This window comes from Ailuropoda melanoleuca, chromosome 3 (assembly GCF_002007445.2).
Source record: "Ailuropoda melanoleuca isolate Jingjing chromosome 3, ASM200744v2, whole genome shotgun sequence".
NCBI classification, from domain to species: domain Eukaryota; kingdom Metazoa; phylum Chordata; class Mammalia; order Carnivora; family Ursidae; genus Ailuropoda; species Ailuropoda melanoleuca.
Genome location: NC_048220.1, coordinates 105414826 through 105486914, shown reverse-complemented (window position 1 = coordinate 105486914; position 72089 = coordinate 105414826). Strand labels below are relative to the sequence as shown.

General features: G+C 38.9%; 2 protein-coding genes across 12 annotated transcripts; one reads left to right on the top strand and one right to left on the bottom strand.

Moving 5' to 3' along the window:
• Positions 1-13976: 13976 nt before the first annotated feature.
• LOC117795002 (zinc finger protein 300-like) lies at positions 13977-45799 on the bottom strand. 11 transcript variants are annotated; one of them, XM_034656859.1, is made up of 8 exons: positions 34858-35121; positions 34429-34533; positions 33630-33755; positions 32953-33050; positions 31381-31532; positions 30944-31012; positions 28479-28590; positions 13977-19623 (listed from the first exon to the last, which is right to left on the bottom strand). In XM_034656859.1, the coding sequence occupies exons 6-8, from the start codon at positions 30989-30991 to the stop codon at positions 18080-18082; spliced, it is 1704 nt and encodes a 567-aa protein (XP_034512750.1). In that variant the 5' UTR covers positions 30992-31012; positions 31381-31532; positions 32953-33050; positions 33630-33755; positions 34429-34533; positions 34858-35121; the 3' UTR covers positions 13977-18079. The 11 variants fall into 11 exon arrangements, with proteins under 11 accessions (XP_034512750.1, XP_034512751.1, XP_034512752.1 ...); XM_034656860.1 differs by having other exon boundaries at positions 31381-31476; XM_034656861.1 differs by lacking the exon at positions 28479-28590 and having other exon boundaries at positions 31381-31476; positions 34858-35120.
• Positions 45800-45947: 148 nt separating this feature from the next.
• LOC100474392 (zinc finger protein 569) lies at positions 45948-54148 on the top strand. The gene is made up of 5 exons (XM_034656863.1): positions 45948-46064; positions 48322-48366; positions 49098-49224; positions 49516-49611; positions 52391-54148. The coding sequence occupies exons 2-5, from the start codon at positions 48352-48354 to the stop codon at positions 53317-53319; spliced, it is 1167 nt and encodes a 388-aa protein (XP_034512754.1). The 5' UTR covers positions 45948-46064; positions 48322-48351; the 3' UTR covers positions 53320-54148.
• Positions 54149-72089: the final 17941 nt, after the last annotated feature.

Below are 72089 nucleotides of genomic sequence, written 5' to 3'. Positions count from 1 at the left end.
TTCAGAAACTCCACTTCCAAGAATATATTTTAAAGCTGCATTGGCAAAAAAAAAAAAAAAAAAAGACCAAAAAAGGTCAAACGATTATTCATTACAACACTGTTTCATTAGTATTGTAATGAATAATCGTTTGACCATTTTTTTAATATCAAAAGACAAATATCTACTAACAGAGGTCTGGTTGTATAAATTATGGTATACACATAAAACAGTACTATTCATAAGAGAGACAAAAATCTCTACGTAACTATATGGAGTGAAATTCAGGATATAATATGGGGAAAAATGAAAATGGTTTATTACCACTTAGTTTTATAAAATGTGAAAATGAATGAATATATATACAGTCAAGTCCCATTATTCATTATAGTTATGTTCTATATAAGGTTGCTGCAAACAGAATTAGTGAATGGTGAAACAATGCTCCTAGGGAAATATAGAAATATATATACTTATATACATACATATGCATAAGAGACATACACACATAATACATATATATTACATGGATTATAATCTTAAATTGCAACTTTGTGAATTATACAACTTGTACAACTTTTACAACAATCTTAAACTCATCCTGGTAGATTCTACTTTCTTTATTTTACAAAAGAGAAAATGAAGTTCAGAAGCATTAAGTGACTTACTCCACTAACAGGTGCCAGAGTTGGATTCAAACTCTACCTGAGTGGCCTACAGTACACTGCCCGGGTTGTCCCCATCCTCTTGAAAGCTGGAACAAGAGGAAGAACATCCCCTCAGTTCAACCTCACATGGAAATGTGTGCATGAAGGAACTCAAATGTTTCACTGTTCTGTGCATGTCTGCTATGACTACAAAAGCACCACATTGATCTGGGGGTTATAAGTCAATTTTAGCAGTTAGGTGAATTTGCAGATATGGTATCTGTGAATAATGAATATCAACTCTGTGTGTGTGTGTGTGTGTGTATAAAATAAAAAGCAAATAATGGAAGAATAAACCATCAAAATATTATCTGTAAAGAGTGCTGTTAGTTATCTACTGAAATGTAGCAACTTACCCCAAAACTTAGTGGCTTAAAACAATACATATTTATTGTCTCTGTGTGCCAGGAATCTGAACATGGATTATCTGGATCCTCTGCTTCAAGGTCTCCCACAAATCTATAATCAAGGTATTGGCCTAGGCTGGGGTCTCATCTGAAGGTTCAAATGAGGAAATATCCACTCCCAAGCTCAATTATATGATTGTTGGCAGAATGCACTGTCTCAAGGATTGTTGAATGAAGGGCAATTCACATCCTTGCTGGCTGTTGGATAGAAGCTACCCACAGTACCTTGCCATGCAGGACTCTCCAACTTGAGACTTATATATTTAATGAGCCAGGAGAGTCTGTAAGCAAGATGGAAGTCACGGTCTTTTATAACCAAATCACAGAAATAACACTCACTCTATGTTGCCATATTCTATTGGTTCAATGCTACTTACTCATATGGAGGGTATTACAAAGGCCGTGAATATCAGGAGGTGGGACTCATTGCCCATTGTAGATACTTCCTACCACAGGGAAGAAGAAAATAAGATAGAGGGGACAGAGATAGTAAATAATATTCTTTGAATGTACATGTTCTATGGATTTGACTTTAGAACCTCAAAAAACTTACGACATTATGAAACAAAATTAAATTTTATAAAGCAATCCCAAATTTCTACTCTGGCCAAAGTGAAGTAACAAGGATTGGATTACACTTTTACCCAAAACAATGGAAAACCCAGACAAATGTATGAAACAATGGTTTTCAAGACATTGGACATCAGGCATTTAAGGACAGTGATTCCTAAAGATGGGAAACAAATGAGGTAACCCCTTTTTATTGCTCAGTTTACTGCCTTGAGAAAATTTCCAGGACACAACACAGGGAAGGGGAGAACAGGCAAAGTCCAGCAGACTCCCAGAGTTGAGGAGAAAGAACCAACAGTACAGACAGACCAAGAAAGCCTCTGCTTCCTTGAGGAGAGGACCAAAGAGGAGAAAACTGTACCAAAAATAGAACTCCAGAGACTTGAAGAGGGTTTACTTCAAGTACTCATCAGAATGTTGGTCCGTGTATGTATATAAGGAAACTATCAAAGTTTGGGAAAATAAACACATGAAATGAAGGACGAAACAGTAACTGGATCTCACAAAAAGCCAAGATCAATGCCTGTTTCTACCAGCCAGACTGGAAAACTTTGCTATTCATTGGGCATCAGGAAGAGTACTCAAAAGATTCTGCCTCAATACTGAAAGTAGTTAGCTCTACACTAAAATCTTGCTCTGCTGCCACCTAACAAATCAGATTTGAAAGGATCGAACTGTTTCCAAGTAAGAACTGAACTGCAGAGGAAAGGTTTACAGAAAATCGGAATATAAAAGTAGCACCCACTAAGGTAAAATTCACAATGTCTTGTGTCAAATCAATAATTATCAGACATGTAGGGGCGCCTGGGTGGCTCAGTCGGTTAAGCATCTGCCTTTGGCTCAGCTCATGATCCCAGAGTCTGGAGATCAAATCTCGCATGGGGCTCCCTGGCCAGTGGGGAGCCTGCTTCTCCCTCTGCCTTACCGCTCCCCCTGCTAGTGCTCTGTCTCTTTCTCTCTGACAAATAAATAAATAAAATCTTAAAAAAATACCAGACATGTATAGAAACTGGAAAATGATACTCATAATAAGGAGAAAAGTCAAAGGAAAAGAAAAGACATCAGAATTGAAAAAGATATTAGAAATTGCAGAACTGGATGTTAACAAGTTATTATAGATCTTGCCATCATTAAAAGGATAATACTAAAATATTATGAACAACTTTTGCCTCATAAATCTGACCAGGTAGAAGAGACGGGCCATTTTCTCAAACACCAAAACTCAACCAAGATGAAACAGATAATCTGCACAGTCCAAATTAAAATTGACTCTTAATTAAAGACCTTGCAAAAAGAATAGACAGTTTCATTGCAGATGTCATCTAAATTTAAAGAAAAACATCAATTTTACATAAACTCTTTCAGAAAACAGAAGAGAAGGGAATACATGCCAAATCATTTTATCAGGAAATTATTATCAAAACCATACCAAGAGAAAACTACAGACCAATGTGTCTCATGAACTTAGACACAAAAATCCTCAACAAAATATTAGCAAACCAAATCCAAAAATCTAGTAAAAGAATTATACACTGTGACAAAGTAGAATGTATTCCAGGTATGCAAAGCTGGCTCAAATTTGAAAATTAACCAATCAGTGTATCCCATCTATCAACAAGATACAAAGAAAAAGAACCTGATTATATCAATCAACACAGAAAAATCATTTGACAAAAATCCAACACCATTCATGATAAACACTCAGCAAACTAGTAATAGAGGGGAACTTCTTCAACTTGATAAAGAGCATATACAAAAAAGAGGGAAAAAACCCACAGCAAACATAATATTTAATGGTGAAAGACTGCACATTTCCCCCCCTTAGATCAGGAACAAGGCAATAGCGTTTGCTCACACTACTCTAATTCAACATAGTATTGGAAGTTCTAACTATTAAAATAATACAAGAAGTCAAAATTTGAACTGTAGAGATCAGAAAGTAAAGAAATAAAGCTGACAGGAATGATGTCAGTCCTTTACAGAAAATCCAAAGGAATTTACCAAAATTAAGCCTAAAACTTAATAAGTGAGTTCAGCAAAGTCACAGGATACAAGAAGATCAGAGCATAAAAATCAATCACATTTCTATAGGCTAACAATAAGCATATGGAAATAAAAACATAATGTCATTTCAATCAGTACAAAGGGATCAAAATACTTGGGCTTGCACTTAACACGTAAAGGATCTTTAGGAAGAAAATTACAAAATGTTGTTGAAAGAAATCAAAGAAATGGAGAGATAGATCATGTCCATTGATTTGTAGATTCACAAACTTTAGAGAAGTTACTTCTCCAAACTGATGTATAGGTTTAATGCAATTTCTATTAAAGTCACAGCCAGTTGTTGTTGTTTGTAAACTTATACAAGGTTATTCTAAAATTTGAATGGAAAAGATCAAGCCGTAGAATGCTAAATCTTAATAAAAAATAAAGTAGAAGGAATCATTCCCACAACTTCTGTTCATCATTGTACTGGAAGTTCTAATCAGTGCAATAAAGCAAAAAGAAATAAAAGATGCCCAATTTGGAAAGGAAAAGATAAAACAATATTTATAGATACATGATCTTCTATATAGAAAATCTGATGTATTCTACCACCACCATCACCACCAAAACGGCTACTATTAGAACTAATCAGTAAGTTTAGAAAGGCTGTAGTATACTAGATCAAAAAGAGTTGTATTTCCATATACTATCAACAAATGATCAGACTAAAATTTAAAACATCTACAGAATTTCTTTTAAATATGAAAGGCTTGGGGTAAGTCTGACAAAAAATGTGAAACATCTATACATTGAAAACCACTGAACATTGCAAATAGAAATGAAAGAAGACTTAAATAAAAGGACTATGTCCTGTTCATGTGTTAGAAGCCTCATTATTGTAAATCTCAAATTGATTTATAGATTCAGTGCAATCAATTTAAATTGCAGCAAGCTTTTGAGAGGAAATTGACAAGATGATTCTTAAAACTCATATGGAAATGGAAAGGTCTAAGAATAGCCAAAACCTTTGCAAAAAAAACACAAAACTGTCTGGGTCTAATACTACCTGACCTCAAGATTGATTATACATAGAGCCACAATAACCAAGACAATGTGGTGTTGGTGTAAAGATAGAAAAATACATAAATGAAACAAAATGGATCAGAAATAGATCCAACTTATATAATGACAAATTTTCAACAAAGGTATTTCAGTGAGGGGGAAAATAGTGTTTTCAACAAATAATTCGATATCTATATTTTAAATGAAACCTTAATCCATTACCATACCATATACAAAAAATTAACTCAAAGTGGACCATAACCCTATATATAAAATCTAAAACTTTATATAAAACCCCTAGAAGAAATGTAGGAGAAAACCTCCGGGATCTAGAATTAGGCAAAGATTTCTTAGGTAAGGACAATAAAAGCATGAACCACAAAAGAATAAATGATAAGTTGGAAATCTGGTCTTCAAAAGATATCATTAAGAGAATGGAAAGACAAGCCACAGACTAGGGGAAAATAGTTTCACATCATATATCTGATAAATAACCAGCAGCTAGAATGTATAAAGAGTTCTAACAATCAAATCGTTAAATACTGAGCAAAAGGGACACCCGGGTGGCTCAATTGGTTAAGTATCTGCCTTAGGCTCAGTTCATGATCTCAGGGTCCAAGGACCAAGCCCCACATTGGCTCTCTGCTCAGCGGGGAGTCTGTTTCTCCCTCTCACCCTCTCTCTGTGCTCTCTGTCTCGCTTACTATCTCTCTCTCAAACAAATAAAAATATTTAAAAAAAATTCTGAGCAAAGATTTAAACAGACAATTTGCTAAAGATATACTAATGGCAAAAAAGAACATAGAAAGATGCCCAACATCAGGCATCATCAGGGAAGTGCTAATTATGACCACAATGATCTACCACTTACACACCTCCTAAAATGACTAAAATTTAAAAACTAATATTACCAAATGTTGGCAAGGATGTAGAGAAATGAACTTTTACAAAGAGCTGGTAGAAATGTAAAGTGGTGTAATAGCTTTGGAAAATAGGTAATTTCCTTAAACATAAACCTATATGATCCAGCCATTTCATTCCTAATATTTATCTAAGAGAATAAGTATTAGGCATGTGTGCATACAACCCACAATACCCAAGACATGTGTGCATATTTATACAGGAATGCTCACACCAGCTTACTTGTAACAAAAACTGGAAATAACTCAAATATCCATCATTGGCAAATGGATAAACTATTCATACAATGGGATACTAAGTAGCAAAAAAAGGAATGACCTCTTGATACACAACAAATTGGATTACATTCAAAACAATATGCTGAAAGAAATCAGTAAAAACAAGCATTTACATATTATTATTCCATTTATATCAAACTGCAGGACATGCAAAAGAATATATAGTGGCAGAAAGCAGATCAGTGGTTGCCTGGGGACAGGGTGGAGAGCTGGTGAAAGAAGAGTAATTACCAAGCGGTAAGAAGAAGCTTTTAGGGATGGACATGTTCGTCTTTTTTTTTTTTTTTTTAAAGATTTTATTTTATTTATTTGACAGAGATAGAGACAGCCAGCGAGAGAGGGAACACAAGCAGGGGGAGTGGGAGAGGAAGAAGCAGGCTCATAGCAGAAGAGCCTGATGTGGGGCTCGATCCCACAACGCCAGGATCACGCCCTGAGCCGAAGGCAGACGCTTAACCGCTGTGCCACCCAGGCGCCCCTGGACATGTTCGTCTTGATTGTGGTGATAGTTCCATTGGTAAATACATAAGCCAAAAGTTAACAAATTATGTACTTTACATATATGCAGTTTATTGTGTCTATTATATCTCAATAAATTTGCTTAAAAAAAAAACTTCACCAGACTTAAAATGCCCTACATTTATCTGCTCCTTCGTCATTTTTTTGACAATATAAATACCTCTTCCCCTAATTCATTCTACTGCAGTCTGTTCTTCCCCAACTTTTACCTCAAGGTTTTTGAGAACACTCTTCTACTAGTATATAGACTTACCGCTTTCAGACCTAAAAGCAGACAAATAAAAGCTGAAGGATGAAAATAGGGCATCGGTCAGTGATGAGCAAACTTTCCAAATTAAAAAGAGAAGCAGCAAGTAATGGAACCGCACATATTGGCAATCCTGTGGCCCATAATGGACAGTCCCTTGAAACCTAGGAAGACTCATTGGAGACGATCATTTTCAGCTATCCTGCCAAATGCCCACTTCCCTTGGTTTTTGTTTCATTTCGTTTTTATTTTCTTATCTTGAGACCACTGTTCCATATGAATGCAGCTGCTGAGAAGTTTGTTTTACTGACTGAGAAAACTGGGTTTACAGTTCTAGGATATAAAGGAAGTGCTCAGGGCCAGATCTTCCTCAGCTATTTAACCACTAAGGCTTAATTGTACATAAACGCTCTCACATCAATAAAAACTTTGAGCTCTCACAGAAGACAAATAAGTATTCAGCATTTTTGAGAGCCCCAGTTTTGAATTTTTCAATAGGTTTTTTTTTTTTTTTTACTTTGTATGTTTGGTTTTGTATTTTTCCTTTCTAACTCTCCATGTGCCAGACTCTTCCATGTTTTCACAGCTTTTGCATTTGCAGAAAAGAACAGATGCTCTTCTGAGATCACTGTTATGTATGTATTAGGCTAATGCTCTGTTGTCTCTCACCTAATTGTTTGGTGGAATATTTGTTTTTCCTGTGCAATATAGATTTATTTCTTGTGTAAATGCTTTAAAGTCAATTGAGGTTAGATTCTTTTAAGCCCCATTTTCTGCCTTCATCGGTCAGTTTATTTTTTATTATTGTAGTGTAAGATGTTAAATGCTGTAATCGTCACATTCTAGTAGGTCCTGAGTGATGCTGTATATACAGACAAGTGTCTTGTTTTGATTTTTAGACCACCACATGTCATGCTTGACTATTTTCTCGTTTCACATATCTGTTAATGCAAAGTAGGCTACTCATAATTGTGCTAAAAACAAAATATGCTAACATGAATAAAGGCTTTAAAAGGCATACAATAGGTGGAGGCCTATCCTTACATTTTTCAACTTTATTTATTTGAGAAAGAGAGAATGAAAGAGAGAGGGCATGAGCAGGGAGAGAGGGGCCGAGGGAGAGGGAGAAGCAGCCTCCCCTGCTGAGCAGGGAACCTCATGTGGGGCTCTATCCCAGGACCCTGGGATCATGACCTGAGCCAAAGGCAGACCCTTAACCGACTGAGTCAACCAGGCACCCCCATTATTCTACTTTAAAATGCCTTTACTTTTATTTTCAATTTTCATTTCAGTGTTCAACCCCAATTAAAGTTGCATAAGGTAACTCTTCACACATTATATACCTAAATTTATCTAACTACTGTCTAAAACCCTGTGCTAGCTAAAGTAATGTTATGACAGCATTTGCAGACTTAACCTGTGAGTTATTGTTAAATGCACTGTCACTACCATGTAAAGAGACATTAATTTTGATACTGCCATCATGTTCAGACTACTTTATACATTTCAGTGGCCTTTTATTTAAAAAAGAGCAAAACCTGGGTTTCCTGTGTGGCTCAGTTGGTTAAGTGTCCATCTCTTGATTTCAGCTCAGGTCATGATCTCAGGGTTGTGGGATGGAGCCCCACAAGGAGACTGCTTGAGATTCTCTCTCTCTCCCTCTGCCCCTCCCCCATTTGCACTCTAAATAAATAAATAAAATCTTTTTTTCCCCTTTTTTAAAGAGGAAAACCAAGTTCATAATGAAGATAGTTTTTATTTGGACAAATAGCTTTTCTATTCTCATTAAACCATGGAAAAAATATATCTTTCTAAGAAAAAACTGTCTCCTTAACCACTAAACAGTTTAGCCATTTGAATAAACTGTACTTCATAAAGTTTATTGTAGCTAATTGTATTGCTGGTTGTGCACATTAGATGTGAGTGTGTGTTCCTTCATTTTATTTTAAGACTTTATTCATTTAGAGAGAGAGAGCGAGAGAGTGTGCATGAGTGGGTGGAGGGGGAGAGGGAGAGAAAGAATCCCAAGCAGACTCCATGCTGAGCATGGAGCCCAATGCGTAGCTTGATCCTAAGACCCTGAGATCACAACCTAAGCCGAAATCAAGAGTCAGATGCTTAGCTTACTGAGCCACCCAAGCACCCATTTTATTAAGAATTTTTTTTATTGAAGTATAGACATACAATGTTATATTAGTTTCAGGTGTACAACATAGTGACTTGACAATTCTATATATTACACTGTGCTCATCACAACAAGTGTAGTTACCATATGTCACCATGTTATTACAATATTATCACCTATATTCCTTATGCTGTACTTTTCATCCTTGTGACTTACTTTGTAACTGGAAGTTTGTACCTCTTAATCTTCTTCATCTATTTCACCCATCCTCCTAACCCCCTCACTTTTGGCAACTACCAGTTTGTTCTCTATATTTATGATTCTGCTTCTATTTTGTTTATTCTGTTTTTTAGATTCCACATATAGGTTAAATCATATGGTATTTGTCATTCTCTGACTTATTTCACTTAGCATAATATCCTCTAGGTCCATCCATACTGTTAAAAATGGCAAGATCTCAATTTTTCGTGGCTGAATAATATTCTATTCCATACATTCATATATTTGTAACATCTTTATCCATTCATCAATAGACACTTAGATTACTTTCATATCTTGATTATTATAAATAATGCTGCAATAAAGATAAGGGAGGATATATCTTTTTGAATTAGTGTTTCTGTTTTTCTTTGGGTAAATACCCAGTCATAGAATTATGAGATCACATGGTATTGCTAATTCTTGGAGGAACCTCCATATTGTTTTCCATAGTGATTATATCAATTTACATTCCCACCAACAGTGCATGAGGGTTCCCTTTTCTCCACATCCTCCAACACTTACAATTTCTTGTCTTTTATTTATTTATTTAGTCTTTTTAACACTAGCCAATCTGACTGGGGTGTGAGGTAATCTCTCATTGAGGTTTTGATTTGCATTTCCCTGATGATTAGTGATGGTGAACATCTTTTCATGTGTCTGTTGGCCATCTGGATGTCTTCTTTGGAAAAATGTCTATTCAGGTCCTCTGCCCATTTTAATCAGATTATTATATTATTGTTACTATTATTATGTAAGTTCCTTATATGTTTTGGATATTAAGCCCTTATCAGATATACTGTTTGCAAGTATCTTCTATTCAGTGTGTTTCCTTTTTGCTTTACTGATGGTCTTCTTTCTTGTGCAAATGCTTTATTTTGCTGTAGTCCTAATAGTTTATTTTTATTTTGTTTCCCTTGCCTGAGGATGTTGCTAAGGCTATCACCTATGTTTTCTTTGAGAAGTTTTATGGTTTCAGGTCTCATATTTAACTCTTTAACCCACAAAAGTGTATTTTTCTGTATAGTTTAAGAGAGGGGTCCTGTTTCATTCTACATGTTGCTGCCCAGGTTTCCCAACACCATTTATTGAAGACTGTCTTTTCCCCATTATATATTCTTGGCTCCTTTGTCAAAGGTTAACTGACCATATCAGCCTGAGTTTGTTTCCTGTGTGCCCCTTCATTTTAACAGGTCATTGTGTTCTACTGCCCATTTTAGATTATTTTGAAACTGGGGTGTTATAAGTCAGCAGTTTAAACCCCCCCCTTTCTCGACTGGTTTTAAGAAGACATAGGGTATTCTATTAAACCAGCTCAAAGTCCTGATTTTTAAAGGTACAAAGATAGTTGTGGGAACTTTTTATTATATTTAAACTGTATGAATAGTACATCTGAATATAGAGAATTTCCAGAGTCTTATGTGGATGTAAAATTTACAGATAGTGGAATAATTTGAGTGACTGCAAGACAGGCATGCTAAGGATTGTATTTGTGAAGTCTGGATGCCTATGGTGAATAATTAAACATATGTTTCTAGTATTTCAGCATTTTTTATTTAGGTTATGTATTCTTTGTATACCTAAAACTGAACAGCAACCATGCTATATTGATTTTACCGGTAGTACTGAGCAGACCTTGTTTCTGCATGAAAACAGTTGCAAAAACTACTATTTTGGAAATTAAATGTATCTTGACACATACAAATAAAACTAAAACAAATAAAATAACTCCCGACAAATAAAAGTCCAGGACCTGATGCTTCACTGATGAATTCTACCAAACATTTAAAGAATTTAAAGAAAAATAAACACTGTCTTCCAAAAAGTCTTCTAAAAAACTGAAGAGGAAGGTACACTCCAAACAAATTCTTGCAGCATTATTCTATTACCAGAGCCAGACTACAACACCACAAAGAAAAAAACTAGAGACCAATGTCCCCAATGAGTATGAATGTAAAAATTTTCAATAAAATACTAGCAAACAGAATTCAACACACATAAAAGGATTATACACCATGAACAAGTGCGGTTTATTCTTAGAATGCAAGGATGGTTCAACATATGAAAATCATTGTAATATGCCACATTAATAGAATGAATGAAAAAAAGCACATGATCACCTCAGCTGGTTCAGAAAAAGCACTTGACAAAATTCAACACACTTTCATGATTAAATAAAACACTCAAAAAGTACAAATCAAAAGAAAATAAGGGCCATACATCGAAAGCCCACAGTTAACATCATAATGGTATAATAATGAAACTTTATCTCTAACATCAGGAACAAGACAAGGATGCCTGCTTTTGCCACTTATATTCAACATAGCACTGAAAGTCATAGCCAAAGCCATTAGGCAAGAAAAAGATACAAAAGTCATCCAAAATAGAAAAGAAAAATTATCTCTATTCTCAGATGACATGATCTATATGTAGAAACTCTAAAGATTTCACAAAACAACAGATCTGATATGTGAATTCAGTAAAGTTGTAGGATACAAAATCAACACACTAGTCTGCTACATTCCTATACACTAACATGGAAGAATCCAATAATGAAATTAATAATTCCAATTACAATAGCATCAAAAAGAATAAAATACACAGGAATAAACCTAACAAAGGAAACAAGACTTGTACACTGAAAATTATAAACATGGCTGAAAGAAATAAAACACAGAAATGGAAAGAAACTGCATATTCATGGATTGGAAAACTAAATATTTTTAAGATGTAACTATCACCCAATGTATCTATAGCCACAACAAAATTTTTATCAAAATCCTAATGGTATTTTTTTTTTGCAGAAATAGAAAAATCTACCCTAGAATTCATATGTAATCTCAAGGGACTCTGAATAATCAAAACAATTGAAAAAGAACAATGTTGAAAGTCTTACACTCCCTGAATTCAAACTTATTACAAAAGTACTGTAGTCAAAACAGTGGGGCCTGGTGTAAGAACAGAGATATAAATCAATGGAACAGAACAGACAGCACAGAAATAAACCCTTGCAAATGACTTCAACGTGGATGCCAACACTATTCAATGGAGACAGGACAGTCTTTTCGACAAACAGTACTGGAAACACTGGTTATCAACATGCAAAAGATGAAGCTGGACTCTTATCTAACACTTAAAGAAAATTAACTCAAAATAGATCAAGGTACTAAACCAAAGAACCACTGCACAAAGCTGTCCTTCAGAAAGGAAAGATAAAGCCTTTCCCAAACAAACAAAAACTGAGGGAGTTCATCATCACCATGGTATTAAACTGCTAAACAGAGTTCTTCAAGCTGAAATGAAAGGATACTAATTAGTAACATGAAAACACATGAAAATATGCAACACACTGGTAAAGGTAAAAATATAGTCGAATTCAGAATACACTGTCATATACTGGTGTATTAACCACTAAACTCCAGTAAAAAAGTTAAAGGATGAAAATATTAAAAATAACCATAGCCAGGGGCGCCTGGGTGGCACAGTGGTTAAGCTTCTGCCTTCAGCTCAGGACGTGATTCCGGCGTTATGGGATCGAGCCCCACATCAGGCTCCTCTGCTATGAGACTGCTTCTTCCTCTCCCACTCCCCCTGCTTGTGTTCCCTCTCTCTCGCTGGCTGTCTCTACCTCTGTCGAATAAATAAATAAAATCTAAAAAAAAAATAATAACCATAGCCAAAATAATTTGTTAATGGATACACAATATTAAAAAAAACATAAGTGACATTAAAAATATAAAATGCAGGGGCGCCTGGGTGGCGCAGTTGTTAAGCGTCTGCTTTCGGCTCAGGGCGTGATCCCAGCGTTCTGGGATCGAGCCCCACATCAGGCTCCTCTGCTAGGAGCCTGCTTCTTCCTCTCCCACTCCCCCTGCTTGTGTGCTTGTGTTCCCTCTCTCGCTGGCTGTCTCTGTCAAATAAATAAAATCTTTAAAAAAATAAAAATATAAATATAAAATGCAATGGGGGAGTAAANCCCCCTGCTTGTGTGCTTGTGTTCCCTCTCTCGCTGGCTGTCTCTGTCAAATAAATAAAATCTTTAAAAAAAATAAAAATATAAATATAAAATGCAATGGGGGAGTAAAAGGATAAAGTTTTTATATGCAATCAAGGTTAAGTTATTATCACCTTAAAATACAAGGTTTTAACTATTTTTTAAAAAACATTTATTTCTTTATTTATTTAGAGAGCATGTGCAAGTAGGGCGAGGGCAGAGGGAGAAGGAGAGAGAGAATCCCAAGCAGATTCTATGCCAAGAACCGCGACTGATGCAGGGCTCAATCCCATGACACTGAGATCATGAAATCAAGAGTCAGATGCTTAACTGGGGTGCCTGGGTGGCTCAGTGAGTTGAGCGTTTGACTCTTGGTTTTGGCTCAGGTTCTTATGGCTGAGGGATCAAGCACTGTGTCAGGCTCTGCACTCAGTGCAGAGTCGGCTTCAGATTCTCTCTCTCCCCCCCGCCCATCCCCATTTGCACAAACTCTAATAAAATCTTTAAAAAAAAGTCAGATGCTTAACTGACTGAGCCACCCAGGTGCCCCCATAACTATGTTTTATGTAAGCCTCATGATAATCACAGCATAAACCTATAGTAGGTACACAAAAGATAAAGAAGAGAATCAAAGAATACCATTATAAAAAAATAATCAACTGACAAAGACAGCAAGAGAAAAGGAAAAAAAAAACACAAGAAATAAAAATAGCCAAGAAATAATTAATGACATCAGTAAGTCTGTACCTATGGATAATTACATTAGATGTAAACAGATTAAATTATCAAATCAGGGACACCTGGGTGGCTCAGTTGGTTAAGTGTCCTTCTTTGGCTCAGGTCATGATCCCAGGGTCCTGGGATGGAGTCCCACATAGGGCTCCCTGCTCAGTGGGGAGTCTGTCTCCCTCTCCTTCTGCCTCTCCCCCGAGCTTGTGCTCTCTCTTGCTCACTCTCTCTCTCTCAAATAAATAAAATCTTTAAAAAAAATTATCAAAAGGCATACAGTACTGAATAGGTTAAAAAAAAAAAAAAGACCCAACCATATGCTGCCTAAAAGTGACTCACTTCAGCTTTAAGAACATGGATAGGATCAAAGTGACAGGATGAAAAAAGATATTCCAAGCAAATGGAAACCAAAAATGATCAAAGGTAGCTATACTTAATCAGACAAAATACACTTTTAAGTTAAAAACTGTAACAGAGGCAAAAAAGATCATTATGTATTCATAAAAGGGTCAAGTCTTAAAGAGTATATAACAATTATATACCAACACCACAGCACTTAAGTATATTAAGCAAATATTAACAGGTATGAAATACAATCATAGCGGAACACTTCAGTACCCTATTTTCAACAATGGATTGATCAGGAAGACAGAGAATCAATAAGGAAACACTTAGATACTTTGGATCAATTGGATTTAGCAGACATATACAAAACATTGCATCCAACAGCAGCAAAATACACACTCTTCTCAAGGACACCCAGAACATTCTCCAGGATACATCATACGATAGGTCACAAACAAGTCTTAGCAAATTTAGGAACACTGAAATCATACCAAGTATGTTTTCTGACGACAATGGCATGAAACTAGAAAATAACAAAGAAAACTGGAAACTTACAAATATGTGGAAATTAGATAACACACACCTGAACAACCAAGATATTTTAAAAATACTTGAAACAAATGAAAATGGAAACACAACTTACTGAAACCTATTGGATATAGCAAAAGCAGGTCTAAGCAGGCAGCTTATGGTGATAAATGCCTATATTAAGAAACAAAGATCTCAAATGAACAACCAACTTTATACCTCAAAGACTTAGAAAAGTAAGAAAAAATTAAGCCAAAAGTTAGCAGAAAGAAGGCAATAATGAAGATCAGAGCAGAAATAAACAAAATAGAGACCAGAGAAACAAGAGAAAAGATCAATGAAACTAAAAGCTGGTTTTTTTGAAAAGATAAGCAAAATTAACACACCATCAGTCAGACTAAGAAAAAAGGAGAGAAGACTCAAGTAAAATTAGAAATAAAAGAGGAGACATTTCAACCAATACTACAGAAATACAACATATCATAATATCATGTAGAACAATTATGCCAACAAATTGGATAACCAAGAAGAAATAAATTCCTAGAAACACACAATATATGAGACTGAATCATTCACAGAAAATCTTTACAGACCAATAATGAGTAAGAGACTGAATCAGTAATCAAACACATCTCAACCAAGAAAAGCCCAGGACCAGATAGTTTGGTGAATTCACAAAATATGTAAAGAGTTAACAACAATCCTACTTAAACTCTTCAAAAAAACTAAGAAGGGAACACTCCCAAACTCATTTTACAAGGCCAGCATTACTTTGACACCAAAGCCAGATAAGGGCACTACAAGAAAAGCAAAGCCCAACATTCTTGATGAATATAAATGCAAAATTCTTGACAAAATACAAGCACACAGAATTCAACAGCACATTTAAAGGGTCATACACCATGACTGACTGGGATTTATACCTGGGATGCAAGGATGTTTCAACATATAAAAATTAAAAGAAGTAACTCACCACATTAACAGAATAAAGGATAAAAAATCATCTCAACACATGCAGAAAAATTGCCAAAAACTCAACATCCTTTCATGATAAAAAAAATCTCAACAAATTGGTCACAGAAAGAACATACCTCCAAATAATGAAGGCAACATATGACATGCTCACAGCTAATGTCATAATCAGTGGTGAAGAAAGCTTTTCTTTTAAGATCAGGAACAATACAAAGTTGCCCATTCTTGCCACTTCTATTTAACATAGCACTGGAAATACACATATTTCTAGACATGATGTATTTTTAATGCTACTGTAACATATCCTTAAATTTTCATTTTGTATCTATTGCATAAACTTTATTTTTAAAAACTTTATATACAGAAACATTAGTATTTCCTAACAATTAACCTATACATTTTCATCTTCTATGCAAAGAAGTATATAATTTTATCAACAAATAATGTGTTTTATTGCTTTCCAATCATTATACCAATTTTTTTCTTGCCTGATTTCCCTGACTAGGTCTTTCAATGCAATGTTGAAAAACTGGTGAGAATGGACATTGTCTTTTTTCCAGACTTTAGAGGGAAATTTTCTATACATCAATAAGGACTAAATTTTATTATATTTTATGGCAATATATGGTACATATTATGTCATGATCAGATCAATGAGGTTCCCTGGAAGGTGAAAAGGCAAAATGGAAGGCCCATGAGAAGATAAGAACTCTTGAGTCTTTATTTTCCTTACATAATTTCCATAACTCTTACTATATTATCATTTCCTTCTCACAACATTTCTCTATGTTCCTGAGACCCTGATTTTCCCATGCTTCCATAAGGGCCAGGTGGGGCCGACTTCCATCAAGACCTCTCAAAGCAGATCACTCCATGGTACATGCCTGAAGGTTTTATTTCCCAGGTTTAAAAGGCCAATTATATCCAATATCAATCACTGTTTACAATGACACAAAGAACTTTTTCACACACATTTGCACATCTTTTTGAGGTATGCCATGTCCTCCACAGAAGTTCGCATACAGAGTCTTACTTCTCAGAGTAAACACTGGGGCCCTGCAGAGAAAGGGTCAGCTAAGCAGGACATATGAAGGAATCAAGTAGGAACTTTCTTGCAGAAATCATATTTAGCCACACAGGTCACTACATCCTTGCTACATATGACTTCTCCCCATCAACATGCTTTCCTAAAGATTCTTATGGGAGAAGAGTTGGGCCCACAATGAAGAATACAGAAACACTTTAGAGACAGCAGGTGGGATTTTTGTGTCCTGATTCGTACCTGCCCAATTAGGCTACCCCAAGCATGTCTTTCACATTCCCTATGGGTTTTTCTCTGAGGGCCACTCAGTTCTTAGGAAAAAGAACTGGTACTTCTGGGAAAGGGTAACACAGGATTTGTGATGGTATCACACAGGGTCTTTATGTGCAAACACCATAAACTTATATGTGTTTGCAAAATAAGATAAAAATTGAGGTCTCCATAACAGTATGAATTAGGCCACCAGACACAAGGACAGCATTAATGTAAAAAAGACAGAAAAGAAATCAGGGGAATCAGAAACACAGTGTCTGGAATGCAAATCAAGTTTAAATGTGTACACCTGGGTATTAGCAAACTCTTGCAAAAGAACAGAGAGGGAAGATAACAGGGACACATATGAGCTAAAAACAAGTTCTCTGCCAGAATTTTACATATAGATAGGGAACAGATGCTGTGGATGAAAAAAGGCTTCCCTGAAGTTACACAATCTGTGAGTACTGGAATAAGCATTAGAACCCATGACTGTCTATGTCTTTCCATCACACCAAACCCCTAGAGGGGAGGAGTAAAAGAGAGAAATAGCAAGAAGTGTCAATTCCAAGATCCTGGGTCCATCTACTGACACTGAACAACATATATTCTTGAAATGAAACAAACAAGCAAACAAAGAGACCACATTTATTGGATCTTATCAACCCATCTTTCCATCTATCTACAAGAATAATTTTACAGGTACCTTTAGGAGTGACAATCAAACCCTTCCCCCAGGCACAGATTCTAGGTCATGGCATCTTTTGACTCAAGCTTTCTTCATGTCCTCTGGGGGGAATTACTGCACAGCCATAATTATGCTAAGTTAACATTAACAATTTTATTACATGTCCAATTCTTATTATGTAACATAATCATAAATACACAACTTCAAAATAAACTATATATGTAACTTGTTATATTACTCATTCAGTTCACAATCTCAAAAGTCTTACATGCCACAGTGAAAATGCCATTATTTATATAACTGAGACATCTGTATTATCTCTGATAAAAAATTAAATACATTAGGAACTTTATTTCACTTGTAAAATTTTATCAGTAAAGATGCCCCCAAACTCATTGCAATCCATGGGTTTTGTGTTATTTATTAAGGCTTGAGAAGATTCAAAAGACTTTTCTGTGCTTAGTCCATTCTTATGATTTTACCACTGTATGAATTCTCTGGTGTACAGTGAGCTGTGACTTCTGAATGAATGCTTTCCCACATATAGCACACTGATAGGGTTTCTCCCCAGTATGAATTCTCTGATGTACAACAAGGTCTGACTTCTGGGAAAAGGCCTTTCCACATTCAGCACATACGTAAGGTTTCTCTCCTGTATGAATGCGCTGATGTCCTGGGAGGTGGGACTTCTGAGAGAAGGCTTTCCCACATTCACTGCATACATAAGGTTTTTCTCCTGTGTGAATTCTCTGATGTCCAATGAGATGTGACTGCTGACAGAAGGCCTTTCCGCACTCACTGCATTTATAGGGTTTCTCTCCAGTATGCGTCCTCTGATGTATGATGAGCTGTGACTTCCGGGAGAAGGTTTTTCCACATTCAGTACATTCATAAGGTTTCTCCCCAGTATGAATTATCTGATGTATAATGAGTTCTGACTTTCTGCTGAAGGCTTCCTCACACTGAACACATTTGTAGGGTTTCTCCCCAGTGTGAATTCTTTTATGTATAATGAGGTGGGACTTCTCACAGAAGGCTTTCCCACATTCAGTGCATTCATATGGCTTCTCTCCAGTATGAGCTCTATGATGTATAATCAGCTGTGACTTCTGGGAAAAAGCCTTCCCACACTGATTACATTCGTAAGGTTTCTCTCCAGTGTGAATTCTCTGATGTATAATGAGGGGTGATTTCTGGGAGAAGGCTTTCCCACAGTCATTACATTCATATGGTTTTTCCCCAGAATGAACTCTCTGATGTATAATGAGGGATGATTTCTGGGAGAAGGCTTTTCCACATTCAGAACATTCATAAGGTTTTTCCCCAGTATGAGTTCTCTGATGTACAATGAGATGTGACTTCTCACTGAAGGCTTTCCCACATGCACCACAATCATATGGTTTCTCTCCAGTATGAATTCTTTGATGTATTATGAGTTGTGACTTTTTTAGAAAAGATTTTCCACATTCAATGCATACACAGGTCTTCTCTCCAGTTTCAACATTCACATATTGAATAAGAGATTGTTTATTGCTGATAATCTTTCCACACTGACTATCTTCACAGTGCTTCAAGCCATTATGAATTTTTTCATGCTTATAATAGGAAGATATAGGTGTACTCCCACATCCAAAATTCTCATCAGTATTTTGTCTTGTATAACCCCTATTACAACTGAATAAGTTTATATTAGGTTCCAAGCTCTTTTCAAATGAGTCACATTTATACAGTCCTTGTCTTGAAGCATCTAGGTATGTGTAGTCATGAAATATTTTTCCTAATGTCTTATATGAATAGCCTGACTCTTCAACAACTGTTTTGTTTTTGATGGCCATGACTTGCCTGAGAAGTCTGTCTTGATTTTCCTGATCTCTCTCCAGCTGGTCATCACCCTGCCAGACCTTAAAAATGGAGCACAATGAATGACCCCTTGTTACACTTTCCAATATCTCCTTATGGAAGGAAACACCTCCAAGTATATCCAATTGAGGATTTTCAAGTCTAGTCTCCCTCTCTGAAAGAATAAAAAAAATAAAATCAAACAGATAAAAAGATTCAGTAGAGGACAGAAGAGGTAAAATCAAATGGATGATACATAATGGTCCAGGAGACAGAGAACTGGGAGGGCAACAGGCAATAAGAAACATGTAAATTTATCACATGAGTAATTAAAGATGGACTTTACTTCCAGTAGTGATGCTATGAGGTAGTTGACGAATTCTTCTCCCCAAAAATAAGTACAAAAACAAATAAAATGATTTTTTAAAAACACAACTAATTTAGGACACTGAAAAACTACTAACAGGAGGTAATAAGCTGAAAAGTGCTTACTCACCAAAAACTTCTACTTCATTAGGTAACAATGGGGAGCTGGCATTCCTTCCTAGGGTTTTCCCATCTCCTATCCCTAGTTTATGGGGCATTAAAAGATAACACAAATCCACAGGATACAGCTTAATGCTGTCAGTAAAAGCAGCTAGAAATTTAATGGGAATTTGGCAGCAAAAGAGTCATAGAAAGGTTGAGATAATAAACTCTCCCTATACCTCCACCTGACCACTAAAACATTTGTGCAAAGATATCCTAGAGAGCCCAGAAGTGACTGAAGATTGGAGAGTCTTGTAAGTTTGCTAAACTTTTAAAGTGTTCTGACACATGCACAACTCAGGCGGCAAAGAGTGAAAGCCACACTGGCTTTTGATGTCTAATAAAAGCTCTGCCCAAATCACTAGCTCACTTCTACTTTACCCAGGTGAAGGGGAGTCTCTTAGACAGCCAGACTTAAACAAAAACAAGAACTAAACAGAGACATCAGCAATGACACTTTGGGACAAAGAGATTTCACAGTTTAAGCCCAAGCAAGTTAAATGCCTCTAAGACAAAACAGAAACCCTTAGAAGGATCAGAAGAATCCAGACTACAACATATCATCTACAATGTAGAATTTTCAATCAAAAATTACTAGACATATAAAGAAACAGAAAACTGTGATCTAAACTAAGGAATAAAATCAGTCAATAGAAAGTGACTCTATGTTGGTACAAATGCTGTATTTTGTAAACAAAGATCCCAAAGAAGCTATTATAAACATATTAAAGAACTTAAATAAAAAGATTGCTAGGGGATGAGTAAACAAACATGTAATTTAAAAGAGAAAAAAGTATATAAAGGAACTAGTTTGACTATAAAGAGGCAGAAAGAGAAAATTTTGAGTATTAGAACTTTTTTGTATCATGATTGTGGTGGTAGTTAGCTTCCTCTATGCCTAACATGTATTTTGTGTAAGTTAAAACATCAAAGAACCAAATGAAAATTCTAAGGCTGAAATTAAAACTTCACCAGATGGGCTTATTAGATTTGAGAAAGCAGAAAGCAAAACAAGAGTCAGTAANAAATTCTAAGGCTGAAATTAAAACTTCACCAGATGGGCTTATTAGATTTGAGAAAGCAGAAAGCAAAACAAGTCAGTACACTTGAAGATATCACAAAAAATTAACCCAAAGAAGAAGAAGAAAAAGATTATTAAAAAAATAAAACTTCAGAGATCTGTGGTGGAATATTAGGTATTCCATCCAGTATATGTGTAACTGGAGTGGTAGAAAGAGGGGAGAGGAAAAGGCACAAAAAAATTAGAAAAATGTCTTTCAAATCACCCAATTTGGTAAGAAATGTTAACTGACATACCTAAGAAGTTCCACAAACTACAGGAAGGATACCTAGATAACTAACCACATCAAAATCAAACTGCTGAAAAATGAAGACAAAGAGAAAAATCTTGAAAGCAATAAGAAAACAAGTGACACATCATGCATAGAAGAATAATAGCACTGCTAGCTGAGTTTCAACACACTCAAAAAAACTGAGGCCAAGAAACACTGGAATGACATATTCCAAATACTAAAAGAAAGCAACCTGTCAACCAAGAATTCTATACCCAGTGAAACTCCGTCAAGCACGGCAAAATAAAAGCATTTGCAGATAAACAAATATATTTGCTAGCAGAACTGATTTACAAAATAAACAAAGGAAAATCTGTCTAACAAAATAGTACCAGATGACAACTTAAATCCACAGAACACTAACAATTTTTTTAAGTGTGTAGGTAAATATAAGGAATTTAAATATGTCTGCTTTTTCTTTTTCTTTCCTTTCAAAAGCTTTTTAAAGCAAAAATAATAACATACTGTCAAATTCATGACAAACATAAGTGTAATATACATGATTAAAAGAACAAAGTAGCACAGAATAGGGAGAGTAGAAAATGGAACTATGCTAGCACAAAATTTCTGTTTGGCCAGAAAAATAAAGCAGTATTAACATGCATTAGGTTATAAGAAGTTAAATATCATATTGTAATCCCCATAGCAGTATCACACACAGAGAGAGACAGAACTACAAAGAAAAATTCAACAAGGAAATTAAGGTGGTATGCTAAAAAAAAGTTCTTTCAACATAAAAGCAGGAAAAGAAAAAGGACCTAAAGAGAGATTAAACAAATAGAAAACAAATAGCAAAATGGCAAACATAAATTGAAACAAATCAATAATTACATTAACTGGGAATGGAATAATACTCCAATCAGAAACTGTCAGACAGGAAAAGACAGGAAGAATCAACTATACATTGTTTATAAGAAATTCACTTTAAATTCAAAGACAATTAGGCTGAAAATAAAAGGATGGGGGAGAAAACATCATGCAAACTATAAGCACAAGAAAGGTGAAGTAGCTATATCAATATTAGATAATACAGACCTCAAGATAACAAATATTATTAGAATCAAAGAAGTATATTTCAAAATTGTGAAAGGAGATTTGCAAGAAGATATAACGATTATAAATGTATCTTTGCCTAACCACAGATGCCCAAAATACACAAACCAAAACTCACAAAAATGAAAGGAAAAACAAAATAGTAATTATATCCAGAAATTTCAACATCCCTCTCACAAAAATTTCTAAAACAAGGAGGAAAAAAAAATCATTAAGTATCAATGAACCTGACCTAACATCTATAGATACCCCATCTAGCAACAGAACACACATTTCAAGAACTCCACGAATCAAACATCAGAATAGACTATATATTGGGCTTCAAAACAAGTTGCAATAATTTTATGATAGAAATTATACAAAGCATATTCTACAACCATAATGAAATTAGAAATAAATAAAAAAAGGATCCAAAAAATCCCGCAAATATTTGGAAAACAACATACGTGTAAACCTGTATGTTAAAAAGTCCAATAGGAAATAGAAAATAAAAGTGAATTGAATGAAAATGAAAACAATACGTCAAAATTTGCAAAACAAAGTTAAAGCAGTACTTAGAGGACAAATTATATACAGGTAGTCCTCATTTTGAGTGATTCTGATATGCACAAATTTCAGTAAGCACAGTTTAGTTACATAACACCAATCTGGCAAAAACACAGTTAACATTTTAATTACTGCAGTATACTATTTGCGACTAATAGCATAAAGTACAAATTTCACTGCTAGCACTTCAGTCCACAAATCACTGTGTAAATAACAGATATGCATTATGATCTGTACCCAATCATTTCACTTATTTCAAAGTCTGTTGTTGATTTTTAACCGCACATCTGTTATCCAATATATATACAGAATGTGAAGCGTATAGGTGTTTCCTCCTTGTCTCCCAGTGATAAACCCACATGACATTTTACAAAAATGGATAAAGAAAGAGGGAAGTGGCCTGCAAAGATGAAAATGCAGCAAAGAAAAAAAACACTAACAACACCAGATGTGGTTCGAAGATAGCTTTGGCATTGCCACTACTCATGAGACTGTAGGTATGTAGCCAGAAGAACATAGTGAAGGCAAAACTTACTGACATTAATTCTTGAGTTATGACAAAAAGAATAAATATATTACAGAGGCAATGACCCTCGCAAAAAATCTTCACAGTATCTTGGACATATTTCACAACACTGAAAACACAAAGGGTAAAATGCTGGTAGCTGATCCAATCTTAGAAAAGAGTTTGATAATTCCGTAAGGCACAGAAAACAGGCTCACTTCCTATCATAAGTTATACAATGATAAGAAGGTAGATACTGCTCAAACTACTCTATATGGGATTGTTGAAAAAAAAACCCCACATTTTCAATGTTATCAATGTTTCAACTTGCAAGGTAGTAAATATACATTTTACTATATTTTCATTTCTCTATACAGTTATATCCAACAGTGAAATGGTTTTTAATGTTTTCAGAAAAAACTTTAAAGGTCACAAAACAATTGTAATTTTTTTCCATTTATTATAAAGATTACTTTGCAAAGTTTTGACTTCTATGGTAATTTTTATGGTCCCTCTCTACCATACAAGATAATAATTACCTGTTAAATGCTCAGGTTAGAAAACAAAACAGGTCTCAAATTAATAATCTAACCTTCCACCTTAAGAAGCTAGAAAAAGAACAAATTAAAACCAAAATAAGTAGAAGACAGGAAAAATAAAGATCAGAGTGGAAGTCAATGAAATAGAAAACGGACAAACAATAGAGAAAAATCAATGAAATAAGAAACTGATTATTTGAAAAAACTAATAAAATTAATATGTTTTAGCTAACAATGAGAAAAAAAAAGAGCTGGCATAAAGTAGCAGTATAAGCAATGAAAGACAGAACATCTCTAGACTAGATCCTACAGACATAAAAGAACAACAGAGGATTATCGTGAAAAATTTTATACCAATAAATTTGACAATTTGAATGAAATAAAAAAAATTCCTTTAAAGACACGAATTACCAGAACTGACTCAAGAAAAAGATAACTTGAATAGATTCACATCAAGGAAAGAAACTTATCAATAAAAATTTTCCCACACAAAAAAAGTCCAGACCTAGACTGGTAAATTCTTATCACTGTAATAAATTGTAACCATGAATGTAACAGCTTCTCTAGGTTTGTCAGTTCTTCTAGCAAATTATCCAGGCTAAGGGTGGTCTTCCAGACCCCCAATACAAGTGGAAAACCAAATTCAGCAACATATAAAAAGAATTATACACCATCACCAAGCGGAACTTGTCCCGGAATGTAAGGTTGGTTTACTATCCAGTAACAAACTAATTGAAATTCTGTGATATAGCATATAAATAGACCATCTAAGTAAATGCAGAAAATGCATTTGTCAAAATCCAACACATTTTCATGATAAAAACACCAACAAAATTGGAATAGAAAAAGAAATTCCTCAACCTGACAAAGGGCATGACAACTTACAGCTAACATATTTAACATTGAAAGACTGGGTTCTTCCCCAGAAGATCAGGAATAAGACAAGGATGCCCACTCACCATTCTATTCAATATTGTACTGGAGGTTTTATCTAGGGTATTTAGGCAAGAAAAAGAAAAAAAAAGGCATCCAATATGTGAAGGAATTTCTCAATTTGTAGATGACAAAACCATTTATACAGAAAATCCTAAGAAATCAACTAAAGAACAATTAGAACTAATAAATGAGTTTATTATAAGTCTGCAGAATACCAGACCAATACACAAAAATCAATTATATTTCCATACACTAGCAATGGACAATCCAAAAATGAAATTAATGAAACTGCACTTACAATAGCATCAGATAAAATAAAATACTAATAAATAAATTTAGCAGTTATAAAATTTACACTCTGAAAACTATTGTCAAAAAAATTAACAACCTAAATGCAAGGGAAAAATTACATGTTCATTGGAAGATTTAATATTGTTAAGACAGCAATACTCCTCAAAATTGATCTACAAATTCAACCAATCCTTATCAGAATCTAAGGATATTTATTTATAGAAATGGATACATCTATTCCAAAATTCATTCCTGAAAAGCCAATGTCCCCAATCTTGGAAAAGAAAAACAATGTTGGAAGAATGACATTTCCCAATTTCAAAGCTTACTACAAGCAACAATAGTCCAGAGATTGTCATAGAAATAGATATACAGATAGAATAGTATAGTCAGAAATAAACCCTTTCATGTAAGGCTAATTGATTTTTGGCAAGGGCACCAAGACCATTTGATGAGAAAAGAATAATCACTTCAATAAATGGTGTTGGAACAAATTCATTCTATGACACCAGCATTATCCTGATTCTAAAACCAGATAAAGACACCAAACAGGGGCGCCTGGGTGGCTCAGTCGTTAAGCGTCTGCCTTCGGCTCAGGGCTTGATCCTGGAGCCCTGGGATCGAGCCCCACATCAGGCTCCTCCACTGGGAGCCTGCTTCTTCTTTTCCCACTCCCCCTGCCTGTATTCCCTCTTTCGCTGGCTGTCTATCTCTCTGTCAAATAAATAAATAAAATCTTAAAAAAAAAAAAGACACCAAACAAAAAAAGAGAACTACAGGCCAATATCTCTGATGAACATAGATGCAAAAATCCTCAACAAAATATTAGCAAACCGAATCCAACAATACATTAAAAAAATCATTCCCCATGATCAAGTGGGATTTATTTCCAGCATGCAAGTGTGGTTCAATATTTGCAAAAAAATCAACTGATATGTCACATCAATAAGAAAAAGGATAGGGGCGCCTGGGTGGCACAGCGGTTAAGCGTCTGCCTTCGGCTCAGGGCGTGATCCCAGCGATCTGGGATCAAGCCCTACATCAGGCTCCTCCGCTATGAGCATGCTTCTTCCTCTCCCACTCCCCCTGCTTGTGCTCCCTCTCTCGCTGGCTGTCTCTGCCTCTTTCGAATAAATAAATAAAATCTTTAAAAAAAAAAAAAAAGAAAAAGGATAAAGCCAAGTCATCATTTCAATAGATGCAGAAAAAGTATTTGACAAAGTATAACATACATTCATGATAAAAACCCTCAACAAAGTAGGTGTAGAAGGAACATACCTCAACATAATAAAGTCCATATATGAAAAACCCACAGCTAACATCATACTAAACGGGGAAAAACAGAGCTTTTCCCCTAAGGTTAGGAAGAAGACAAGGATGTCTACTTTTATTCAACAGAGTACTGGAAATCCTAGCCACAGCAGTCAGACAAAAAGAAATAAAAGCATCCAAATTGGTAAGGAAGAAGCAGACCTGCACTATTTGCAGACATGATACTATATATAGAAAACCCTAAAGACTCCACCAAAAAACTGCTGGAACTGATAAATGAATTCAGTAAGGATAAAACATCAATGTACAGAAATTCAATGCAACATCAATGTACAGAAATTCATTGCATTTCTATACATTAATAACGAAGCAGCTAAAAGAAAATTAAGAAAACAATCTCATTTACAACTGTACCAAAAATAACAAAATACCTAGGAATAAACTTAACCAAAGAGGTGAAAGACCTGTATTCTGAAAACTATAAAACACTGATGAAAGAAATTAAAGATAACACAAACAGAAAGACATTCCATGCTCACTGATTAGAAGAACAAATATTGTTAAAATGTCTATACCCAAACCAATCCACATATTTAAGGTAATCCCTATCAAAATGCAAACAGCATTTTTCACAGAACTAGAACAAACAACCCTAAAATTTGTATGGAACCACAAAAGATCCAGAACAGACAAAGCAATCTTGAAAAAGAAAAACAAAACTGGAGGCATCACAATTCCAGACTTCAACTTATATTACAAAACTATAGTAATCAAAACAGTATGGTACCGGCACAAAAACAGACGAGTGGATTGAAAGAACAGAATAGAGAGCCCAGATACAAATCCACAATTCTATGGTCAATTAATCTTCAACAAAGGAAGCAAGAATATGCAATGGGAAAGACACTCTTCAACAAATGGTGCTGGGAAAACTGGACAGCTACATGCAAAAGAATGAAAATGGACCACTTTCTTACACAAAAATAAACTTAAAATGGATTAAGGACCTAAATGTGAGACCTGAAATCATAAAAATCCTAGAAGAGAGTACAGGCAGTAATTTCTCTGACATCGGCTGTTAGCAACAGCTTTTTGGATGTGTCTCCTGAGGCAAGGGAAACAAAAAACAAACTATTGGGACTGCATCAAAATAAAAAGCTTCTGTACAGTTAAGGAAACAATCACCAAAACTAAAAGACAACCTACGGAATGGGAGAAGATATTTGCAAATGACATATCTGATAAAAGGTTAGTATCTAAAATATATAAAAAATTATACAACTCAATACCCAAAAATCAAATAATCCAGTTAAAAATGGGCAGAAGACATGAACAGACATATCTCCAAAGAAGATATTCAGATGGCCAACAGACACCAGAAAACATGCTCAACATCACTCATCATCAGGGAAATGCAAATCAAAACGACAATGAGATACCACCTCACACCTGTCAGGAAATCAAAAGCTCAGGAAACAACAAGTGTTGGTGAGGATGTGGAGAAAAAGGAACACTTGTGTACTGTTGGTGGGAATGCAAACTGGTGTGACCACTGTGAAAGACATTATGGAGGTTCCTCAAAAAATTGAAAACAGAACTACTCTATGATCCAGTAATCACATTACTGGGTATTTACCCAAAGAATGCAAAAACACTAATTCAAAGGGATACATGGACCCCTATGTTTATTGAAGCATTATTTACAAAAGTCAAATTATGGAAGTGTCCCTCAAAAGATATATGTATAAAGAAGATGTGGTAAATGTATACACAATGGAATATTATTCAGCCATTAGAAAGAATAAAATCTTGCCATTTGCAACAACATGTATGGATCTAGAGAGTATAACACTAAACGAAATAAGCCAGTCAGAGAAATACCATTTGATTTCAGTTCTATGTAGAATTTAAGAAACAAAACAAATGAACAAAGGAAAAAATAAACAAAAAAAGAGACAAACCAAAAAACAGACTCAACTATAGAGAACAAACAACTATAGAGGTTTACCAGAGGCGAGGTAGGTGAGTGGATGGATGATATAGATGAAAGGGATTAAGAGTACACTTATCTTGATGAGCACTGAGTAAACACGGAATTGTCGAATCGCTACATTGTACACCTGAAATAATACAACACTGTATTTAACTACATAGGTATTAAAATAAAAAAAAATACATGTCATAATCAAAATAAAAATAAATAAATGGATAAATAAGGACATAAATCAACAAATGGTGCTGGAACACATGGATTGCCACACGCAAAAGAATGAAGTTGAACTCTTACTTCACACCATGTGCAAAAATTAACTCAAAATGGATCAAAGACCTAAATGTAAGACCACTGACAGTATAAAACTTTTAGAAAAAAATTTGGGGTACATCTTCATCACCTTGGATTTGGCGAGAATTCTTGGATATGATACCAACAGCACAAGCAACAAAAGAAAAATAGAAAAACTGGACTTCATCAAAATTACAAAATCTTGTGCTTCAAAGGATACTATCAAGAGAGGGAAAAGACAACCCGCAGGATCGAAGTATTTGCAAATCATACGTCTGGATAAGAGACCTATATCAAACAAGAACTCTAGGTGCTTCTAGGTTGGTGAACACATGGAGGTGTGCCGAGAGTGGTGCACCTGGAGAGGGTGTGGATGCTCTGTGCCCTTTCCCCATACCCTGCCCTATGTATCCCCTCCAGCTGGATGTTCCTGGGTTATACCCTTTTAGAGTAAACTGGTAATCCAGGTAAAGCACAGAAGAGCCATGCGAGTCCTCCAGATTTCCCTTCCCCTGTATCAGTGACAAGCTGGACTTCACTCAATTTGTATTTCTGAGGTACCATGTGGAGCACGCCCCCTGCCGAACTGTGTTGGATATGCAGCATGTAAAGAAAACAAACACTTGTGTTAAAGCATTGGCAGCTAGAGGTTAATTTGTAGTATCTAGCCTGTCCTAATTAATAATAAAATTAGTATCAGTGGACAACAACAAAAAAGAATTCTATAAAAAACAGTTTATCTATACAAAGAACTTTACATAAAAGTTCCATATAAGTTCTGCATAAGAATTTTACCTCTATTAAAAATTCTTAAAACTCAGTAAGAAAAAGACTAATAATGCAAAATAGACAAAGGCTCTCAACAGACTATTTTCCGAAGAAGATACATAATGGCCAAAAGCAGATGGAAATATGCTCAACATAATTAGTCATTATGGACGATTTTAGTTAAACACAAAGTTCCTATATGACCTGCAATTCTACTCCTAGGTACATACCAAGAAAAAATAAAACATGTCTGCACAAAAACTTGTACATGATTGCTTATAGTAGCATTATTTATGTTGCCAAAAGGTGGAAACAAGCCAAATATCCATTAACTGATGAATACATAATCAAATGTAGTGTACCCATACAATGGAATATTATTCAGCCAAAAAAGAAATGAAGTATTGATACATACTATAATGTGGGTGACCCTCAAAAACAGTGTGCTAACCGAAAGAAGCCAGTCACAAAAAATCACATATTATATGATTTTGTTTAAATAAAATATCAAGAGTAGGCAAATTAATAGACAATGAAAGCAGATTAGTGGTTGCTTAGGGCTGGGAGATGGGGAACAGGGGTGTGATAGCAAAAGGGTACAGGATTTCTTACGTAGGTGATAAAATGTTTTAAAATTGACTGTGGTGATCGTTACACATATCTGTGAATACAGTAAAATCACTAAATTGTTAACTTTGGGTGAATTGTAGGGCATGTGAGTTACATCTCAAAGTTGTTTAAATAAAATAGTAACAGAAAATTTCAGAGTACAGCTACAGTACAGACTAACTCTCCATATTCACACTGTGTATCCATGCTTATATCCCCTCATTCCCTAATAAATATTTTTTTATTGAAGGCAAGCCTAGGAAATTTCTGCAGAAAAGCCATAATGATTCCTAACTCCAAGAATTTGTACACATGCATTGCTAGAACTTGCCTTCATCCTCCTCCTGTCTAACCCACACTTCAAATATACTTCAGAGTAGCTGGTTCATGCTTGGAAAAATGCCTTAAGTTATGCCACATCACTTTAGACTATAATTTTCAGTGAACTCCTAAAACACTAACTATATTGGTCATGCAATTTTACACATCCATGAACTTTGATGCCTTGTCTTTTCATGTACAACCTATGGTTCTGAAAAACATCTGACTTCTATTGCCTTTGAATTTCTTCTAGAAAGGCATTAAAGATATGGTTGTTGGGTAAATCAGTAAGAAATTTTTCTTCTCTTCATGGCTCACTATTATTTAATTAACAAGTTGTTGAATACTTACTACATGTTCAGCACAGGAGCAAGAAGGAACAAGAGCTGCCAGTCTGGGTGGAAGCCTGAGTCTCAGCCACCCGCCAATTAAAAACAAAACAAAGAAACTGAAATTTCACTCCCCTTGACTCCCACCTGCCAGATTTTTACCTGGATAGATCCAAGGCTCTTCTCCTTGTTCCAACTTGGAGATGACATCTGGTTTGGAAACTGGATGCCCTATTTTAGAGAAAATCAGAGAGGAATTGGGTTGACTACACTGAAGAAAAAAGAAAGGGTGCTAGGCACCTGTGTGGCTCAGTCGGGCAAGTGACCGACTCTTGATCTCAGCTCAGGTCTTGATCTCAGGGTCGTGAGTTAAGCCCTAATAAAAAAGAAAAAAGAAAAAAAAAGAAAGTGCTATTTTAGGAGACCCACAGTGAAGCTGTCCAGTTGGCTCTCAGCAGAGCACTGACCTGCTGCTGGAGAGAGAAAAGAGAGCACAAAGTCAGTCATTACATATGTCAGGAACCCACCCAACTTTATCAAATAAGAGGAGAGAGGCACCAGACGAAAGATGTTGCGATATGGGGGGAAGCCATCCTTACCCAATGAGACCAGGTGGCTGAAGTTCTCCAGCATCACGTCTCTGTACAGCGTCCTCTGAGCGGGGTCCAGTTGCTGCCACTCCTCCTTGGTGAAAGCTATAGCCACATCCTCAAATGACAATGGACCCTATAACAGCATGCTCCTGTTCAATCTGAAGTGATCATTCTTACTTTTACCATAGCATGACAAACCATATGCCCAGTCCTACATCATGCCTATTCAGAAAAATGATGTAAAATTCTGTCTTTAGCAAAAGGAGCCAAACACATCAGAAGAACAGAAGAGCAAAAGAGACTTAATCACAAATGGGATTTCAATAAAGGCAGCATTTCAAATAAATGAATTATTCAACAAATGCTACTGGGAAAACTGGACAGTCAATCAGTTAAATAGTAAGTTGAGACTTTATGTTTTTTTTTAGAATAATATTTTTTTATTATATTATGTTAGTCACCATACAGTACATCCCTAGTTTTTGATGTAAAGTTCCATGATTCATTACTTGCGTATAACACCCAGTGCACCATGCAATGCGTGCCCTCCTTAAAAACCATCACCAGACTTTATGTTTTAAAAACAATAGAATCAATAATTTTCAGATGGAGAAAAAAAAATCTAAGCATCAAAAATTATTAATACTGGTTATCCCGGGAGAAATGGAATGTTAGGGTCCCTTTCACTTTATAATTTTTATTTTTTGTATTTTTTTAAATGTTTTTACCAAGGGGATAATTTAGGCCAGGACAAAAAATAGTAAAATGATTTTATAAATTGAAAAAAAATGGACCAGAAACTGGTATTCAGTTGGGGAGTAGCCTCACAAACCCTGAGACCACAGCAAAGGCTACGGAGAATCAGAGAACCCTGCACTCCAAGTGTCTGCCACTGAATTTTAAGTAAAGAACTGCCTATTTGAGGGAAATAATTACTTTGGAGACAAACTGATACTCATCATTCCATCTCATCTAGGAATTATCTTTGGATAAACTGTAACTTAGTTCCCTAAAGAATAATACTTATGGAGCTCAGCTCTAACATCATGCTAACTGCCTTCTAAAAAAAAAATATTTAAAAACACAACCACAAAAAATCTGACACATTTATACAGAAGTATAGCTCAGGAGATCATCTACAGAAGATCCCCCAAAATAAATTTCTTTTTGTCCTAATGGCAAGCAATATTTTCACTGAAAATTCAGTTGATTTCTATTTGTGGAGAATGCCAAATCACGTATATGATGTCCTCTACCTCTCCACTGTGGCTACTAGATAAGATCGAACAAATTTGCACTTTATTTTTTTTTCAAATTTGCACTTTAATTTACACCCTTATGTAAAACAAACATGTAAATATAATGTGTATTATATTTATATAAAACTTACATATTATATATATATATGAACTATAATAGTTGTTTTATGTGGCTTTAAACCACATAATCTACATATTACATAGCAACTCGTTCCAAGTCTTTGTTCTCTCTACATTTTCCCTAATTCTAATTTCTAGCTTTCCTCACTTTTCCATTTGATTATATGGAAACCAAGTACAAAATAAGCAAGGAACTCACGTGAGACTTGGTCATTTTCTGCTTCTCTTCCAAAAGAGCAGAGGTCTGAGGAATCAGGACTGAAAGACAGGCTAAATCCCCAGGAGCCATTTACCAGTCTAGAAACAACCACCAAGAGAAGTCAGATGGAAAACAGGCCACTCTATAGAAGGTCATTTGATCCTTATAGAAGGGTCTATAAGCACCACGTGAAAAAAGTCCTCTTGTGATTATATGATTACACAGAAATCGTACAAGGCGCACTTTTAATTGGATGAATGCAGACATTTCTGTTGATATATGAACACCTTATTGTTCCCCTTGCACCAGCAATTCTATTTGTAATTCTATCTGTAAGACTCTAACATAAAACAATAATCATGTATACATATATATGTAAGATTTAACTCTAGATAGAGCAGTTCCCTGACGATAAGAATAGGAATGACCAAGTAGAAAAACAAGAATGCACCTATATTCCTTAGACACAAGCAGCTGGCAAAATCCCAAGAGCTCTTTTACATTCTCCCCTAACCCAGCAATATTCATAGATTAAAACTGTTAATTTTGTTGATTTTAACATGTTTTTTAAGTTTGTATTGCTGATATTCAATAGCGCAGTTGTCTATATAAGAAAACAGTATCATGTTAGAACCATTGATAAAGAGGAATATACCACAATGCAGAAAGATACTTACCTGGTAAATTCTTCACAGTCCAAGGATGGGTCATGCAGAGAAGATTGAACTCATTCACTCATTCCCATGGGGTTATCCCAGGCTTTGTTAAAATAAACAGTCATGCTCCTGTCTGGATACAGAGCTCTGAAACAAGTAAAAAGCAGGTGTTTAATAAATGTTGGCTGAGCAGAGTGTAGAACAATTTCAATAAACAGGAAGATCCACGGCTGAAATCACACCTCATATAAGAAAGAAAAAAAAAAAGCAGCCCTTACATTTCAGAGCTGACCTGACACTCAAATTCTCCTATTTAACATAATTATATAGAACATCAACATCAGACAAGGCCACTCTGTGACCATGACAGAATAAGACAAAAAAAGACCTCTCTGAAATCATGTCTGAACACAGACAAAACATCAACATCGTCCAGTCCACAAACACCCCCTCTCCAAGTTAACATCAAGACTGCTACTTCCTTACCTATAACAGCTTTAGCTTGGGGTAGTCTTTCCTCACCCTAAATTTATTGAAATTCCCCATCACTGAATTACCCCACTTCCTCACAACACCCAATTCAGAGCAAGGTCCACCCCCTTAGGCCCTCCTCAAAATCACCTAACACAGGACAAATCCTATAAGAAGTTCTAACATCCTCTTACAAGAAGCTCCACTTTCCCCGTGACGTGCGTGTTCCCAACTAGAAGCTAGAGCCATAAACCCAACTTATTCAACTACAGGGTGTTCCTTCCTGGTGGTCTTAGGCTAGACAGAATTGACAATATAATGTTATTCCTTTAGATTTGTTTGGTCTTACGTTCAAAGGATGTTTTCTTCTGTAAGGACGTGAGTGATGGAGATGGAAGTCTGAGAAAATATCTAACATCTGCGGAGGGGCTTCAACCTGGAGGCGGCCTCTGACCTGCATAAATTGTAAAGTGAGGCCTTTCCCACTAAACTAGAGCTGACTTTTCTCAGTTCCTGACTGCATTAATAACCCCCTACAAAACACTGAATCACCAGGTGCTGAAATCACAAATCCCAAAGACCACCTCCACCGAACCCCGATCACAAGACTGGCCATACAGGTCCACAAATCACTGGCCACACGGATATTCCAACAGCGCACAGACCTGCCATCCCTGACCCACAGATCATACATCTGTCCCTATTGCTGATTCCTGTATGTACCCAACATTCATCCCACAGACTTCCCATCAGTCTGCATAGACCTCAAATTACTGACCGTCGCGGACCGGCGCCCCCATATCAACCCCAGACTTCCTCATGACTCAACCCATAAATTCCCCTTCTGACACCCAGCACGATTATCAGGTCCTGAAACGTCCGTCCCAGCATAACCCCCGACAGCTGTCACAGACTAATGTGGATTGAAGAACTCTCCCGCTTCCTGTCTGGGAGAGCACAGCACGGGGCTCCCGAGCATGCGCCGAGCCGTACGGAGCAGTTTTGCCCACTCTGCATCCTCGGCGGCTTTGTTCAGGAGGCAAGATGGCGGCTCCCGGGCGCTGTATCTCGCTGTGGGAGCCGCCATATTGAGAGTCAGATCCGTAACCGCGGAATTTGGTTTATTGTTAACCTGAATTTGGACTGTGCCACCGTGGCAGCGAGGGCAGGAGGCAAGATGACTGAAAGAAGGATTATACAAACCAATGAGATGAGAAGTTTTGCAGAGAGCTTTTACAGGAGGATTGGGGAAGAAGTTGCAGTAGTACAGTCCTTTACTGGAGAAAGAGGAATTTGGAATGGTGCAGTCCTTTCATAGGGGATTCTACTGTTAAGTGCTGGTAATGGTACAACCCTGTACTGGAGGATTCCACTGTGAGACAGAGGGGCTGGAGAAGTAATGGCCGAGTTCGAGTGGGGCGGAGAGGTGTCATAAACCGCTAATTATGGCTAAAAAAAAAATGAGAAGGCATCTGCCTAAGGGAAATTACAACTACAGTAGTATGTTGCAGGAACTCATGAAAATTGAGACAGGGAAGAAGGAGACTGAGGCACAAAATAATGGAGAATCTGAGAAACAGAGAATGGAGACTGAGGGACAAAAGGGGAGAGAGAGGGGAACTGAGAGTGAGAGACCGAGGTCTGAGACGAGGGGAAAATGAAGGAGGGGGGAGACTGAAAGAGAAAACCGAAATGAGTGGAAGGGGAAGACGGAGGAATGGTGACCGACCGTCCAGGTTTGCCTGGAATGTCCCAGGAAATCCTTCGTCTGGACTTCAAAGCTCCGGGTTTGAGGAGGTGGGTGGGAAAAGTCGAGGGAAAGCGTGAAATCTATAAGGTGACTCAAAAAGTAAGGCGGTAAGCAACATCGTTTTTAAACAGAAGTGGATAAGGCATAGATTTTGTGCCTCTCCTAGTCACCATTGCTGTTTTCCCCCCTGGTTTCTGATGTTGGCAACCATAATTGCGGTTTACAATAATGAATTATCTATCCATCGTTGCATCACTCAGGAGTGATGCCTTTCAAGTATGTAACTTAAATGCATGGCAATCATAAGCATTTACAGTCTTTGCCTTTGTGGATTAACTGTTGTGCTTTGTACGGACATAGTGCTAGTTTAATTTTTAATACTGTAAATATTGTGACCATGTTTTCTAAGAGTTCAAAAATGAAAATGAAAACATAATACTAACGACAGCATGACTCATATATCACCAAAAAACCCTCTTATTTTAGTGACAGATGTAAAAACACCTCAACACCTGGATTAGGGAGATAAGTAATTACAACAGCAAACTGCACAATATGCAAAAAAGAGTTCAGTCTTGGGCATGGTGGTGAAGGGGATGTGAAAGCACATATGGAAACTGAAACAAATCTAGGATGACAGACAAGTACTTCTAAATAAATAAAAGGGTTTTTGTCTCCCAAAAAGACACAGATGCTGAGTTGAAAACAACGATCGCCCAATTATATTAGACAGCACAAACATGTTTTATTGTATAGTTCTATTCACGGATATATAAAACATAACGTTACATTTCCAAACTCAAATGCTGCAACTTAAATGTCCTCTGGACAAACCAAAGGAGAAATTTTGGTAACAAATGTGTTGGCCCCTTACAGCGTAGAGCCAATCCTGCTTTCAGTAGTATGTCAGATGATACATCAAATCATGACAAGAAAAAAAAAATCCCCTAAGTCTTCACTCTTGGACTGAAAAATGGAGGTCAAACTGTCTTCTTCATTTTTATAAAGATTTTCATGAAACTAAAGACAATACAAAATTGTTGATATCTTGTCCAATTGTAAACTAGATTTTGCTCATCTATAAAAAATGTTCAGCAGACACTGCAAATGTAAATCTAGGCCAGTTCAATTCACTCTATAAATTTATTGAAGAAAATGAAAACATCTTACTTGCTAAGACAGCATATAGTTGGAGTTAGTATAATTTAATTCATTTACATTTAAAGTGACTACTGTTAAGAACTTTTGCCATTTCACTATTTGTTTTGTGTCTTACTTTTTTTTTGTGCTTCAATTCCCTCAATACTGCCTTCTTCTGTATTTTTTTTTTTACTGTGTACTATTTTGATTCCCTGCTTATTTCTTTCTTTGAATATGTTTTAGTTATTTTCTTATTGGTTACTATGGAAATCACAATTAACATCCTAAATGTACAATGAACTACTTTGAATCATTACCAACGTAGTTTTAACAGCACATAAAACACTGATCCTTCTCCAACTCTGTCCTCCCCTTACCTTCACCTTTATGATGTTATTGTAGACAAAACTGACATAAAGTCAGAAGTTGTTACAAGAGAAAAAAGACCTTTATATATTGATAAAAGGGTCAATTCATCAAGAAGATGAACAATTATAAACGTTTATGTGCTAAACAACAAAGACCCAAAATATTGAGGCAAATATTGACATTACTAAAGGGAGAAATGCACAGTTCTATAATACTGGGAGACTTCAACATCCCACAATGGATTGAACACAGGGACATAAAATCAATAAAAAGGAACTTGATTAACACTTTAACTAGAACCTAAGAGACATATAGGACACTATACTCAACAGCAACAGAATACTCATTTTTTCAAGTTCACATGGAACATTCTTCAGGATGTACCATATTTTAGGCTACGAAACAAGCATCAATACATTTTATTTTATTTTTTTAAATATTTTATTTATTTATTTGACAGAGAGACAGAGACAGCCAGCGAGAGAGGGAACACAAGCAGGGGGAGTGGGAGTGGAAGAAGCAGGCTCCCAGTAGGGAGCCCGATGTGGGGCTTGATCCCAGAACCCTGGGAGCAGCCCCTGAGCCGAAGGCAGACGCTTAACAACTAAGCCACCCAGGCGCCCCCATCAATACATTTTAAAACACTGAAATCATATATACTATGTTCTCCAACCACAAGGAAATGAAATTGGGAATTAATGAGAGGAAAAACTGGAAAGTCCACAAATATGTAGGAATTAAACATAACACTATTAAACAACAAATGGGTAAAAGAGGAAATCACAAGGGAAATTGAAAAATACTTAGAGACAAATAAGCACACCATACCAGAATTTATAGGATATAGCAAAGGCGGTGTGTATGGATGGAAATTCAGAGTTATAAATACCTCCACTGGAAAAAAAGAAGCAATATTGCAAGCAATTACCTAACTTAACACTTTAAGTAACTAGAAAGACATGAAAACTAAACCCAGAGCTAGCAGAAGGAAGGAGATAATAAAGATTTGAGTGGAAATAAACAAAATAGAGAAGAACAACAATGGAAATCGTCAACAAAACCAAAAGTTGATTCTTTGAAAGACCAACAACGTTCACTTACCTTTAACTAGACTAAGAAACGAAGACCCAAATTGCTAAAATCATACACAGCTGACTCTTGAATAACATGGGTTTGAACTTCATGTGTCCATTTACATGCAGATTTTTTTCAATAAATACAGTACACTACTCTAAATGTATTTTCATTATGATTTTCTTAGTAACGCTTCTTTTCTCAAGCTTACTTTAAGAATACAGTATATAACACAGGCAAAATAGAAAATATGTGTTATTGGTAAGGCTCCTAGTCAACAGTAGGCTATTAGTTAAATATTGGAGGAGTGAAAAGTTATATGTGGATTTCCAATAGTGGGGAGGGGTGGGTAGGTGCCCCTAAACCCCATGTTCTTCAAAGGTTAACTGTAGGATGGTGGGGACATTAATACAGACCTACAGATGAAAAAAATAAGGATACTATGAACAATTATACATCAACAAATTAGATAGCCTAGAAAATGGACAAATTCCTAGAAGCACACAAACTACTGAAACCAATTCAAGAAGGAATAGAACAGCCCTATAACAGACCTATAATGAATAGACTGAATCAGTAAGCAAAAACCTCCCAACAAAGAAAAGCTCAGAACCCAGGGCACCTGGGTAGCTCAGCTGGTTGGGCGTCTGCCTTCAGCTCAGGTCATGATCCTGGAGTCCCAGTATTGAGCCCCGCATTGGGCTCCCTGCTTGGCGGAAGTCGGCTTCTCCCTCTGACCTTCCTTCTTTCCGTGCTCTCTCTCACTCACTCTCTCTAATAAATAAAATAAGAAAGAAAGAAAGAAAGAAAGAAAGAAAGAAAGAAAGAAAGAAAGAAAGAAAGAAAGAAAAGAAAGAAAGAAAGAGGAAAAGAAAAGAAAAGAAAAGAAAAGAAAAGAAAAGAAAAGAAAAGAAAAGAAAAGAAAAGAAAAAGAAGCTCAGAACCAGATGGCTTAACTGGCAAATTCTACAAAACACTTAAAGAATTAATGAAAATTATTCTCAAATCTTCCAATATTACCTGACTTGTTGATGCTATCCAGCCTAGTGGATGTGAAGTGATACAAAAGCCACAGACATCACAAGAAAACTACAAACCCATATCTCTTATGAATATATATAACAAAAACCCTCAACAAAATGTTATCAAACCAAATATAGAATATTAAAAGGGTTATACACTATAAACAAGTGGGATTTATCCTAGAACTAAAAGAGTGGTTCATCATTAAAACATCTATCAATGTACATTAAGAATCAAGGGGGATGAAATCATGATCATCTCATCATCTCAATTAATGCAGAAAAAGTATTTTACAAAGTCCAATACCCTTTCATGCTGAAAACACAACAAACTAGGAGCGGAAAGAAACTTGCTAAACATGATAATGTTCACTTATGAATAACTCACAGATAACATCATATTCAGCAGTAAAAGGCTAAAAGTTTTTCCTTTAGGATCAAATACAGAACAAGAATACTTTCTTTCAGCACTTTATTCAACATTATGTTGAAATTCCAGCCAGGAAATTAACCAAGAAAAAGAAATAAAGTGCATCCAAATTAGAGAGATGCAAAACTGTATCTATTCACAGGTAATGCAATCTTAGTAAAAAAAAAAAAAAATCCCCTCCTGCCTCACACACGAACTATTAAGGAATTCATAAAGGAATAAAGGAATTCATTAAATTCGCAGGACACAAGATCAGCATACAAAGTGGTATTTCTATACAATATCAATGAGCAATTCAAAAAGGACATTAAGTTAGCAACTCTATAATAGTTTCCAAAGGAATAAAATACCAAGGAATAAATTAAACCAAACAAGTACAACACTTCTACGTTGAAAACTACAAAAACATTGTTGAAAAAAATTAAAGACCTAAGCACAAGGAATGCAATCATTGATTGGAAAACTTGATATTTTTAAGATGCAATATTCCCCAAAGGCATCTACAGATTCAATGAAATTCCTATCAAAATTCAGTGGCTTCTTTCGCAGAAATGGAAAAGATGATCCTTAAATGCACACGGAATCGCGAGAGACCCAGAATAGCTAAAACAACCTTGAAAAAAACAAAGCTGGAGGGCCTACACTTCCTGATTCCAAAAATTACTACAAAATCATGGTAATCAAAATAATGTGGTACTAGCATATGGGTAGACATATAGATCAAGAGAATAGAATGGAGAGTCCAGAAATAAACCCATACACCTATATTCAAGTGGTTTTTGACATGGGTGGCAAGGCCATTCAATGAGGAAAGGACTGTTCTTTCAACAAAGGGTCCTGGGAAAATTTGCTAGGCACATGACAAAGAATGAAATTGGACCCTTACCTTACACTATATGCAAATAGCCAACAAACACATGAAAAATGCTTGACATTATTAGTCATCAGTGAAATGCAAGTCAAAACCACATTGAGATACCACTTCACACCCACTAGGATGGCTAGCATCAAAAAGTCAAATAATAACAAATGTCAGTGATGATGTGGTGAAATCAGAACCCTCATACACTGCCAGTGGGAATGTAAAATGGTGTCGCCACTTTGGAAAAAACTTGGCAGTTCCTCAAATGGTTAAACTTAGAGGTACTATTTGACTTAGTAATTCCACTGCCAGGAACCTACCCAAAACAATTGACAGTGGTATATCCACACCAAAATGTATACACTGTTTACATAATTAATCAAAGTCAAAAGGTACAAACGGGCACCTGGGTGGCGCTGTGGGTTGAGCGTCTGACTCTTGGTTTCAGCTTAGGTAGTGATTTCAGAGTCATGAGATCAAGCCCTGCCTCAGGCTCTATGCTGGGCATGGAGTCTGCTGGAGTTTCTCTCTCCCTCTCCCTCTGCCCCCCCCCCACCTTGTGCTGTCTCTCTCTAAAATAAATAAATAAATCTTTTTTTTTAAAGGTACAAACAAGTCAAATGTCCAAGTGATGAATGGATAAAGAAAACATGGTACATACATACAACTGAAGATTATTTAGTCATAAAAAAGAATGAAGCACTGATAAATGCTGCAATATGGGTGAACCTTGAATATATTAAGTGAAAGAAGCCAATCATGAAAGAATACATGCTATATGATTCCATTTAAATGAAAATATAAATAGACAAATCTATAGAGACTGAAAGTAGACTAGTGGTTGCTTAGGGCTGGGGATGTGAATAGTGGAGTGATAGCTAAAGGGTTCAGGGTTTCTTTTTGAAGTGATACCGATGTTACAAAGTTGAGGGTGGGAATGGTTGCATGTATCTGTGACTATACTAGAAGGCACTAAACTACACACTTGGAATGGGTGAATTATAACTCAGTAAAGATGTTCTTTAAAAAAAAAAAAGGCTGAAAATCTTAAAAGTAGTCAGAGGAAAACAGACATGTTCCCTTTATAGACTAAGACTGTCAATTGATTTTTCAATAGAAACTATGAAAGCCAGAAAACAATGCAGTCCCAGAAGATGTATAGAATTCTGAGCTCTTCCTTAGCAGAAGGAATAGGGAAAACTGTATCTATTCCATCTGCCTAGAAGTGGAAGTACCTTTATAATTGTTTTTTACCATAGAAAGTTTTAGTATTTTCCATAATTAAATCTATTTTTTCCTTATAGTAACATGTTAAAGAGTTTCCCCACCCAAAGATTTAGTAAATATAGCTTTAAATTTTTAAAATGTTTATAATTTTACATTTTCATTTTTTATGCAGTATTTCATACAGACTAAGGACATTTACTATAGAGCAGAGGTTGACAATTTTTTTTAGTAAAAAGCCAAATAGGAAACAATTTAGGTTTTGCGGGTCATATGGCTTCTCTCATAAGTCAACTCCATTGTTGTAGAGTAACAGCAGCCATAGACAATAATAAATAAATAAATGTTATGTTCCAATAAAACTTTATTTATATACACTAAAATTAGAATTTCACATAATGTTCATGTATCTTGAGATAATATTTTATATTAACCATATTTTTAATTTTCTCTATGTTATGATGTTTTGACCTCCTGTGATGGGGGTCATTGCTTGCTGGAGAATCTCCCAGAACTAGTTAATTCCTATTGTGATAACTTGCCTGATAGCACTCCTCTCATAGGTAAACCAGCCAATCCCAAGTCCATACTCCTAACCACCTCCTTTATCTAACAGTCACACACCAAGCTAATATTCCCCTGCCCTAAATCAATCCAGGGCCAGGTAATAGAAAATTAAGGACAATCCCAATGTCCCAAAGCCCATCAGTATTACGCAAACCAGCCAGTCCTAAACTGTCTACTCTGCTCTGCCTATCATTTCTCATGAAAATGCCAGTAAAGGCTGTGGTCTGTAGTGCATTTGTCATGACCAGCACTTAGTGATGTATGGAATTGTTGAATCACCATATTATACACATGAAACTAACATAACACTGTATGTTAACTATACTAGAATTATAAATAAAAAATAAAGCACTCATATCTTAAAAAAAAAAAAAAAAAAGGAGCCTATGCCTTTACTCCTGCCTCCTAACACTGCTGCTTCTCCCTGTGTCCCTATGTGATACTGTAATCTATAAGAAAAACATATTTGGTCACTCAGATGACCAAAATGTATTTCTCATATATATTTGGTCATTGTCAATGGTTCCTGGTTCACAGCTTCCAAAACCCTTGGAATTTCCTGAGGGATAAGAACAATGAGAGCATCTTTTGTCATCCTTTTGGTTTCCTGCCCTCGGTTTCTGAAATTGCTTTAGAACCACAAAGGTGAAATGGGTGTCTCATGATTCAGAATAGCCCTTTCCCACCACAACTAGGTTTACATTACTGATGTGACTTGTGGAAAGCACCTAAAGATGGTGGCTGGTTGCTGGGGCAAACAACCAAGAATACAGGGGTGAAACTTTCGGTCCCACCCCCTGATCTTCAGGGATGGGATAAGGGCTGGAAGTTGAATCAATAACCAATGGCCAGTGATTTAATCAAACATGCCTATGTAATGAAGCCTCCATAAAAACCCAAAAGGACAGGGTTTGAAGAGCTTCCAGGTTGGTGAACGTGTGGGGAAGTGGGGAGTGTGGCCTGTTCAGAGAGCATGGAAGTTCCACACCCTTTCCCCATACCTGCCCTCCATATGTCTTCCACTTAGCTGTTCCTGAGTCATATATTTTCATAATAAATCAGTAATCTAGTAAGTAAAATGTCTGAGTTCTATGAGTGGTTCTATCAAATTAATTGAACCCAATGGAAGGGGTGGTGGGAACCTCTGATTTATAGCCAGTCAGTCAGAACTACAAGTAACAGCTAGACTTGCAGTTTAAGGAGGTGGCCTGGGAACCTCCATTTGGCAGCTGGTGAGTCAGAATCGTATAATGACCCGGGCTTGTGGCTAGGGTCTGAAGTGGGGAGGGGTGTCAATCTTGTAGGACTGAACCCTTAATCTGTGGGATCTGATGCTATCTCCCAAGAGATGTGGCAGAATTGAGTTAAATTGTAGGGCACCTGGCTGATGTCAGAGAATTGCTTATTGTTGGTGTGGGGAACCCTCTCAGTGGAATTGGGACCCAGAAGTTTTGACCCCGCCTCCCATTTCTAGGGCAGCTTTGAGTAATATTGAACTTTTCTTTCAATGACACTGACCTCTCTGTGTCATCATGCAGTCAATTTTATAAACTAAGACCCAAACACAACTCTTCTTTTAATTTTTTTCCAGTCATTTACAAATGTAAAAAACATTCTATGGTCACAGAGAGTGCAAAAACAGGCAGCTGGCTGACATGGCATGAGAGTGGCAGTTTATAACCCATGGTCTACAGCCATTCTGCCTTGCTCTCCCACTAACTAGCTGTGTGTCCCCCAGTAAGTGGATTAATCTGTGTGTCTCAATTCCTTTATGCCTAAAATGAAGTTAATAATAGAATCTGCTTCAAAGAGTTGTTAGGGAGTATTAAATTAGTTAATACATTCAAAGCACCTAGAATCATGCATAATACATAGTCTCAGTGATTTCTGACACCAACTAGCTGGAATCGGGCCAAATGTCACAGGTTAAGGGCACAGTTCTCCATAAGACTGCCCTCACTTCAGTCACCAGCCAGAAACCCAGGAGTTCTCAGGCCACCCTCTGGGCCACTCTGGCTAGTGGGCTAAAAATCCAGGGGTTCCCAGTATCCCCTTTGGTATTTTGATAATTAACGTCAATGACTCACAGAACTCAGGAAATCACTATACTTATGATTACATTTTATTATAGCATTAGGATATGAATGAGAACTAGCCAAAGGGAGAGACTCATAGTGTAAGATACGAAAAGGTTACAAAAGTGAAACATCTGTTGTCCTCTCTGTGTCGACTCAGTATGTCATACCCTATTGCCAACCAGGAAAGTTCACTTGAGCTTGAGGTCCAGAGTTTTTATTGGGGTCTCATTACCTAGGCACAAATGATTGAATCACTCGCCTTCAAGCTGAACTCAAGCTCCAACCCTGCTTCACTCCCCAGAGGTCAAGAAGTGTTCCAAATGATATCTTGTGATTCAAAACCCCAACTCTCTAGTCACATGGTCTTCGTGGAGTGGCCAGCCCCTACCCTGAGTCATCTCCTTGGTGTCAACTATCCAGGGACCCACCATGAATCATCTAGGTAGGATTAATTATCAGGCCCACCAGGGACATTAGTGGGGAAATTCCAAGGATCTAGAGGCTACCTTTCAGCAACCAAGAAAAAAAATCTTTATTTTGCCAGCCATATTCTTTATTCCATGTAAAAGCTATTAGGTATTTCTTTTTGTTGTAACTTTTAAGCCATATGGAAACTGGCACAACATGGAAGGTGATCATCCAAAATTAATTTTTTTTCCAAATAACCAGTTTCCCTAGAAATATGGATACTATCAGGACACTAATTAATTTGCACTACATCAATCTGGAGCAACAGCACCTTCACAGCATCGAACTGCCCTGTGGAGGAAAACCGTCTCTAGGTTTTTTCAAGTTTTTCTCTTTTTACTATCACTGAAACAAGTTAGCTATTGGTCTTCATATCTGTGTAATCGAAATTAATTTGCGTGTATTCTTAGAAAGTATGCCATTGTTAGCTTTGATTTACAGGCATTTTAGTGAAATCTCTGAGAGGTGTTTCCCCTTGGTCAAAACGTTATACTCACAGGTCCATTCGGACAAGCAGAAAAGCTGACCACAAAAATTCGAAAGGCTTTGAGCTGAAACTCAAATTCCAGAGGTAAGTTCTCAAACCGTTAGTGAAGCGTGGTAGAATTCCTGAAACGTTGTAGGTCTTGTCGCTATCGCTAGCTCGTGGCTCTGTGCGCGCGTTAGTCCCTCCTTCTGGGTCTTTTTGGAGGATGGGTTTGGAGACGAAGGGGGCCTGGTGGAGGGTGGGAGGGAGTGAGCGCAGTGCCGGCGTCAGGTGCACCGCGCCCGGTCGCCCTACGCGCGCCCGGCCTCTCGCTGCGTATGTGCCGCGCCGCGGAGCAGGCATTCTGGGAGATGTATTTTGCAGTGGAAGGGAACCGGCTCCTGTAAGCCCCGCGAGCGCGGCGCTCTCTTCCGCGCATGTGTGCCCTCTGTGTCCTCACTGCGGTGCCCCGGGGGAGGGGGCGAGTCCGCAGGCGCTAAGCACCGCTCTTGGTTGGTCTTGGTCCCGGCTGGAGGTGCGCCAAGGAAGTGGCCGCGGGCTCGGGGAGGTGGGGGAAGAACAATAGGGTTCAGCAGGACTTTGAGGTAGGCGTGGATCGGGGTAGTGTCAAAAGCTACAGTGACCCTCAACTTGGGTCCGTGAGCCCGGGACAGGCGGGATCCCGGGACTACGTTCTTGCTGGTGTCGCGCTGCAGGTGTCGAGCCTGGTGCCAGTGCGCGCCAAGTGGTGGACACCAAGGGGAGGAGCGCCCTCCGGGGTATAGAAAGAGAACCAAGCTTTAATGAAGGTCTGATATGTTCCAGGTGGAGTGCTACCTGCTTTTCCAAAGGCATCTAACCTTTAACCCTACAGCAACCCTGTAAGTCAGCTTTTCAAACCATCGGCTGCAACCCAGTAGTGAGTATGGGTGGTGAAATCTGTTTAGTGAGCCAAGACTAGTATTTTTATTTGCCAGTACTTTTAGGTCGGATATAATTTACACAGAATGTTTTGCATATAATTTACAGAGAACAAAAGTGTAAAATTTGTTGATGCACCCGTGTAACTAGCACCCCCCTTCAAAATACGGAATGTTTTAGTGTCCCAGAAAGTTCTCCTTTTTAGTCAACCCCTTCCCCCACCTTCTTAGGAACCAACCAGTTTTCCGATTTCTATTTCTATAGGTTAATTTTGCCTTTGCAGAACATCATACAAATGAAATCCTACAGTATGTACTCTTGTATGTGGGCATTTTTAAAAAAAATAGATAAAATACTGTAAAATAGCACATATGTATTCCCTTGTGATAAGGATTGTTCTATGAAATTTACTACATATAATTGTGTTTTTTAAAATGACTATTGGGCATCCATGAACCAGACCCTGTCTCTAGTGCTGGGGATACAGTACTAAACACACAGTACTGAATCAAGCAGACAAAAATCCATGCCTTTATGAAATTTTAGTTTTTGGAAGTAGAGACTGTCATTTAACGGTAAGCATAATCATATAGTATATTAGATAGTAAATTAGATATTAGAACTTACACACACAGAAAAGGTAGATCAGGGTAAGGGAGATGGAGGGGATTAAGTCTAAATTAGGTAGACAGCGGAGGCCTCCTTAGTGATTTCTGAGCAAACACTTGAAGAAATAGAAGAGCGGGGGCGCCTGGGAGACTCAGCCTGGTTGAGCATCTGACTCTTGGTTTCTGCTCAGATCATGATCTCAGGGTCATGAGATGGAGCCCTGCATCCAGCTCTGTGCTCAGCTGGAGGTGTGCTTGAGATTCTCTTCATCTCCCTCTGCCCTTTCCCCTCTCTCTCTCTCTCTATCTCTCTCTCTCTCAAATAAACAAACAAATCTTAAAAAAAAATAGAAGAGCGTGTTGGGTAGAGGGAATTCAGTATGGATGGACACACACACACACACACACACACACATTAACATCAGGTTGTTTTGTAAAATATGTTTGTTATCTTAATCAAAATATGTTTGTTACCTTAATCGCTGATATAACACAGATATTATTTCTAATTTTACTGAGGCTGGAGAGATGAAATTAATTGACTTGCCCCAAGTCAAATAGCCGGCAGGTAAATTCAAGCCCAAGTATTGTCCTCCAAATCCCCTACTCTTAAATGTCTCCCAACCTCAAATTTGGCATTTAACTGACCTCTGCTCCCCCTTAGCTTATTATACAGGGATCTGCACCTCAGCTCCCCTGAGAAAGATTCCAGAAAGACTGTTGCACGAATCTCACCATGTGGACATTGTATTTCCAGGGTCTGTTGGTGTCTCTTCCGCAGTTCCTGGGTCCCACTGAGAACCTGTTGCTGGTACATTCTACCTTCAGACTCTAACCTGTCTGTGTTCCTATGGCCTTGGTTAGAATCCATAGAAGGCGTGACTAAATCGTCAGAGAAGGATGTGTACCAACTACCATTACATATTGATAAATATTTGGCAACATCATTTTTGACAACTGTATATTACTTTATCTTTGGAGTATATATCTGTTTGTTTTACCAGTTCCTTAATTTGTTCCAACTTTTCAGTATGTTAAAAAGTGCTGCAACAGATATTCTTGCAGCTAAATCTTAGTGTAAATCTGTGGTTTTTCTCACGATGAGTTCTGGAGGGCCCAGGGGACATTCTCCCACAGAGTGGCTTCATCAGCCGAATTGTTGAGGCACCTGTGGGTGGCTTTGTTACACTAGTGATTCTGGGATCTTCAAGTCATACCTGGTCTCTCACAGCTCCACCTCTTCCCCTGCCTCTCTCTTCATAGATTTCTGTCTTCACGCAAAGGCTGCAGAAAATGACCAAGTTCCAGGTGAGTTAGTTTGTTCCATTATATAGGAACAGTAGTGGAGGACTGTAAAAATACCATGTGATCTAAAATCATGCAAAGCAATCTTAGTAATCAATGGGATTTTTTATATTGGTATGGTTGTTCTGTGACCTTTAAAATTTTTGGTTAAAACATTAAATCCTCTTACTTTTGGTCACACATGTATAGGAAAATGAAAAATAGTAAAACAAATATTCAGTACATTGTTAATTTGAAACATGGAAAATTAAAATATTTTATTTCTTTGTTGGAAAAAAAAACTGATCAAGAGCATTTCAAACAGTGCCTTCTTCTCTTTGTATAACTTGATACCAAGTGAGTATCTATTCTGTGCTTCGGCAAATTGGATCAGATTCTGATATTTGGTCCTTTGCATCTAGGACAATCAGTTCTGGACATGTATGAGATGTTCAGTAAATGTTTGCTTAGTGACTTAATGAATGAATGGCCTAATGAGTAATGAACACACAGTATAAAGTATTTCAAATATGATTTTTTTTGTTGCCCATAAAATGGAACATAAAACTAGACAAATGGGCATCAAAGCTTAGTGCTAGAGAAACAGAATGAGACCAAATTAGTATAATATCACCCAAAATCAAATGGGGCTAGATTATCAAATAATGAATATGCTTTAAGCAAGTTGCCGTGCTTTTTTTTCCGTTTTGTGCAATACCGATGACTTTAGTTGGAATAGGAATGTGTTGTTGCAGGGACCAGTATCATTCAAGGACGTGGCTGTGGATTTCACCCAGGAGGAGTGGCAGTATCTGGACCTTCCCCAGAGGGATCTATACAGGGATGTGATGCTGGAGAACTATATCAACCTCATCTCTGTGGGTGAGGACCGCTTCCCAGTGCTGATTGGCGTGTACCCAGTTAACAACTTTTCCTTTTTCAGTTACTCCCAATAGTCAGCCCTTTGAAGTCCTTTCACTGGTATGGCTCTGAGTCTTAGTAGATTTAAAATTGACAGTCTTTGGGAGGTATGGCTACAAGTTTGTTTAAAGATCTCTCTTTTTCAGGTACAAATGGGCACCTTCATCAGGCAGTCCCTGATGAAGTTCAGAGTTCAAAGAACCTGAAGCCCCGGTGGCTAGGTCCAAATCCCATATCATTTCCCATTGACAGGATATCAAACCACAAAGCCATCTGTGATCTGCAAGTTGGAACAAGGTGAAGAACCATGGATGGTAGAGAGAGAAATCCCAAGTTGGAGCTATGCAGGTGAGTTAGGTAAAGGGCTCTGTGGATGGAAGCGAATGAAATTAAGATCACAGTTGATCTAATGGTTACCAGAGGGAAGGTAGTGGGAGGATGGGTGAAATAGGTGAAGGGGATTAAGAGAATACTTGTCATGATGAACACTGGGTAACACATGAAACTGTTGTATCACTATATTGTACACCTGAAACTAATATAACACTATATGTTAACTCAACTGGAATTTAAAAGAATTTTTTTAAAAAGATCACAGATCAATAACGGTTAGCATCTTTGAAAACTATGCTTCAGGATTCTCTTATTAAAGGCCTTGGACCTTTGAAAATAACTGAGATGGTCCACATAAGTTACATATTTACCTGAATGCCATTTCCATATATCACCTTCTCACATTAATGCTCTTCTTTGCATGGCTATTAGAGAGTGACATTTTCCCTTCCAGGTATATTCTGCCTGTGATTCTTATCAATTTCATTTAAGAACTTTGAGAAGTTTTTTTTTCCTTTTTTGAATTTTTGCAACATACACAATAACATAGAATTTACTATTTTTAAGTGGCATGAAGTATATTCACATTGACGTGCTGCCATCACCACCATCCATCTCCAGAGCTCCTTCATCACCACCAGCAGAAAGTCCGTACCCATTAAAGTATAAGTCCCCACTCTACCTCCCCCACTAGCTACTGCTAACCACTATTCCACTTCCTTTGCTATGAATCTGACTATTCTGGGAACCTCATATAATTGGAATAAAACAGTATTTGTCCTTTTATGTCTGATTTATTTTACTTAGTATAATATCTTCAAAGTTCATCCATGTTGTAGCACGTGATAGAATTTGATTCATTTTAGGGCTGAAGAATACTCTGTTGTATGTATATACCACATTTTGATTATCCATTCACTTGCAATGAACATTTGAGTTGTTTCCACCCTCTAAGAATGCTGGTGTTCCACCAAGCTTCTAAGAACATTGGTGTACAAATATCTGGTTGAGCCCCTGCTTTGAATTCTTTTAGGTTTACACCCAGAAGTGGATTTGCTGGACCATGTGGTAATTCTGTGTTTACATTTTTAAGGAATTGCTGTGATGTTTCCCACAGCTACCACACAATTTTACATTCCTACCAGCAGTGCACAAAGCTTCCAATTTTTCCACATCCTCACCAACGCTTGTTATTTTTTGTTTTATTTTGTTTTGTTTATCTAGTAGTGATCCTAATGGGCATGAAGTGGTATCTTACTGTGGTTTTGATTTGCACTGAATGACTAGTGATGTTGAGCACATTTTCATGGGTTTTTTGGCCATGTGTGTATCATCCTAGGAGAAGTGTCTTGTCTAGCCTCTGAGGAACCAGGGTTGGATAAAGAATGGAAATCTACTCACTTTCTTTAAAGACTGATGGCTTATATGTTGGGAACTGGGTTAGGAAGTTCAGGACAGTTGTTGAATTCTGAGCTAAGGAATGACTTTATTGCCCTGGATGTAGGTAGCATAAGTTTACCAGTAGTCAAGTACTGTCAGAGGTTTATGAAATAGATGAAAATGAAGGCAGATAAGATTTTAGATACAGAGTGAGAAATCTGCTTAGCATCTCCACATTAATAGAATCCAGAAATTTGGAAAACATGATGTAAAGCAAAAGTGCCAAGCACATAGTTGTTAGTAATAATACATATAATAATGGAATCTAACTGACAAAATGTATTATGTGTGAGGCAGTAGTCTGAATACTTTATATCTATTGACTCATTTAATTCTCATGACAACACTCACTATAAGGTAAGTGCTATTATTATCCCTTTTTATAGAAAGGGAAGTTGAGACCCAAAGAGATCAAGGAACTTGGCCTGTGCCACATGTCTAATTAGTAATGGAGCTAGGATTGAAACTCTGGTAATCTGGATTTAGTTAGTACCTGTGTTCTTAACTGTGATTCCTCTTCCATATATGGTAGGTAGAGAAGGTGGGGAGAGTATTTAAAAGTCATAATTAATGCAGTATCTGTGAACTTTTAAAGACTAAGAGGATACACTCAGCAGTGAGAATTCGATAGTTAATCTAACGCTGAGGCAGGTAGTATTTGGCTTATCCTGTGGCTTATTTCTCTCTTACTGGACACATGAGTTCCTGGGCCTCACACCCATATAAGAATGAATTACTGTTACGGCTTTTTGAAGCACTGGCTGCAGAGGTGTTCCTGCTTGCAAGTGGGCTTGATGGCTTTGTCAAATCAGTTTCATGTTGTTGGAGGAATAGACAAGAGCTCAAAGACATTGGAAGCAAAGAGACAAGTGAGGATTAAACCAGAGCAGCCCAACAATGAGTTGATGAAGCACCAGCTCAGATCTTTCTGTTCCTCATCCAGTCTCTCCTTTATTTCCTCTAATCACCATTTCATCCAGTCATTGTAATTCTCTGGATGGGCTCTTCCTATTGACCCCGTAACAGCTGTCCTCCTTTGTTCCTCTTTATTGCACCTTGTAATTATTTTCATTTTTCTTCCCAGTTTGCAAAGTCCTATTTGCATATGGCCAGATATATTTGTGTACTTTGTCATATTCTCTATTTCTGTTTCTACAAATACAATTTTTTTAAAAGTTATGGTTTCCTTACAAAGCTCAGGGGTATAGATTCCATTTAGCCTTGGTATTTCTTTTTGTTAAGGATACTAGGCCTTAAAGTAAAGCTTCAATATCACAATAGGATGAAAAGTTATGAGCCATAATACATTAGCAGAAATAGTCACAAACATATAGCTAATTATGCTTCCTTATAGAAGAAGTCTGGCAACTTGATGACCACTTGGAAAGACACCAAGGGAACCAAGAAACACTTTTGAAGCATGTTGCATTCATTGACCAGGAAACTGTGACTAAGGAAAAGGGCAACAAGTGTAATGCACTTAGAAATATATTTCCTCTGAGCGTGGACTTTATTTCTTCCAAACAAAGACTCCAAAAATATGACTCCTATGGTAGGACTTTGAATTATTTAGGCTCATTTAGTGGTAACAGAAGATATGCAAGAAAGAATGAATGTAGCGAATGTGGGAAAGCCTTCTTCCAGAAGTCAGACCTCATTATACATAAGAGAACTCATACAGGAGAAAAGCCCTTTGTGTGTACGGAGTGTGGGAAGGCCTTCAGCAAGAAATCCAATCTTGTTATCCACCTGAGGATCCATACTCATGAGAAACCTTACGAATGTACTGAATGTAGAAAAGCCTTCGCCCATAAGTCACACCTCATCGAACATCAGAGAATTCACACCGGGGAGAAACCCTATGAATGTGATGAGTGTGGGAAAGCCTTTTTCCAAAAATCACACCTCAACATTCATCAGAGAACTCATACTGGAGAGAAACCCTATGGGTGCGATGAATGTGGGAGAGCCTTCAGCATGAAGTCACACCTCTTTGTACATCAGAGAATACACACGGGAGAGAAGCCTTATGTGTGTACCAGGTGTGAGAGAGCTTTCAGCGAAGTGTCATGCCTTATGAGACATCAGAAAATCCATACTGGGGAGAGACCTTATGAATGTAATGAGTGTAAAAAAGCCTTTTCTGAGAAGTCTGACCTCATTATACATCACAGAACTCACACGGGAGAAAAGCCCTATGAATGCAATCAATGTGGGAAAGCCTTCAGACATAGCTCAGCCTTCTGTCGACATAAAAGGACTCATAAACAAAAAATTCTTTAAAAGAGAAACTAACGTGGGAATAAAAGCCTCAGTAGAAATCAAATCTTAGTATGTATCAAGAAGTCAAGCCTCTTAATTCAACATATTTTAAAAGTATGCAGCTGTGTTTTTGTAGAAATCATAATCCAGATGTGACGCCAAAGCATTTCTAAAAGATATTACAGAAAGTACACCTCCTTGTTAAAGGACAAATGCTCACTGTGGCCTACAAAGACCTTTGGAATATTAGTAAGTGTTCTAGTTAGAACAAAATTAGAAAAGCATACATGGACAATCGGCAAAGTATGAAAGCATTATATTCCTAGTTGTGTTATAATATGTTATGCACAACATAACATAAGTCATATATTGGAATTGTATATATGATGTTAACATAAATATGAATATAAAATAAGTATTACATGTACAATGCCATCTACCAAGCTCTTCCACATTGAATAATATTATTTTTCTTCTATTTAACAGAAAATATGTCATTCAAGAAGAATTTAAAACTAAAAGTCAACTATACTTTCAATTAAAAAATTCTAAAGTGTGAAATAAACTTTTTTCCTTTTGATTGCTAGTACGTGTGTGTGTGTATACACACATGTATATATGACTTCTGCTAATTTTTGATCAATGAAAGAATATGAAAAGGTGTTGTTATTCATATGTACTATGACATAGATATATGAGAATAAGCAAAAAATAGCCATGGCTTCTTACAACATTCATTATGATTTAAATAATTGTTTTTGGTGACTAAATTACCCTCTTCTTACAAACTGTTATTGTCTTCCCTAATTAAAGCCCTAATGCCCAGTACCTCAGAGAGTGACTATATTTGGAGAGAAGGACTCTAAAGCACAGTGAAGTTAAAATGGGACCATTAGGCTGGCCCTACTCCAATTTGACTTGTGTCCTTATAACAAGAAGAGATTAGGACACCAGGGATGCATGTACACAGAGGAAAGACCATGTGAAGAGGCAGCAGGAGGGTGGGCTCAGAGGAAACCAACCCTGTTGGCACCTTGATCTTGGACTTCCAGCCTCCAGAAGTGTGAGAAAATAAATTTCTGTTTCTTAAGCTAGTTTATGGCATTTTGTTATGGCAGCCCTGGCAAACTAATACACACATTACTATTCTTTCTCTTTTTAGTATTTAAAATACTTAACTTTCATTATCTTTTCTTTATTTTCTTTAAATAAAAAAAACCACAGAGCTTGAAATGACAACCATGAGATCAAGACCTGAGCTGAGACCGAGTTGGATGCTCAACCAACTGAGCCAGCCAGGTGCCCCTAAAAGACTTTAAATATCAACAACCTGATAAACCTTTTCAGTGAAATAAAGGGACTCAGAAAAAAAGATCCTATTAAGGGGCTGAAATCTCATTCAAGCTTGATATCCTCAAAGGAGAGCCTCATCTGCTACTCTGGCTCCATATTGCAGAAGCTTGATTTTAATCAGTAGCAGCTGAGAAGACTGGGGCTTCCGTGCCCAAACTAGTTCCTGCTTGTACAGCAGAGGCTCTCCCCGAGGCAAGGAAGGCCAAGAGTACTGGGGCCCTGATCCCATCCCACCCACCCCCCCATGCTCTAGTTTGTAGGGCAGATGTTTCATGCCAGGTGCGGGGGCAAGATGAAAGGACAGCAAGCTATCATTCTCCCAGGTCCCACTTACAAAGCAGAGGTTCTATCCTGGAAGGAGTGAGTCAGAAAGACCTTGGGCTCCCATTTCTCCTCCAAAATCCCACTTGTAGTTTGGAGTTTCCATGCCAAGAGAGGTCAAGAAGTTTCCTCAGCCCCACTTGTAGGATAGATTTGTCACTCCAGGAAGAATAGGCTGCCCCTTCCACCTCCTCTATTGCTCCGACTCAATAGATGAGGCATCTGTCCGGAGGGAGAGGCTAGAAGGGAAAGCTGGCAGCTCCACAGCTCCATGGAACAAACTGCCTTTATTTGGTACAAAGTGGGAGGAATGCATGACTTAGGCACTGGTGAAAATAGAGACCTTAGTTGTAAGCAATTATAATTCTAATAGCTCTATAAAACAAGGAACAACAAATGAAATAGCGGGCCATCCAGAAGTTTAACAAAAAGAACCAGGGAGGGGCGCCTGGGTGGCTCAGTCGTTAAGCGTCTGCCTTCGGCTCAGGGCGTGATCCTGGCATTCTGGGATCAAGCCCCACATCAGGCTCCATGCTCCGCTGGGAGCCTGCTTCTTCCTCTCCCACTCCCCCTGCTTGTGTTCCCTTTCTCTCTGGCTGTCTCTCTCTCTCTCAAATAAATAAATAAAACCTTTAAAAAAAAACCAGGGAAATAGCTTTAAAAAATGCCCTGTAAGATCATAGTTAACAATAATCCATCTGGAAGGCTGTGCACGTGTCTAGGTATCACACACATATCAACGACCAACTCGAGCAGGCACTTGAAAGGCATGAGTCACTGTTAGACATGGGACAGCCTTGAAGGAATTCCCCAAGTCATACACAGATCCATGAGCAAGGAGTGGAAGCCTTATGGGCCCAAGGGGCTTGAGTACAACCTCTGACTGATCACTGGCTGAAGAGTCACCATCTTGTATTGTAAGGATATATTGACCACTCCATCTATATTCGCATCTTTCTTTGCAAAGGCATCTGAGCCTAGTGGTCAATGAACTATTTCTCTTTCCTAAAAAAACTTACCCAAGGTACTTTTTCAATGTCCTCTCTCCTCACTGGAACTTGCCTGCCTTATTGAGCATAAGGATGGTTTTTGTGGCTGTCTTCTCCTTACGAGGTAGGTCACATAGGTCCACAGGTGCCCTGTGTTCACTTTCTTTAAGAAAGTATCACTTGACTTGGGAATACCAACCAGCCATGTCTGAAATCCCAAACACAGGAGACCAGAGAAGAGGGTGAGGCTGCCTATAACTGCCTTGACAACTAAACCACCAATGGATTAGAATCTTAAAACCATAGCACCATGGAAACAGAGTCACACAATTTTGGATCCAGGTGGTACTAGAGCTCACATAATCTAACAATTTAACAACAACAAAAAATTATCATTTACTGATTAGAAGAAGTTTTTAGTCACATGGCTTATTTTTTTGAAACAACACACAGAACAAGAATAGTAATATCTTCTTGGTTGCCTGATGAAAGCATAAAATAAACTCAAAACCCTGACATACCAGAAGCATGGAAAAGGAAAAATTAGTTGCTTAGGAGAGTCAGAAGCATTTACTGGATCAGGGTTTGAAGGTGTTGAAAGTGGAGAATGGAAGGTGCATGAGGTGGGTGGGGAGATCAAGACTGCTACATCCTTTATCTTTTCCCTTGAAATTTCTTCATTATTAAGACTCTCAGTCACCTGCCTTCGATTTTAACATATAAGGTACGAACTTTAACACAAATGTGAATACTGCTGCTTCTGAAATCAAGTTCTTATAATCCCCAGTCTAGGGACAGCTCGCATGGTGCATCTTCATAACCTTGCATAAGACAATAGATACTTAGGGGTGCCTGGGTGGCTCAGTCTTTAAGCATCTGCCTTCAGCTCAGGGTGTGATCCCAGATCCTGGGATTGAGCCCCACATCAGGCTCCATGCTCCACTGGGAGCCTGCTTCTTCCTCTCCCACTCTCCCTGCTTGTGTTCCCTCTCTCACTGTCTGTCTCTCTGTCAAATAAATCAATAAAATCTTAAAAAAAAAAGACAATAGATACTTAAATCTGACACCAAAAGCATAAGCAACAATGTAAAAGAAGAAAAGATGAATTGGATATTATCAAAATTAAAAAATTTTGTGCGTCAGAGGGCACTGTCAAGAAACCAAATAGATATGGGACAAAATTTTGGAAAATTATGTAGATGATAAGGGACTTGTATCTAGAATATATAGAGTTCCCATTGAAAAGGAAAACAACCCAATGTCAAAGTAGATACAGGAGGGGCGCCCGGGTGGCTCAGTTGGTTAAGCTTCCGACTCTTGATTTCAGCTCAGGCCACGATCTCAGGGTTGCGAGATCAAGCTCTGCATCAGGCTCTGCATTGGGCATGGAGCCTGCCTAAGATTCTCTCTCTCCCTCTCCCTCTGCTTCCCCCCAACTCAAATCATGCATGTGCTCTCTTAAAAAAAAAAAAAGTAGATAAAGGATCTGAATAGATGTTTTTCCAGAGAAGATATACAGGTGACCAATAAGCTGAAAAGATGCTGAACACCGTTAGCCACCAGGAAAATACAAAGCAAAGCCACAATGAGATACCATCTCACACCCCGTAGTGCGTCCATAATTGAAAAAATGGACAAGAGCATCTCCAGTGAGGAGAGGATGTATAGAAATTGGAACCCTCATATACATCTTTGCCGATGGAACTATAAAAAGGCAGCTGCTTTGGAAAATAGTCTGACAGTTCCTCAAAAGATGACTTACACTCCTAGATATCTACCCAAAGAAATGGAAACATATGCCCACACAAAAAATTGTACATAAATGCTCTTAGCAGCATTATTCATCATAACCAAAAAGTGGAAAGAGCCTAACTGTCCACAAACTGAGGAGTGATAAAGAAAAGCTGGCATATCCATATGATGGAATATTATTTGGCTGTGCAAAGAGGTAAACTACTAATACATAATACAACATAGATGAACCTTGAAAATGCTGTGCTAAGTGACACAAGGACCACACATCCCAATGTTCCATTTGTATGAAATGTCTAGGTTAGGAAAATTCAGGGTCAAAGTATATTGGTGGTGGTCTAGAGATGAGAAGCTTGGAGAGATATGGGGAGTGACTGCTAATGGCTACAGAGTTTTGGGGGGGCAGTGAAAATATTCTAAAAATGATTATGGCGATGGTTGTACCACAATAAAACCATGTAAATATAACTTTATATGGGTAATTATATGCATATGAATTTTATCTCAAATTGTTATATATAAAAATGAAGCCGAGATCCGGCACTGGGAATGCTTGTTGCTATTGGAGTGTCACAAGCTTCTAGACCCTGTCAGCTGAGAGAGGAAAGAAATATGTGTGTTTATACTAACTCCTGTATATCCACACACCTATAAATATCTCTGTATGCATCTTTCTGTATCCACGGTCGCTGAACATGATTTCCCACTGTCTCCAGCTCTAATCCAATTCCATGTAGACCATCCTAACCTTCCCCACGTGCTGATTTGTAACCTGTCACTCTGACAGTGAGAAAACTGGCTCGCCCATCTGCCACCCCTTTATTTAATTGCTGAATTCCAGTATATGTGTGTAGTGGTTCAGGGTTATTATCCTGTACCCCTGTGGAAATCAATATTAGCAACTAGGGTACAGTGTTTATGTTTATTTGCCTCCAGTCTTACTCTTCCACTCATTTCCCAAGTTAGTTTAGGACAATCCCTTTTCCCCTCACCCCCTGCAGTGAGGTTTCTTCGTACGTGTGTAATACAGTCAGATTCTTTTGTCAAAGTCTAAACTCCATCCTGAAATCCTCCTCCTCCCCAGATTATGTTTTTAATTGGTTACATTCAAGTTCATGGTTTGTGCTTTAAAGTTCTATGGGTTTTGACAATTTCACAGTGTCATGTATATTCTTCATTATAGGGTCATGCAGAATAGTTTCATACCCCTAAGCTCCCAAGTGCTTCCCCTATTCAACTCCCCTCCCTTCTCTGAATTCCTGAAAACCACTGATATTTTTACTGTCTGTGTAGTTTTCTTTTCCACAGTCCTATCAGTGGAATCATACAGTACACAGCCTTCTCCATTTGGCTTCTTTCACTTAGTGGTATGCATTTAAGAGGCAACCATGTTTTTGTGTGGCTTGGTAACTCATTTCTTTTTGTCGCTGGATAATATTCCATTGTATGGATGTACCAGTTATTTTTAACAGATTTTATTATTTATTGATTGATTTTATTATTATTTTTGACTGAAGTTCAAAAGAGAAACAACACTGAAGAGTAGGAGAAGCACCTGTCCCACCAGGTGAGTACAAGACACCATCAGTAAAGCACTCGGAACCTGGGCTCCTGTTGCTGAGAGTGAAGGGAGTACAGGCGAGTCACAAGAACAGAGACATGAGAATGTAATGGGAGGAGAGCTGGTGGGCTGTGATAGGGCTTGATGTCTTACCGACCCCTGAAAGAAAATCTCAAGTTGTGTCCATTTTTATCATCATCTAACAGGTTCCAAAATTCAGGCTTTAGAGGTATGTGGGGGGAACAGCCTGGAAGGATACCCACCAGGTATCTTTAGCGTATCCTGGTTTGTCATCTATCCCAAGAACCTCTCTGCCACACAGCTGAAGGGAACCCACGTGTACTTTCTCCACAGGGTTTACTCATGTTCTGAACCCAGGTGGAAGATACCAAACAAGTACTGAATTTTCCCAGACTCCACCCCCATCTGGAGATTGTCAGTTCAGGAAGAACATTGCACCATAGTCTGGTCTAAGCACAGGTTTTTGTAGTGACCTAGTCCAGCCCTCTAACTCCTCCACGCCAGTGCTCAGGTGGTTTGGGGATCCCCCCAGGAAACTCACGGATTCCCCATGCTCAAGGAGGTATTGCAGTCCTGGCCCCCTTTAGAACACTTGAGAAGGAGCACAAAGAGAGCCTCATTTCCATTAAACAGGGAGCGTGAGCTCAGCATTCTAAGTCACAGACTTGTGTAAGCAGCAGAGTTGACCTAACTCTCCGGAGGTTATGACACAGTGTCTCCCCGCCCTTCTTCTGTCCGGAACCTTGAAGAATCAAGATAATGTCTGCAAGCCATGGAAATCTTGTAAATTCTTCCTGAGGTTGGCACCAAAGGCGCCAAGGCTTTTAAGCTTGCCTCATGTATTCATGGCTCTGTAAATGGTTATTCTCCCCAGAACCACTACATTTTGACTGTCATTTAGATTTTCACTTGCCTTCTGGTACTAATGCAGTCAGTTTTTGTCACGCGAGTTTAAAAAACTCTCTGGACACCTGGGGAAGTAGTATAGCTCAGAGATTCAGAGCACACGTTTCGAGTCCCTGGTTCCAGTCTGTTTAGGTTCGTACCTAGAAGTGGAACTGTCTGGTCATATGGTAATTCTATGTTTAATTTTTTGAAGAACAACCAGACTTTTTCTGCAGCGACTTCTTTTTTTTTTTTTTTTTTAAGATTTTATTTATTTATTTGACAGAGATAGAGACAGCCAGCGAGAGAGGGAACACAAGCAGGGGGAGTGGGAGAGGAAGAAGCAGGNTCGATCCCACAACACCGGGATCACGCCCTGAGCCGAAGGCAGACGCTTAACCGCTGTGCCACCCAGGTGCCCCATCTGCAGCGACTTCTGACCTACAGTTTTAAGTTCAGAGTTTCTAATATGGTAAAAAGAAAAAGAAAAAAACTCCCTCAGAGAGCCAGATACACAGGCCCTGGTTAAAGACCAAAAACAGTATCATTACCCTCCCTGCTGATAAGAGAGTGTTACTTTTTTATAACTTAAATTTTGTTTTAAGTTGTGATTATTAGAACACTTAAATTGTAGAGTCTTGGGGCGCCTGGGTGGCACAGCGGTTAAGCGTCTGCCTTCGGCTCAGGGCGTGATCCCGGCGTTATGGGTTCGAGCCCCACATCATGCTCCTCTGCTATGAGCCTGCTTCTTCCTCTCCCACTCCCCCTGCTTGTGTTCCCTCTCTCGCTAGCTGTCTCTATCTCTGTCAAATAAATAAAATCTTTAAAAAAAAATTGTAGAGTCTTCATATGTTCTGGATGTCTGAGAAGTGGCCCTTGGGTGCTGTGTCTCTGAGAAATGCTGAGTAAACACTGAACCAACGTCTATTTGACTTATTTGCCACCCCCTCCAGGAACTTTTCCAGCATCTGCCCCAGGAGGTTCTTCTGTCCCCTGAGCTCCTGGAGCAGGCCCGAGGAGCAGACAGACGACTGTTGAGGCTGCCACTCTCGGAGGCCCCCATATCTCGGGGTGAGTTCAGTGTTAGCTTACGGTGCAGGTGCATTGTGCTGGAGCACGGAATCTTTTTTAAAAGTAGGACTCAGAATACTCCCCGAATCAGCCTGGCTTGTCATAGCAGGTGACTCGTAGGTATCTGGTTTTACTGACAGGTTCCCCCACGATTAAAGGGGCTCTATTTTTCTAATAGCAATAATTCATGCTCATTGTGAGAAATCGGACATACAACTGTAAAGAAGAAAGTGAAAAGCAGCTGAATTCCACCACCCAGTGTACATGCTATTAACATTTAATGGGTTATCCTTTCATATGTGTATAGACAATTACAAAAAACAGGGCATGGTTTATACCTTCATAACTAGGGTTTTACGTATAACTAGAGTTTTACTTAGTTTAGTTTACTTTACATCGACATCTATTTCATTATATTAAAATGGCTTGATAGTATTCCTCTGTGTGGACAGTATATTTAGCCAGACTCCTATTTGGAGGCCTGGTTTGTTTTCAGTTTTTCAGTAATCTAAACAACGCTGAGATAAACCTTTGGCTTCTGGATTATGAATTTAAGCTGCAGTTTGAATTTCATCCACAAGGGGGAAGCAGGCTACTGTGAGAAGACAAGCTAAGCTTTAAAAGCAAAAAAACAACTAGAAAGTTCTTTGGCATACATAAGCTCACCCAAGCTTGTGAGGTGGATGTTAGTATTTCCCCCATTTGCTACATAAGGAAACTGGGTGTGAGGAGAGTAAGCGGCGTGTACAGATTCTCACCAACCAGTGAGTGCTGAGGTGGGATTCAGATCTGTCTCCTGATTGCGTTCAGCTGCACGCTTCAGTTCCCTGCGCTTCCAAAGTTTTACTGACAGCAGTAAAACGTTCTCCCCACGTTCAGTTCAGTTCTAGGCACTGTGCTGGCACACTACACAGAAATAAATAGGAGGACCCCTGCCCCTCGGGGGTCACTGCCAGGTGTGAGGACAGACTTATAAATAACTGAATGACTAAATGCCCACCAGAATAGAGAGCGCCCAGGAAGGCAGGAAGGTCACTTTGCAGTGAGACTAGGCATGGCTTTATAAAAGAGACTTGATAACAGTAAGAGCTAAGGCTTATTTAGCATTACTCTGTAAGAGGCACTGTGCTAAGTGCTTTATACGCACTTATTAGAAACTCCCCCATACGGGGCACCTGGGTGGCTCCATCGGTTCAGCGTCTGCCTTCAGCTCAGGTCATGATCTCAGCGTTCTGGGATCCAGCCCTGCACCGGGCTCCCTGCTCAGCCAGGAGTCTGCTTCTCCCTCTGCCTCTGCCCCTCCCCTGCTTGTGTGCTCTCCCTCTCTCTCAAATAAATAAAAATCTTTTTAAAAAAGAGAAAAGTTCCCCCATAGACCTGGAAGGTATTATATCCTTTTTACAGGAAAGAAAATTAATGGTCAGAGAGTTAAGAAACTGGCTACTTGTAGAGAACCCTGGAATCCACATTCTTCAAGTCAGTTTGACAGGACCTAATAGGGATGGTAGACCTCCAACAGGCAGACCTCAGAAAGAGACCTCTAGGAGATGAAACGTGGGAACAAAGTCTTGGAATCAAGAAATACCAGTACAGGGGTGCCTGGGTGGCACAGTGGTTAAGCGTCTGCCTTCGGCTAAGGGCGTGATCCTGGCATTGTGGGATCGAGCCCCACATCAGGCTCCTGCGCTATGAGCCTGCTTCTTCCTCTCCCACTCCCCCTGCTTGTTCCCTCTCTCGCTGGCTGTCTCTATCTCTGTCAAATAAATAAATAAAATCTTTAAAAAAAAAAAAAAGAAAAGAAAAGAAATACCAGCACATTTGCAAATGCAAGGGGATCAGTGTGCCTGGAGGGTGAGAGAGGACTCTGAAGAGATCAAAACTAAAAGGAGAAGACTGAACCAGAGTGGAGAAGTCTGGGAAGAGCAAGCCAAGGAGATCCTAATGGATTTTGTATTCAGGGGGGAGCCAACCAAAGAGAATGACATGACCTGTGCTTTATGAAGATGAAGTCGTTGCATTGCATAAGGGGACGAGGAGACAAGTTAGGGGATTGTTAAAATAATCCTGGTCAAAGATAACCAGAGAAAGAATGAGAACTGAAAGACATTTCAGATGTCGGGGATAAAGAAGGGAGTAATGGAGAATGTGAACATGTATTCCAGAGGAGAGAGGCTGTGGGGAGGGAAAGAGAGAAGACGTCACCTCTCTTATGTAAGGCTGAGGGGCCTGAGGGAGCTCTGTGCAGAGATGCTCACCGGGGAGCTGGAAGGAGGAAGCTGGTGCTTTAGATATGGTACCTGGGAATCCCAAGAAATGGCCCCAGGAACTGGCTCGGGAGAATTTATACTAAAGATTCAGCAGGGGACATTCATACCCTGATAACCTGTGATTCCACTGTCAGATTTCTGTCACAGAGAACCAAAATCACATGTGACAGGATGTGTGAAAGATGTTCAGGCAGCATTGTCTGTAGCAGTGAAGGGATGGGTGAGGGGAGGAGCGAGCAAATAAACCAGAAAACATCCACATTGTGTAGTGGTTAATAATTAAGTAGATTTAAAATGCTCACATGGACAGATTTCTAAAACATATAGTGGACGAGGAAGGCAAATTGTAGCACAGTAATATGTGTCATGGAAAAGAAAAGGAGAAAAAAGCCAAACCAAAAAAAAAAAAAAATGCTGTCACACATATATTTTAAGTGATGTGTATGTGTGCACAGAGAAAATTCTGGAAGGATAAACAGACTGTTCACTGTGCTAGAGAAAGTTGTGACAAAAATGGAAAGCAGAAGGGGAAGAAGGGGATTTTCGCCTTAGTTATCAAGTTTTAATTTTACAAGATGAATGTAATCATATATTACGTGAATGAAAATTCTCCAGTTATTAAAAAAATGTAGGTCCAATGAGAATAAAAGAGAATGGAAGAGATAGGGACATATTCCAAGACTCAAAGTAAGGCAATATTAATGGGAGCCCTGGGAGAAGTTTCTGGAAGTACAAGGCGGCGGAATCCTCTGCACTCAGCAACTCTGCAGTGACAACCAGCAGGATGAGCTCTGTGAACTCAGCTAGTTTTCAACGCCTTTCAATTATAGCCACAGCTCCTGTGTCCTTGAAAGGTCACCATGTCCTACCACTTGCCTTGGAATGAGATGGTGTTTTTCTGCTCTTTCTGAGTTGTAAACGTCCTAAGACTTTTCATCCAGTTCTTGTGTTTGGACATACCCTTCTTTCCCAGAAATTCCACAGGGTTCTTGGTGTTCTCATTCCAGGCTTTCAGACTGTCTGTGAAAACCCAGTAAATACCTGCCACGTCTCTTGTTCCCCATTCAAAAACATTCCCATTCCAGGTCACCTGCTGTGGGAGACTTTTACTGGAATTTCTCAAGGGACACCCGACATAGATGTAGCTAACACTGATTGAGCACACAGAGGTGCTATGCATGGTGCTAAACGTAATATAAGTATCTCATTTAAGCCTTCCGACAACCTAGTAGGTGAGTACTATTACAACCCTCATTTCAGGGGCGCCGGGGGGGCTCAGTTAGTTAAGCGTCTGCCTTCAGCTCAGGTCATGATGCCAGGGTCCTGAGATTGAGTCCCGCATCAGGCTCCCCACTCAGCAGGGAGTCTGCTTCTCCCTCTGCCCCTCCCCCCCCACTCGTTCTCTCCCTCTCTCTCTCTCGCAAAAATAAATAAAATCTTAAAAAAATAATAACCCTTATTTTACAGCTGAGACCTAGTGTGTGGTGGTAAGCATGTGGTAGGTGAGTGTGTGTGTGTGTGTGTCTCCCTGTATTTGTCCTCAGGGATTAAATAGTGGGGGCCGGTAATTGGGGAGGCATGAGGGACTGGACTGGGAACAAATTCTCAAGTGCTCAGGGGGGTTCAGTTTGCCAAGTGCCTTTATAACCATTATTTCATTTGATTTCACCACCATTTCATTTGATTTCACCATTAGTGCTCATTAGGAAAAATAATGAGATGAGTCAAACTTTAATTCCCTTAAAGTGGCAACCATTGGGTCAAGGGTTTTTAGGGCCCATTAACCCACCATGCAGCCTTGGACAATTCCACAAGGGGGTGGGCGTAGATAGAATGTGTGCTCTCTCTGGCTTCTTTCAACCCCACTCTTTAAGGATCATTGAGTTTCCAGAAGCCACTTCTCCCAGTCTGGACACTCTTGGCCAGGCACCCCCTGCTCTCCAAGCCCTCCCATCCCAGGAGATAAAGCTAAGTGGTGGAGTAGCCAGTTTCCTGGGGTTAATAAACAGGCTGTTTATAGCCAGGAGCAGTCACGGGGCAGGAACAGGCAGGCTGGGAGGTCATGCTCCTTCTGAATGTTGAGATTTCTCATAAACATCCCCGTCAGCCTTCTGGGATACAAGGACAACTCTGGGCCCATTGCCCTTGCCTGGCAGGGCACCAGGGCCCCCACACCTTACTTTCTTCTCCTTTCTCCCCGCCATGGCTCTCCTCCTCTTTCCTTTCTCTTCTCCTATTCCCTTCTATCACCCTTCTTCCATAATAGAGAGAGGATCTATTTCCACATTAGACACATTTAATAACTTCGGGGAGGGAATTCATCCCTCGGAGTCTCAGTTTCCTCCCTTGTAAAATGGGAGTGATAACGGGGCCCTCTTCAAAGAATATCCGAGAACATGCCTAGCACTGTGTTTAGCACACACAATGGGTATATAAGACATGTTTGCCTTTCCCTTCTCCCCCGCCACCCCATCCCTTCTCCCTAATCCTGGTCCCTGCCCATGTTGTTTACATTCTAGCTGGGAGAATGGGAGAGACCTTAGATAGGAAGATAAATAAATGAATGAGATCACTTAAAACTGTGAAAAGTAATAAAAGAGTGACAAAACAAAGTGACGTGGGGAAGGCTGCCTCTGTCTGCTGTCCTCAGGTTAAAGTCCAAGGTCATCAAAGCCCATCTCCATCCGCTCTTGTTTACCTCTCCATCCTTACCTCTCATCACTTTTCACTTTGACCTGTCCGCTTTAGCCATGAAGAACACAGAGTATCAAAGCTGGAAGAGGCCAGTCAGCCTTTGATCCAGTGGTTCCTTCGGCCCCAAACACTGTCTCCTGTGCCTCACGGTGAAGGAGTCCTCCTGCTCCTTCCCAGATTACGAGTTACTTCCACCTGGAAGCGGGCCCTGCAGCCATTTAGCTGAGTCAGGTTTCCCCCTCTGTATTCCACTCTCCCCTCTGAGAGTATCCATCACCCTGCACAGCCGGTTTATGGTCACCTCCCTACCAGACAGCTAGCCCCTGGGGGGCAGGAATCACTCCTTTTCACTGTGAGTCCCTGAATCCTCAGCCGCTGGGACAGTGCGTAGCACCTGGTAAGTGCTTAATAGACACCTGTTGTTTACTAATGTGCTTACGGAATACTTGATTTAGGACGTTTAAGACCTCAGTATTGGGGCATCTGAGTGGCTCAGTCGTTAAGCGTCTGCTTCGGCTCAGGGCGTGATCCTGGAGTTCTGGGATCGAGCCCCACGTCGGGCTCTTCCGCTGGGAGCCTGCTTCTTCCTCTCCCACTCCCCCTTGCTTGTGTTCCCTCTCTCACTGGCTGTCTCTCTCTCTCTGTCAAATAAATAAATAAAATCTTAAAAAAAAAAAAAAAAGAAGACCTTAGTAATATGAGGAAAAGGCACTGCCAAGGCATGGCTCTGGAGAGGAAGAATGAATGGGAAGGGAAAAAAACCTCCTTGGTTCTTGTTGAAGTTCATGTTCCAGCGTCTTTCTGCTCTAACACTCTTGTCTGAGCCCTCTAAAAGGCTTACTGAGCAAGCAGAGCAGAGGGCGTTGACCCCATGTAGCACCTCCCAGGGGAGGGTCATGCCCCAGAGGGGTGAATCTGCTTTGGCTGAAACTAGCCCAGCCGTGGGGGTAGAGTGTGTCTGAATAAGGTTAGGGACCCAGAGATGTCGGCCCAACGTCTTCACGTTGTGGGGATTGTGCATGGGCATGGCAATATGCAGACCCTGAACTACGTGTCCCAGCTCATTTCAAATTGAAACAGCCATTTGAGAGTGACAAAAGCCACAAGAGGGGAGACCATATGATTTACCCGCAGCACCCCCCGTAACCCAACCCAGACCCTCCTGGGCACCACCCCATTTGTCCTCATGGACTCCTCCTCCGGGTCGGTTCATGAGAAGCTGCACCCTCTTAGAATGACCAGGACGGACAAAACCCCAGAATTCTAATCTCATTTCTGAATTGGGGGACTGCAGGGTTCAGAGAGAAGGGACTAGTCTAAGGCACGTACTGAGAAAGGCCCGGGACTCGAGACTGTCACTCCAAAACCTTCTCAAGTAGGCTTCACAAGCCCCCTTCACCTGAACCTTCTGAGCTGGGGAAGGGGTAGGAAGGACATGGACCTGATCTGGCCGTTTGTTAGCTGTGGTCCCTTTGGGAGAAGCGAGTGGGGGAGGGGCAGGGATAAGCTACCTACCCCATCTTGTTGTTCTGCCCTAGAGTTTACTAGTTCCTTCTAGTCCTCTCTGGTTTTGAGCATTGCTAGTTAACCCACAGGAAGTAGGATGCGGGTTGTTCACTGTGAAGTGATTGTTTATGAAGGTTGTTATTGTCCCTCCAGCACCATGGTCTCCCAGCCCAACAAGAACTTGGAAAGGATGTAGATTGCGGGGGGGGGGGGGGGGGGGNNNGGGGGGGGGGGGGGTGAGGCTAGCAGAGACATAGGTAGGGCTCCCTACTACTAAGAAATGAGAAAAAGAGTTTGGGGTGCTAGCAACATATAAGGGCATCCAAGAGAATGGAAGGGGCATTTTTGGCTGAAAGCTTGGAACTGCATTTAGCCTAGGTGTCACCCTTCTAGGTGCCTGTATTTGCTGTGGGACCTTAAATAAATCACTCAGCCTCTCAGATGAGGGGTTGAATGAGACAATCTCTAAGAGGGGCTCTTCCCCTTTTTATGTCTCCCTCCCACTGAACAGGCTTTGGAGCAAGTGAGGGTCATTCACTTCATGTCAGGTAAGCTCAACAAACCTGGTCAAATTTGCCAGGCCAGGTCCTGGTGAAGTTTAATGGGGAGATCTGCAGAAAAGAGTCAACATAGCAGGACTGCTATGCTTGGAAAGATCTGCTTGCACTGTTGGCCCTTGGTTGGCATTTGGGAACTTCAATTTCAGAACTTCCACCATTCCCAGAACTGATAAGAGTGGGTCACTGTGCCCAAACTGTTCATACAAACAATTTGGTTTATGCTGAACACCTGTTCTCCTTCTGGGAGTCTGGAATTTTGGTACATGTGAAACAGAGGATGCCTACATGGCTAGCCCCCAGGAAAAGCCCTGCGCACCGAGTTTCTGATGAGCTTCGCTGGCAGACAACATTTTCCATGTGTTGTCACAGTTCATTGCTAGACAAGTTAAGCACATCCTGTGTGACTCAACTGGGAGAGGACTCTTGGAAGCTTGTTCCTGGTTTCCTCCAGACTTTGTCCCATGCACCTTTTTCCTTTGCTGATTTTGCTGTGAGCTTTCACTATAATAAGTCATAGCATGAGTATGACTATATACTGAGCTCTGTGAGTCCTCCTTGTGAATCACTGAACCTAGAAGTGGTCTTGGGGACCTCAGGCAATAAGCCAAGATTTCACAGACAACCATAATCCTTTACCAAACTCTTAAGATTATATAGCTTAAACTAGTGCTGTCCAATAGAAATATAACATCGGTTGCGTATGTAACTTTAAATTTTCTAGCAGTCTCATTTTAAAATGTAAAAAGAAACAAGTGAAATAAATTTTAAGAATGTATTTTCAGGGGGCACCTGAGTGTCAGTCGGTTAAGTGTCTGCCTTCAGCTCAGGTCATGATCCCAGGGTCCTGGGATTGAGCCCCACATCGGGCTCCTTGCTCAGCAGGAAGCCTGCTTCTCCCTCTCCCTCTGCCTGCTGCTCCCCCTGCTTGTGCAGTCTGTCTTGCTCTCTCTCTCTCTCTTTCTCTCCATTAAATAAATAAATAAAATCTTAAAAAAAATATATATATATATTATTTTTTTCCCAGGGTGCCTGGGTGGCTCATTCGGTTGAGCATCTCACTCTTTTTTTTTTAATATTTTATTTATTCATTTGACAGAGAGAGAGATAGCCAGCAAGAGAGGCAACACAGGCAGGAGGCGTAGGAGAGGAAGAAGCAGGCTTCCAGCGGAGGAGCCTGATGTGGGGCTCAATCCCAGGACTCCAGGATCACGCCCTGAGCCGAAGGCAGACGCTTAACGGCTGAGCCACCCAGGCGCCCCGAGCATCTCACTCTTGATTTCAGCTTGGGTCATGATCTCATGGTCGTTGGATCAATCCCTATGTTGGACTCCGCTCAGCATGGAGTCTGCTTGTCCCTCTCCCTCTGCTCCTCCCACCACTCGCAGGCCCTCTCTCCCTCTCTTTTTTCTCTCTAGCCCTAAAGTAAATAAATAAAATCTTTTAAAAAATAATATATTTTCTTTAACCCAATATATAAAATGTGAACATTTCAAATAAATGATATAAACATTTATTGGGATATTTTGCATTCTCTTTTTCGTACCAAGTCTTCAAAAACCAGTGTGTATTTTATACTGGCGGCACCTCTGAGTTTGGACTAGGCACGTTCCAAGCGCTCACTAGCCACACCTGGCTCATACCTGCCGTGTTGGACAACACAGGCTTAGAGATTTATGGCAAGGGCTCTGGAGACAGAACATCTGGGTCGAAATTCTGATTCTACCCTCTACCAACAGCATGACCTTAAACAAAGTTACTTAGCCTCTCTATGTATTAGTTTCTTTATCTGCAAAGTGGGGATAACCATGTTGGCTACTTCACGAGGTTGCAGGGATTTTTCAAAAAGTTAATTAATCTAAAGCAGTACCTAGCACATATAGGACGTTGGGTGAGTGCTGGCTGTTACTTTACTATCCAACAGTTTTGCCCTTGAGATCAACTTGTCCAACTCCTCATTCCATAGATGAGGAAACTAAGGTGGAGAGTTTGAAAGGCCCTGGTTTCAAAAGCAGAGGCTCTAGTTACCTCCCCTCTTGATGGACTCCCTGTCTCCTGGCTGACTCTGAGAAACCAGCAGCAACAGGCCACACCTGGGTTCTGCAATCCCTTCTTGATTGCAAAATAGGGCTACTGTTTAAAATTGGCCCTGAGGTGATGGGGGTTGGGCCTCCCTTCTGCTGCCCCCATCTGGACCCATCCATTGAGCTGGCTGACCCCATCGTTCAGTCCAGCCCTTACTCAGCAGTGATAGGGCTGACTTCCATTGTTCTGGCTTTTTACAGCCCTTCTTGTTTATTAACTCGTGTTCTATCTTCCTCAAAGACACAGAGCATCAGCACTTTTTAAAAACCTTCTTTAAGTCATCTGTAGTCCCTACCTACCCACCAAACAGGTAAGTCGTAAGTGTATGTCTCCAAAAACGTGGGTGAAGAGGCACTGGGGGTGCCCACTTGTCTGGAACCCTGTAGAGCACATTCTCAGGCTAGAAGCAAAACTGGCTTCTGATCTCTCTACAGCCTCTGTCTCTACCCTTCCTTTCCTGAAATGCAATGCAAATCATTCACTCCCCCGTGATAAGCTCACTTAGCATCACTCACATGTCTCAAATCTTACTAGCTGCGAGACTCAGACCAGTTTTGTGGGCTCAAACTGTTAGCACGTGCTGACCTGAAGCTCCCCTCATTCTAGATGCTAAATAGTGTTTTATTTGACATTTATTTATTAAATATTTACTGAGCATCTACTATGTATTAAGCCCTGTGCAAAGTTTTAGGAATGAAGCCTTTTTGGGCCTTGTGACTTGGTGTAGAAAGTAAGCAAGAAATGATAAAGGACCACAAAGGGTTGATATAGAAAGTATCAGACAATCTCGGAACGATACTAAAGCAAGGGGACCTGAACAGAAGTGGAGACCTGAAACATGGTAGAAGCGAACCAGTTATGGAGAGAATGTGGAATGCTCCCGGCAGAGGGAACAGCTGAGACAAAACCTGGAAGTAAGAAAATGGCATGCTGGTAGAATGGAAAAAAGGCCCAGTACAGCTGGCGTAGAGAGAATGAGAAGAGGTTGGCTGGACTTTGAGGACATTGTCTAAAGCACTAAGGAATTTGGACTTCAACCTGAGGCCAAGAGGAAACAGCCTGGTGGAGAATAACATCTTTCAAAACACAGGGTTCTGGGAACGCATAAGTAAATGAGCTCAAAAGGCGGGTGGCGAAAAGACTGGGGCATACTATTTCCATGTTTGTGTTCATGCTCTCGGTGCGAAGGCTCAGCCCTCTTTTGAAAGTAGCGTGCAGCTGGTCCTCAGTGCCCGCCGTGCTCCCCCGAACTCCAGCCCCCTGTCTGTGAAGCCAGTACTCCTGAGATTCTTGCATAGACGCCTTCTTTAGACCCTTGGGACTGTAGAGCCGCAGAGACCATCCCTGAGAGACTGCCAAAGACTTTTGTTTAAAGGTTGGACCAGTTGAGGCCCAGAGAAGGAAACTAACTTGTGTGTGTCCCCACAGCAAGCCTCAGGTCTCTGACTCCTTCTTATTTCCTCCAAAGAAACTGAACACCAGGGCTGGGACTAGGATGAGGCAAGTCAGGCAGATAGGGTGCGAAATTGAAGGAGGTACGCACTCTCGGGGACCAGCTGTGCACTTGCAAGACCCTTGGTGCCTGCTGGCCTCATCCTAGTCCTGGCTCTGTGGGACACACTTTGAGCACAGAGATTGTAACTTCCAGAAAACTCTCTAATGTCTCTCGTGGTGTTTACATGGTTCTAGGCACATAATTTGAGGGTCACTAGATGCCGACTGATGATAA

Coding starts and splice junctions, on each gene's coding strand:
- LOC117795002 (XM_034656855.1), bottom strand. CDS start 33,042: ATGGCTCCTGGGGATTTAGCCTGTCTTTCAGTCCTGATTCCTCAGACC. Junction 31,508..32,952: donor AGAAAATGACCAAGTCTCAC/GTGAGTTCCTTG, acceptor ATGCTGTTATAG/GGTCCATTGTCATTTGAGGA. Junction 31,013..31,380: donor CAGCCACCTGGTCTCATTGG/GTAAGGATGGCT, acceptor TCTCTAAAATAG/GGCATCCAGTTTCCAAACCA.
- LOC100474392 (XM_034656863.1), top strand. Junction 49,225..49,515: donor TATCAACCTCATCTCTGTGG/GTGAGGACCGCT, acceptor TCCCATTGACAG/GATATCAAACCACAAAGCCA. Junction 49,612..52,390: donor CCCAAGTTGGAGCTATGCAG/GTGAGTTAGGTA, acceptor GCTTCCTTATAG/AAGAAGTCTGGCAACTTGAT.